This window comes from Choloepus didactylus, chromosome 13 (genome assembly GCF_015220235.1).
Source record: "Choloepus didactylus isolate mChoDid1 chromosome 13, mChoDid1.pri, whole genome shotgun sequence".
Classification (NCBI taxonomy): Eukaryota; Metazoa; Chordata; class Mammalia; order Pilosa; family Megalonychidae; genus Choloepus; species Choloepus didactylus.
In genome coordinates this window covers 23,270,813-23,342,901 of record NC_051319.1, presented here as the reverse complement: position 1 = coordinate 23,342,901, position 72,089 = coordinate 23,270,813, and the positions used below count along the sequence as shown (strand labels likewise).

Sequence of the window (72,089 nt, the reverse complement as noted above, 5' to 3'; positions counted from 1 at the left end):
TGTCATTCAGAAGTCATGCCATTTTTGCATTAGAAAGGGTTCTTCATACTAAAAGAAATGTTGGAAGATAAAATAATTTGCTTCCAACTTTAACTTTGTTTGAAGTATTGACCTACATTGAGCTATTCTAATTCATATATTTGTTTCATTATTTATTTCTAAGTGAGAATCACTTCACAGATATTTAAAAATCAAATATAAAATAATGATTCCTTAAAAACTGTCATCATATTGAATGTTTCATTTTTTTTTAAGTATAATAGCCAATAAGGTACTTGTATACTCTATTGATACTGGCCTCTATCAGATTGAAAAAGCAGATCTATGTTCACTTTAAGGTAGATGTTCCTTCAAGGTAGAAGGAAATCTAGAAATAATTCAAATTCTTAATGTTTATAAGTACATAGGCAACATACAGTAGTGGATAATACTATACATTTTTGACAAGCTTAAGCAGGTTTTGAATTCTAGCTTGCCCATTATTTATTCTATCTGATCTTAGTTTCCCCATCTTCAATGGATATAATACTAATACCAAATAGTTAGGGTTATTAATGAGGATAGGTATATGTAAAGGGATATGGACAGTGTCTGGCATTTAATAAATAAAGACTATTATTTAGTCTTTGATGATGTCATATTTCTGATGTCATAAAACTGAGCTCCAACAGAGTTAAATGGGATGCCCAATTTCATAAATATTCAAATCTAAGTTTTATGATAATAGAGTGTGTTTGGGACCACTTTCTCACATATGTATTTTAACCATATCCTTCTTAAAATATTCTTTCTTCCTTAAAATTCTTAAATCACTACTGAATATTATCAGGGCCTTAAAAATGAATTTAATACAATACTTTTTAACTGAGAATACATTTCTTTAAGGTGATTCTTCTAAAAAGAGATCAAACATTGTAGTCAAACCAATTTAAACATTTTGCATTTATATCCTAACTTTTTGACACTTCAATTAGATTTGGTATGAATTCATGAGGCAATGCTTGTTAAATAACATTAATTTTCTATCCTTGCTACCTCTTTCCTGTGTCATCTCTAATGAACTATAAATTTTTAGACTCAGATTTTATTTCAACTAAGCCTTCAATTTCAGGTGTCTGAGAAGCTGGAGAGGAATAAGCAAGTGAAAATTTTGACATTATTACTGTATTCCTCACTTAGACTATGAACTCCCTGGTGGGATACATCTGCCTTAATTACTAGTGTATTTCCTGGCATCTATAATGGTGCTATCCCATGGGTGATGTTCAAAATAATGTTGATAAATGCATGCAATAATAAAAAGGCTATAACCTCAATGGTGGAATTTGATAGGAACAACATTTTTAAAATTCAAAAAAAAAAAAAAGGTTTCCAACAAAGGAAGAGAAGATTTCTCAAAAAAAAGAAATAGCTATGTTTAGCAGGGGAATATTATTCAGTGGGGAATTTAGTTCGTATCTGTGAGAGAAGAAAAAGGAAGCTATACTTGATTCAATTGAAGAACATTAAATACAACATAAAAGTGGGGGAGTTGCCACTCTCAGAAAAAATGAATAATAGAGTAGGTTGGAAAAATATATATGAAAACTTGCCATCGGAATGAATTCAGTGTATAATAAAATGTGAAATTTGATCATGTCAAATACCTTCTCAAGATCATTCTTCTGGTATTGTGATAACAAACACAGCTGAAAAAAATCAATATAAATATAAATAATTTGTTTAAATAAATGTACAAAACAGACTGTAATAAATTGCAATTAGGTTTATAATGCTAAAATACAAAAAAAAAAAAAAATACCCTGTATTAAAATCCATATAATTATTTTCAAAAGAATAGAAGAAAACAGAAGTGACATAATTATAATGAATAACTTACAGGCTATTCTTACCAACATTAAGAATAATAATTTTCATTCATGATCCTTAACAGAGACAACACTTGGTAGTAACGTGGAGAATCTTAATCTAGGTCAACTTTTGCAAGGCTTGTTCTTCTACGAAGAAGGTCTGATAAAACCTTAACTGATTTTGCTACTAGTTTTACCTCTCTGAAGATAGCTAAAGCAAATATCATTCTAAACAGAATTATGACTCTGCTGGTTTTCTTACTCAATTATCATTGTCCTGTGATGAAGTGAAGAGTGGGTCTAATTCCCAGCCTCAGAAGTGAATGCTGACATGTCTGAGCCAATCATAGCTATTCCTTCCCCCTTGTCAGTGACTTTATTAAACATGGACACGTGGACATTTCTGGGTAATTAGATATGGGGTGAAGTCAGCATGTTGGCTTCTCTAAAAGCCTTTCTTTGACCTTAAAAAAGAAAATAGCTGTAAATATAACTTAGTCATGGCTACAATTAGTTCTCCTAATCCTTCACTAAATTAAAACAAATGCATCCAGAAAGATTTAAAACATGAAAGTGTGATATCTAGAGGTGCTACAACCATCTTTTGAATTAAAGGGCAGTTCAAATGAGGAGTCTAGTGATCTGACAATGAAAGAACATGAATATATATGTAAAAAAAAAACTAGGGTCTTTGATGGTGTCATATTTCTGAATAAGCAATCTGTAACCACCCTCCCTGTGATTTCTTGGTTATATAAAATAAAATAGGCAAACCCCTTTTAATATAATTGGGTCAATGATAGAATTTTCTCTTATTTGAAAATAATCAATTAATGAAAAAAATTTGGAGATATCAAATATCTCAAAATGGATCAAAGACCTAAATATAATAATATAATCTAGGCTATAAAGTGCCTAGAGGAAATGTAAGTAAGTACTATGATAACAGAGGGATAATTTAAAAATTCACAAGTATGTGGAAAATAAACATATACTTTTGAGCAATCAAGATAAAGAAATCACAAAGAAAATTAGGAAATATCTTGAGATGAATGAAAACAAAAATGCAATATACCAAAACTTATTGTATGCATTAATGGCAGTGTTTAGAGAGAAATTTTTATCTGTAAATGCTTAAATTTAAAAAAGAAGAAAGATCTCAAATCAGTAAGCTGACCACTCATCTTAAGAAACTAGAAAAAGAAGAGCAAACTCAAGCCACATTGAGTAATAGGAAAGAGATAATAAAGATTAGAGTGGAGATAAATGAAATAGAGAACAAAAAGCAATAAAGAGAATCAGTGGAACCCACCTTTGGTTATTTGAACAGATCAGTCAAATTGACAAGTATTTAGTTAGACTAACCAAGAAAAAAAGACAGAGGATGCAAATAACAAAACTCAGGAATGAAAAGATGACATTACTATTGACCCTAAAGAAATAAAAAAATAGATTTATGAGCATACAACAATTGTATGCCAACAAATTAGATATACTAGATGAAATGGACAAATTCCTAGAAACATACAAATTACCTAAACTGGCTTAAGAAAAACTAGATCTCAACAGGTCAATAGCATGTAAAGACACTGAAACAGAAATCAGGAACTTTCCAGCAAAGAAAAGCCAAAGATCAGATGGCTTCACTGTTGAATTTTACCAAATATTAAGGGAAGACTAAAACCAATCCTTCTCAAATTCTTCAAAAAATTTGAAGGGAAGGAACACTCCTAACTTATTCTATGAGGACAGCATCACCGTAGTAAAAAAGCCAGAAAAAGATCTCACAAGAAAATTACAGACAAATATCCCTTATAAATATAGATGAAAAATGTTCAACAAAAATATTAGCAAAACAAATACAACAGGACACTAAAATGATTATACACCATGATAAGTGGGATTTAGCCCAGTAATGAAAGGGGGTTTCAACATAAGAAAATGAATCAAAGTAATGTGTCCCATTAATACAATGAAGGATACTACCACATTATGGTATTAGTTAGGGTTCTTTAGGGAAACAGATTCAATGACAGGTATCTATGAATATAAGATAAAAGTGACTCATGCAACTGTGGGTATGCATGAGTCCAAATTCTGTAGGGCAGGCAGCAAACTGTTAACTCCAATGAAGATGCCTGATGAACTCCTCAGGAAACGAACTGGCAACTTCAACGAAATCCTCAGGAAATGAACTGGGATCTTTGACGAATGTGTTCGATGAACTCTGCAGGAAACAAACTGGCAACTTCGATGAACTCCTCAGGAAACGCTTCACTGGGCAGCCAAAGAAGTTTGTTTTTTATCTCAATCATTGCAGGAAAGGCATTTGAAAAAATCCAGAACCATTTCCTGATAAAAATAATCAGAAAATTAGGAAAGAAAGGAAACTTCCTCAACATGATAAAGAGCACCTTTGAAAAATGAACAGGTAGCATTATACTCAATGGTGAAAGACTGAAAGCTTACTACTCAAGATAAACAGCGAGGCAAGGTGGTCACTTTCACCACTGCTATTCAACATCTTACTGAAAGTGCTAGTCAGAGCAAATTGGCAAGAAAAATAAAGGTAAAACTATCACTGTTTGCAGATGACATGATCCTATGTATAGAAAATCCCTAAGAATTGACAAGCAAGTTAATAGAACTAATGAATTAATTTAGCAAAGTGGCAGGATACAAGATTAACATGCCAAAATGAGTAGTGTTTTATACACTGGCAAGGAACAATCTGAAAAGAAAATCAGGAAACCAGTTCTGTTTAAAATAGCAACTAGAAGAATAAAATATCTAGGAATAAATTTAATCAAGGATGTCGAGGACTTGTAATGAAAAACTACAAATCATTACAGAAAGAAATTAAAGAAAACCTAAATAAGTGTAAAGATATTCTGTGTTTATGGATTGGAACATTTAATATCATTAAGATGTCAATATTAACCAGAGTAATGCAATCCTAATCAAAATTCCAAGAGCCTTGTTTGCAGAAATATAAAAGCTAAATATGAAATTCATATGGAAGGGCAAGGAACCCCAAATAGCCAAAACCATCCTGAAAAAGAACAAAATTTGAAGTCTCACACTTTCTGATTATAAAACTTATTACAAAGCTACAGTAATCAAAAGATTGTGGTATTGATACAAGGACAGACTGATAAAATAATGGAATTGAATTGAGAGTTCAGAAATAAGCCCACACATCTGTGGCTAATTGATTTTGACAAGGGTAACAAGTTCACTCAAGGGGAAAACAATAGTCTTTTCTAGTCAACAAATGATACAAAAGAACAAAAGTGGACCCCTACCTCAAACGGTATGCAAAAATTAAAATTAATATCCAGAATATATAAAGAACTCCTACAATTCAACAACAGAAAGACAGACAAGCCAATTAAAAAATGAGCAAATCACTTCAATGAACATTTCTCCAAAGAAGCTATATAAATGGCCAAAAGCACATGAAAAGCTCAACATTATTATCCGTTAGGGAAAATCAAATCAAAATGACAGTAAGATACCACAAGACACCCACTATGATGGCTATTATTTTAAAAAATGAGAAATAACAAGTGCTGGCAAGGATGCAGAGAAATAGGAGCCTTGGTACATTTTTGATATAATGCAAAATGGTGCAGCCACTCTGGACAACAGATCAGCAGTTCCTCAGACAGTTGAACAGAGAATTACCATATGACCCAAGAAAGCTCACTTCCAGGAGTAACCCAAAAATTGAAAGCAGGGTGTTTTGGTTTGCTAAAGCTGACAAAATACAATATACCAGAAATGGGTTGGCTATTATAATGGTATTTATTAGCTTACAAGGTTACAGTTCTGGGGTCTTGAAAATGTCCAAATCAAGGCATCAACAAGATGATACCTGGACTCTGAAGACCAGCTACCAGCAAGCTTGAAGAAAGCAAGACACATGCTGGCATCTGCTGGTCCTTCTCACCTGGGTTTCACTGCTTCTAGCTTCTGGCTTCAGTGGCTTCCTCTCTCAGCTTCTCTGGCTTTTTTGTGTGTTTATCCTTTTACATAGGACCCCAGTAAGATGATTAAGACCCTCCCCGGGGCACTTCTCAACTGAAATAACCTAGTCAAAAGGTCTTATCCACAATAGGGCCACACTCACAGGAATGGATTAAAAGAACATGATCTTTTCTGGGGTACATATGGCTTCAAACCATCACACAGGGACCAGGACAAATATTTGTACACCAATGTTCATAGCAGCATTGTTCACAAGTGCCAAAAAGTGTAAGCAAACCAAATGTTCATCAGCAATTGAGCCACAAGATGTGATTAATAAATGGAATGGAACATTACTTGACCTTAAAAAGGAATGATGTTCTTAGGCATACCACTATGTGGGTGAACCTTGAGGACAACCTGTTGAATAAAATATGTCAGATACAAAAGGACATACATTGTATAATTCCACTTATATGAAATAACTAGTATATACATATTCATAGAGACAGAAAGTAGGGCACAGTTTCCCAGGAGAGTGGGAGGAGGGTAATGATGAATAAATTCATAAATGGTACAAGGTTTCTGTTTGGAGTGATAGAAAAGTTTTGGTTACATTTTGTGTTAAGGGTAGAATGATACTGTGAATGTAATTAATCCCACTGAAGTTTATGCTTGGGAGTGGTTGAGATGGGAAATTTATCTTGTGTATATGTTTCTTAAATCAAGAAACCAAAGAGAGAATGACAAATGCAATACAAGATCTTAGATGGGAATTAATAATGGAGGAGAATATGCCCCAAATTATTTATTATTTGGATAATTGAAAAAAATGAATATAGACTGTTTGTTTTTATCAATGTCAAATTTCTTGAACTTGATAACTGTATTTAATGAGGTTACATTAGTGAATATCCTTCTTCTTAGGAAATCTACAGAGAAGCAATATACATGAAATAATTGACATTATTTCAAAATAAAATTTAAATGGATTTATAAAAAAAAAAAAACACCTTCATCTGTTGCTATGGATTCTGAAATAAAAGTTTCTAAGACAATGTAAGGTATTGTTATTTTGAAGAATTAATACTCTGATAACACAGGTATCTGCAAAGATGGAATACAATTTTAAACTTAAATTTGAGACCCTCTGTTACATTGATTATATAGCAATGTCTGTATATAGTATTAGATGTTATTTTTCACTGAAGAATTGTATGAATAAAAGCCAAAATCCTGGTGTTGGCAAGGCCATACTTTCTCCAGAGTCTGTAATGTGTTGGTAATGATAATCTTCCATCACATGGCAATCTCTCTCTTTGGCTTCTCCTACTTCTGGTTTCTACTGACTGACTGCATCTGAATTTCCTCTGCATCTAATGAATACAATCATATAGATTAAGGTCCACCCTCATCAAGTGGGACCACAACTTAGCTAAGGATATCTTCAAAGGCCCTATTTACAAATGGATTCACACCCATAGGACCTCGGGTTGCAACTTGAACATGACTTTTCTGAGGGATCTGATTCAATTCCCAATAGCTGGTTTAGGAAAAATTGCCTCTTTGTGAAATATGGAATACAAATTTGTCCAAACAGTTTTCAAAACTAACAATATGACGGTGAAGTTATTGGTAAATACATGCCATCTGACATAAAATATACAACATTTTAATCTAAGGAATCTGTCTCAGACACAGATTTTAACTGAAGCAATAACTTTTAAAAACATGATATGGCATGATTTCAACAGAGCAAGGTTTCAGCCATGTGATTCCAAGGACATTTTTATTTTTAAAGAAATAAAGTAGCATTTAAATGAAATCTAAACATTATCTTATTAACCAAAAGGTCTCTGACACTTGAAGGAAAATTAATAATTCTGCTCTTAAAATTCTTTTTCATTGAAAAATAATGAATTTATATAAGTTAGAAGTTTTTTCCAGTATATTTTAGAATTTTCTTTCTTTGGTAGAAGCAGTCTTTAATTCTCAGAGAAATGGTTTTGATTAAGCATATAATTTTTTTTTTTCTTTTACACCTTGGAATACCTTTTACAAACTAAGTTCACAGATACGACTTCAACATAACCCCTATACCTACAGATACTTCGGTGTGCAAATGAGTTCACAGATGCATGCCCAAAATTCTTTCCTATAGCAAATGCAAATCTAATCTCAGTGCAAATGGCAGTTAAAGCCATTAGGCTTCTCATTATTTACAGCACATTTTCTCTGCCCTGTGGATTTTTTCTGGTGTACTGTATTTGGTTAGAGGTACTATTCTCATTCATCTTCATATATGTAACTCACTGAAGCGGTGAGCATAAGGTATTGACTGTTTTCACTGCTAGTGGTAAAATATACTTACTTATGATGAATAACTTTTACTACAATTATGTATTCATTATAGCAATGTCTTACTGACTACAGACACATGCTATCTTTCTTATTAAATGCAAATTTAGATCTTTGTGAATACTAATTTGTGCCACACCAGTTAGATTTAAAATAATAGGAAATAAAACAAGGAAGGAAGATGAATTTGTAAGGGCAAAACTAGAGAAGATCTGAAAGTTAGGATTAGGTTTAGTTTCAAGCAGACTCCACGTAATAGTCTCTTAAACAAGATCAAATATTCTCTTGAAGTCTCTTAAACAAGAGACTCTTAAAATAGACTCTCTTAAAATAGTCTCTTAAACAAAATCTAACATCTCAAGGGTATGACACTCGTCCTCAAATGACATCCAAGATATCTTGTCAGATGTAACACCCAAATTTCTGGGAGTATGGAGGAGGAGCAGGGCAGAATAAATGATTTATACAACCTGTTTTATGAGATTATTTCCCAGAAGCTTCCACCTGGATAAATACATATAATCTCAGTAACCAAAACTTCATCATGTAACCATACTGAGTAGAGAGGCTAGAAATATAGTCTTGTGTATGTAGCCAATTACTCAGTTAAAAATATTATACTACAGAGGAAAAAAGAGGTTTAAAAGTCAGAAGAGGAAGCTGAAATTTGTAGTCACAATTTGACTTCAGATATCCTGAACTCCAGCTTGTTTGAAACATATGAAAATTCTCAAACAAGTGAACTATATATTTTACTCTGAAGAGTTAGGTGTATTCTTGCCTAGTTAGCTATTTTTATGGAGGTGCAAAAATTTATATAAATGAAATGAAGAAATTAAAAAGCATTTAATTTCAGGAATACTCCCCTTTAACTCTCTGTGTTAAAAGTAGATAAAAACCTATGGGGAATGAGATCAGAGCCTTCCTTTTAAATAGGTTTCCTAACGTTGACTTGGGATATCTCACCCATGAGCATTGTTGATGAAATACGACTACTATCCAAAGTTGAAATTAAGAAAGGAAGAGTGACATTATTGCTATATATTGGAAAACATGTTTTATAGAATTAAAACCTGTCATTCCATGCATATAAACGTCTCATAAGTGTGAACAAGAGGCACAAAGCAAAAGATCCATAGTCAAAGTCAGAGAATAAACATTGAAGTGTTAACTTTCCTAGATAATAATAATGTTTCAGGACCTAGAAACAAATGTAGTTAATTTCCTACCCACTTAAACATACATTACTGTCACCACCTTCAAAAATAATAGTTAAACACTCTAATAAAAAAGCAAAGATTGTCAGATTGGATAAAAAATAAAAGACTCTTTAGATCAAAGATACAAACAGTTGAAAGTAAAGCTATGGAAAACATATACCATGAACTTATAATCATAGTAGAGCTAGAGTGACTATGCTAATTTCAGGCAAAATAAACTTTAAGGCAAAACCTTTAAAGACAAAGAAGGAAATTTCATAATCATAAAAGGATCAGTGCATTAGGAAGATATAACAATTATATATGCATATACACTTAAGAACCAAATTTGAACCAAAGAGGGGGTGTAAGTGAATAACACCCAGTCTAAGTTCTAGTTTCTAAGAGACTTTTACCTAGGGAACTTCTGTTTTCCCATTGTTTCATCTTCTTCATTGAATTTGCTGCTTGCACATTTACTAATATCTAGCATTAGTCTATTTTTGACACAAAAGATAGTAAAAGCAAGATATAGCAAGAGGAAAAAACAGACACCAGGAAAGTATTGTTAATTTTAGTATAATTGTGAAGAAAATCAAATTTAAATAAATATTCAGTTTAATTAAAATTAATGCCATAACCTTATCAGAAGTATGGTAGGATAGAGGTTTGTAGGCATGCAAAAAATGAAAAATGAAATTAAGTCTTTATCTGTAGTAGCAAGAAGCAAGTGGATATTTCCTAAAATTGTTATGTCAAAAGTATGGTAATAACAAGGAGAAAATAGCTAAAATAATTCAAGTGTTTGCCTTGGTGATGGGGAATCGGTGGCATTGGGAAGGAATTATTATGTGTAATGAATATCATATCATCACTTGATAGAAAACAAACCAACACAAACCACTATTTACATGCATTGCTTTGATAAAAATAAAGCAAAAATTAAAAATACATATTAAAAGCTCACATAGTGTGTCTAGTTTCCCAGGGTTGTTGTAAAAAATTACCATAAACTAGATGACTTTTAAGAGCAGAAATCAATTGAAACATACTTCTGGAGAAAAGAAGTCTGAAATCAGTATCTAGGCAGGACCATGCTCTCTTAGAAAAATCTGTAGGGGAGAATTCTTCCTTTCCCCTTCTAGCTTCTTGTGTTTGCCATTCTAGCTTCTGGCTTGCAGCTGCATCACTCCAATCTCTGTCTCTGTCCTCACATGGCCTTCTTCTCCCATGTCCGTGTTTCCTCTACCCCTTTTATAAGGACACCAGTCATAGGATTTAGGACCCACGTTACTCCTGTATGACCTCATCTTAATTTAACTAATTCCAATTGCAATGACTCTATTTCAAATAAAGCCATATTCTGAGGCACTAGGGGTTAGGGCTTCATATATTTTTGAAGTATACAATTCAACTGATAACACAGTGTCTTGAGAGGGGAAAGAGCTTTAGTGCTCACATGGTGTATAGACATTCTGAGATTAATTAGGCTCTAAGTACCTCCATTGTGTTATCTACAGAGTGGGGATAATGAGAATACTTCTCTCAAATGATGTCACTGAGGAGAAAAGACATCTGAGGATAACATACTATCTAATACAGTTTAAATTGGGGAAGAAAAGTTTGTAAATCTAAAATCTAATGGAAGAATTCATTGGGTACTATATAAATATTTTGCAATCTTTATTGCAAGGTAGTAACATTATTTTGATGATATACATCAACTTTATGAAGATGTAATTTCTTTGGTTATCTTTAATTTTGATGCCAGATTTTCATTCATATTGATTTTTAAACTTATAATGACCATCATAAATTTGTATTTTTTCCTCCTGTGTGATCATGATTTCCTATATCTGATCAAATGTTTGGCCTGTATTCTACTAATTCATTTTCCCTCTATTTTATTACAACTTCATAAACAGCAAAAGACTGCCCTCCCAATACAATCAGAAAAATTTTACCCAGAGTTCAAGAAAAACAAATCTCTGCCATTTATCACAAAGGAATACTACATTCAATCCACAATTTTATTTCTTTAAAACTACTTTATTTGATTTTTTATGACAACTCAAGTATTTTGTGCCTTTGTTTTTAAAAGATTGCTCTGAATGATTAATTGGATGTAACATTTTCTCAGTTCTAAGTTTTCAACTACCACATAAAATAGTCAATGATCTATCCTAATTGAATCATTTCAAATAACCGCTATTTTATATACCATAGTTTAAGTATATGTTCTTTTGATACGTATTAAAATTCAGTTGACTATTCTTCAAGACTATAAAAATTGTGTAACTGCATCAGACTTTCAAAGAATTGAGCATCATCTAAATTTATCAGTTTATTACATCTACTATCTATTTAAAAACAGGATAAAACATATAGCAAAAGCAAACAGTTTTAAATGATTTTCCCATAATTATGTGATTCTTTGAATTATCTGTGTGAAAGCAGCAAAACTGTATGTTATGGCTGAAGGCAACATTATAAATTAGTTTTGTAAATTGCATGTATTTCTGGATGAATTTTATTCTAGAGGAGAGTGAAATAAGACACTTTCTTACTAACTGGATTATTTAACAATGGATTTTATAGTTAAATTTGACCAAAAATTTCATTTCTATAGACTACGGAAATTCAGTTGTGTTCCAAACAGTAGAATATTCCTTGATAGAGAAACTAAATTTTATGTTCCTGACCCCTATTTGTCTTCTAATGTTGTGACAATATATGATACTCTAAGAATAAGATACATAGAATTGATAAAGTAAAGCAAAATAACTGCTGACAGAATATATTTTTCCATGTCTATAATCCACATTTATAAATTTTTATGCACAATATCATAACTATGGGAGATGGATAATGATGTTTAACTGAAATTTTCTATTTGTAACATGCTTATAATTTGAGAAAATATGCACTATGATTAAGGAAAGATTGTCAACTTAGAGTAATATTCAAACTTTTTCCTTACCTATGAAGGCAAGTATCTAAGAATAAAACAGATTTGTTTTGTGCACGTAAGTCTGTTTTCTCCACCAAAATAGTGAACTTGAACTTAACTACTTCCTATCAGAAAAATATTTATTAAAAGCAAAGATGGATAACTGAGCATGAGTTAAATATCTAGATTGAATAAGGGAGGAAAAATAACAAAACAAAACAAAAAAAAGCAGCTGTGACCTTGTAAAAATGAGAGATTCCATAGTTAAGTAACCCTATTTCCCAAGTACAGCCTTTATTACTTTTTACATAGATAGACTCACACCCATTTTCCCCTCAACACTGCTTATTCATATCATCCACAGTAACAGTCAAGATAAATTGAAAATTCCAGAACATATGACATCTCAATACAATGGGAGCTATATTTATGCTAGCTATTTTGACATGTCATATTATAAATTTCTTCACTCAAAAATGGAGTTCCTTACTGGTAAGAGACAGATAAATGACAGTAATCTGTGAAGAATTTTTTTTTTTTTTTTAGTCTAGAATGTCTATTAGTCACTCGTTTATCAAATTATAGCATATAATGAAAGCTAAATGCATTGTGTTCTGGAAACAAAATTTGTGGATGTGACTTGAATTCTAATAAAGATTTAATTTTAATTTAAACATCTCTGTACTTAGATATTTGAAAGTCAAAAAATATGTATTGATTTAAAAGTGTCAGCATTTCTAAGCACAATATTTGTTAGAGTGGTCAAAAGTGACCTTTTTTTAAAAGCTATAAAACACAATATTTTATTCTTAGAAATTTGTCTTAATTGAATTTGATATGGAACAAATCCTCAGAAATGGTTAGTTAAAATGCTTCTGCTATTAATAACTGTTACAAAATTGCATTATTCATGATTCTGTGACTTAATCTTTAAAGAGGAGAAAAAAAATGATCTGCCACTCTAAGCCACTATGTCGAGAACAGTATTTATTTAATGGTTTGGATTATACAGTAGGAGAAGTTCAGAGTCTTGACTTAATATCAGTATTAAATAATTAGGTAAATGAATAGAAAATATTGTGGTTCTTTTTCTTTTTTTCAAAACCATTACAGAGTAGATGTTATAAATTAGATGTCTGTACAGGTCTTCTTTACACCAGTCTGTCCCTACATAAATTCATTCTACAGATAGCCCACTGAGATATTTAAATTTATTGTTTTGCCTCTATACTTAACTGTGAGTTTACTGATGAGAGGGATGAGATTTTCTCTGCTGTAACTGGTATAGCACCTACAATAAAATACATACTCAGTAAATTTTGTTGAATGCATAACAGGGTTTTGTGCACCATATTAGAAGAAAACACAAGAATAAGTAATAACTATAAGTGAGAAAAGAAATTTGGGTGATAATGCCCACATGAAGCTGAAAACTTTTGTGACAACATAATATGGACTTTATCCATGCTCAATGCATGTCTCAGTGGAATATAATTTTGAAGAAAATAAAAAATTTCATCTAGAGGGCCATTGTGGAAAATGGAAGAGTAGGGAATCCCAAGAATTAGTCTCACCCACTGAAGGAATCATTAGTCTGAAAAAACTGTCATAATCAATATTTTGGAAACCTGGAATCTAATTAAAAAATTTATAGCAACCAGGGAAGTGGTCAATGAAGAAAGAAACTGCTAAATTTTGGTAAGAAAGCATTGTGGCACTTTTGCTTACTTACCTACTCCCATTTTTCAGTTCAGTAGTGACCATGGTGATGGCAGCCCAAATTTCTGACATAACTTTCTGGTGCTAAGGGCAATACAAATCTTTTCTCAGAATATTGAAGTTGTGCATATTGACCTGTCTGGTAGTTTCCTGAGGGAACAGCACAGAGGCTTGCCTTTGTTTCAGCCCTTCTTTCTGGAATGCCTTCCTGGGCAGAATCCATCAAAAGTGTAAATTCATATAATTACCACATTCTTTTTCTCAGGAATTTACAACTTTAATAAAATTACAGACAATAAAAGACCAGACACCCTCATTTGGGTATAAATGCACTGTGATTACATCTTTCCACTTGGATGGGAAATTTATCTATTTTTTTTTCATGGAGTTGTAGTCCAATCTAGGAAGAGCCCTTTTAACTACCAGAAATGGACAAGCTCCTGAATCTAAAATCTTTCAGCTGAAACTGAGTCCAGGATGGACTGCTGGAGACATTTCAGTTATAGGTGAAGAAGGAGCAATCCCTTAGATCTCAGTTGTCATTAAACACTTCTGCTTCAAGACGGCTTCTTCAGTCAAAGTTGGAGCAGAGCTGAGACATTTATACTTGGTTAGAAGTATTTTGAAGCCAGTCACAGCACTCACCAAGAATGATGCTGGGGGAGAAAGGAGCAATATTACTTCTTTATTAATAAGTCTGCCCTTCCCATCTAGGGACATTCTATTTCCTGCAAGTCCATTAGAAATAGCACCACTCTGTGCCACAATGAATGTTGAAGACACTGGAATTGTGACTGGTCAATTCACTTCTCAATTAGAGAAAAAAGCAAGACATCCAATTCACCTGTAGCATTCTTTAGAACACAACCATTTTCTGCAGGTACGGTATATACCAGAGCAAAAGAATCTTCAGGGAGTAACATATTATCTTCATTTAATACAGAACTCTTTGCAGCAGCATTCCGAACAGAAGTGCTTTTAAGACTTGACATGTTATCTTCTCTTGTGATGTTATACACTGTTTCTGCTACATAAAGCCTAGAAAGGAAAAGGCTGAGGAGGAAGATAATAATGGAAATGAAGGCTTAGAAGGAATAGCACTAACACTAAGGAATCCAGAATGAAAAACACATGCCCAAGGACAATCATGTGCTGAGAAAATGCATGAGAGGATTTTAGGCTTGGTCCACTGGCTGATTTGAGGCCCTATAAAGCAAGAGGTGAAGGCTAATGCAGAGTTATAGGTGGCTTGACTAAGCATTGAATGAGTGCCCCCAGCTCAGAGCCGATCTGCAAATACCATGAGTTTGGCTTATTTGTTTGTTTTATGGTTCCAGGTATTTCAAGATATCTCTGCCAGGTCACTTGCTGATGGGCAAATAATGGAACAGAGAGTCCAGTGACCATACAAGACAAAGATCACAGTTTGCAAAAATCATCAGGAAAAGTCACTAAACAATTAGATGACCATGACTTCAGGAAACAACAACAGCATAATCCAGGGAGAGGAGAGAATCTAATTTACAGAGTGACCACATTATAATATTCAGTATGTAACATTTTTAACAACAGCACCTAGAACACCTAGGGACACCTAGAAACATTATAATAAAACAGCAGAAAGACAAAGAGAATCTTGAAAGTAGGAAAAGCAGAGTGACTCCTCACATATAAGGGATCCTCAGTAAGGCTGACTGCTGATTTATCATCAAAATCACTGAGGGTGGAGGGAAGTGGGGTGGCATATTTAAATTGTGGAAAGCAATTCTATATCCAGAAAATTCTATATCCAGAAAAAATTTTCTTCAAAAATAAGGGTGATATTAAGACATTCCAAGATAAATATAGGCAGAGGGAGATATTGTTCATTGTTAGTAGATCTGCACAGCAAGAAATAACATAAGGAGTCCTTAAGTTGTAATGAAAGGGCATTATATGGTAACTAGAAAGCATGTAAAAATAAAGAACCCTGGTAAAGATAAACATATAGGGTAACTATAAAAGCCAGTATTATTATATTTTTGTTTGTGATTCCTTTTTTGTTTCCCATTATGTTTAAAGGATAAATGCATGAAAAGAAATTATAAATCTCTGTCAATGGGCATACATTTAAAAAAAAAGCAGGAAATATGTGTTAGTAAAGATATCAAGAATTTGGACCCTTATACATGACTGATTGGAAAATGGTTCAGCTACTGTGGAAAAGTTCATTTGGCAGTTCTCAAAAAGGTAAACATAGAATTACCATATGACTCAGCAATTCCACTCCTAGGTTTATACCCAAAAGAATTGAAAATGGAACTCAAACACTTGTACATGATTGTTCATAGCAGTACTCTTCACAATAGCAAAAGGTGGAAACAACCCAAGTGGGTCAATAGATGAATGGATGAATGGATTAACAAGTTGTGTCATATATGGATAGTGAAAAATTATTCAGCCATAGAAAGGAAGGAAGTACTGATACTTGCTTCAATATGGATAAATCTCAAAACATAACACTAAGTGAAAGAAGCAAGACACAAAAGGTCAAATACTTGGCAATTCTTTTCATATGAAATTTCCAGAATAGGTAAAACCATAGAGATGGAATGCAGATAGGTGGCTGTCAGGTCCAGGGGAATGAAGTATGGGGTGTGACTGGCTATTGAGTAAGGGGTTTCTTTGAGGGTGATGAAAATGTTTTGGAACCAGATAAAGTTGTTGGTTGCACAAAATTGTGAAGGTACTAAAGATCACTGGAAAGTACACTTTAAAATAGTTAATTTTGTGTTATGCCAACTTCACCTCAATAAAAAAAAAATCACCTGTACTGTTTTATTTCTTTACTCTTTATAAATAGTCCACATTATAATAGATATAAGCATTTTGCTGTTTTTCTGGCTGTCTGAAATCCATCATCACCATTGTCTATGAGGTTAGTGGGAAATAGTACTCTGCCTACTACCATGGATATTGAAGTATGGAGAATCTTGCTTTCCCAAATGCCTGCTAATATGGGCTGGTGCACATGGCTTATGTTCAGCTAATTAGATGACTCTGATAAGAACTTTGAATATGGAATTAGTGATTTAAAGATTAAAAGGACTGTAATAATTCAATGATGGCAGGGTCTGTTCATGCTAATAGGCTATAATAGCAGGGACATCATCAAGATGGGAATGTTCATGGTAAACCATGGTAGTTTTTTACCCCCTTCTTTACTTTAAAAATTGTCCTTGTTCCTCAATTTCTTCCAAATGTGATCCTTCCTCCATTAAAATCTGTTTCCTAAATTCTTTAGTAAAATTGCAAGTTTTGTGTTTGGCGGGGGAGGGTCAGGAATGTACATACACTTCCACTGACTTAGGTTTCTACATCTTACAACCAAGACCTTCGACAAATATGTTCATAATTATTTATTTACAGTTTCCTGATAATTTTGCCTTATGTACATTCAGACTTTCTAGAATGTTCATTTCATAAACATTGAGGTAGTTGAGCTCCCTGGACATTGGGAAGAAAATTTATTAATGTTTTAATATTGTTGACTGAGTCTTGTTATTTGTCGTGAAATACAGAAATGGCTTATTTGTATATTATTATTTTGTTTTACTTTTAATATTGACTTGGACTTTCTTTAGAAGATTTTTCACAGTTTGAAGTATAATAATAAAAAGTACTACTTTTTCCAAGTGAACATGCTTCTGCTTAATTTTGATGAATTTTACATCATTTCCAGTATTCTTAACATAGCAGAGGAATAAAAATCTTTCCACCTATCACAAGATTTTTCAGTGGACTACCATAGATTTTAAGTTCATTAAAAAATTTATGTGATAAACTATCCATAAAAATTGACCCCCGTTGACAACATTGAACTGGCATCCATGTGGCACCATATTGCAGAGTGCCACATGAGACACATTAGATTTCTTATTGCCAGCAAGCTGGTTCATAACTTCTATTGTGGATGGAGTGTCGCTTGGTAAAGCATAAATACACCAAACCTATTTCAAAGGAAGTATCAATTTGAAATTCCAAGGGAGAAGCACTCAAATGTCAAAATTATTTCCTGTGTCATTAATTTCTAATTGTGTATTTTTAAAAAAATTAACTGATTTTGTAACAGTATCTAAGTTCAAACATAAAACCAACAGACTTAAGGAAATTGATATAATAGAAATTTTTGAAGAATAAAAATGTTACTCCCAGATGTGGTATATTTTCTTCCTTCACAAGCAATAATGGGTTTTACTAGTGGTTCAATGTTAAAGAATTGGAGAAAATTTTAGATACTTATTGAGTCATATGTGAATATTAATGAAAGAAAACTATCACTTTCAATTGTAATGTAGTAATTGGTATGGTATAACGATGTCTGCAAAACACAGAAGGTATTTATATTCTATATAGTGTTATTCTGACAGCCTAACCCTATGTATTATAAATATCCAGGTTCATATAAGCCAATAATAAGAAGCAAGCAGATCTTGAAGGTGGAAATCTTCAGATACTACTTTGAATCTAAGCATATATAACTATTACTGAATTATGCTAGAGTTGGTATTTTACAAGTCTGGGCAGAAGTATATCGAAATAAAATGAGGATGTGAAGAACTGTCATTAACCATATATAAAAACCAAAATAAGGATTTTAACTTGGAAGCCAATTTACTCAAGTTACTTCCAAAATTCAGAAGTATGAGTTTTATCTAAAATCTGAGTTCTCTAATTCCATGGACCTTAGCATCAATATTTGAGTAAAGATTTCTTAATTAACATAGCTTAACCAAGAAATTTAAGTAAAAGAAGTGAGGTTTTGTGTTGCTGTTGTTGCTGCTGCTGAGTTTTTCATTCCTCCATTATCTATCCAAGTGGTTACTTGTTCATATGATTAAATAATGATCCACATATCTAGTGACACTCTGTATAAAAGTGATAATTTGTTATGCTAATAGCATACGATTTCTTGGAAAAAAGGCACTACATTTGTTTTCTGTTGAAAGACTATGAATCATATTGGAGAATGAAATATTGAGTGCATGTGGGTTAATTCATCAGTTGTTCTGAAAATAGTTTTCATTGGCTGGAATTCCAAGTTTAATTTTTTAAGTTACAATTTATCATAAACATGAAATGAACCTAACATTCTAGAAATAAAGGAACATTAATGGAGCCAGAAGGAAAAGCAGATTTTTCATAAAGTGTTTTTCTTAAATTCTGGACACACTAGTTTAACTTAAGTATGATGCAGTGGAAAGATGTTAGATAACAAATACATTTTGAATTGAAGAAATAGACTTGTGGGAAAGCACTGAGAAAATCTGAATCCAAAACTCTAGTCCCCAAGCAGTAGCTACTGAAATTTTTTACCCAATTAAAAATACCTAAGAATTGAGTAGTATATTTAAATCTACGACATATTTTCACCTGCATCAGAATCCTTTGGGATTCTTTAAAAAATGCAAACTCTTAGATTGAATGATTCTACCAAATCATTATCACTGGAAATGGGGTCTGGTAACATACTGTCATCAAGTATCTCAGTTGAATCATTCGAACATTAAAATTTTGCAAACTTTTACTTAAAGATTTACTTCTTGTACTATAGATGCTGAATAGTAAATTCATTTACGGTGATGTCAAATTTTATGTCACCATGGTCCAAAATATATACCTCCTTTGAAATTACTGCCACCTATTTGTGGAATGTTATATACTTGCAGGCATGGATTTAAGAATTTGAAAACCTTCATGGAAAAATCAAGAATTCAAGAATATTGGAACCATAAGGAGTAAAGTCTGCTTACTATCCATCTCCCAAAGACATGTGATAAATTCAGGATCAGCGTGGGCTGACATCAATATTCAAACATGTCAGAAGGAGTGGTATGTTCTGGCTGAGACATAGAACTCTATCCAGAAAGAATTGGGGTGACATAGAACAAGAGCAAGTGAAACAAGGTCTAGGGAATTATTCTAGTGCTATATTCACAGAAGGTGAGAGTGGAATTAAATATGGCATATTATCAGAACATTAAGAAATTGAAAATTTGGGATTATAATACTCAACCCAACTATAAAAATTAATGGGAAAAAAAAGCTGTTCAAATACTCTTTGATAGAACTTTCACCTACTGATTAATTCTCAGCATCCAAATCTGGCTATACTATATTCTCTTGGAGAGAATCTTACAAATATCCATTTAAAGAGGTCCTTCTCCCCAGTTGCTCTAATAATTCTTGTAACTCCTTGTTATAAAATTCAGAGCATCTGTCTGTTTCTTATTGTAAACTTCTTTGTTTTCTATTTCTCACATTGGAATATGAGTATCACAAAACCAGGATTATGGCTGTCTTTTTTCATCACACAATCCCCATTGCTTAAAAGAGTGCCAGGCATATAGTAGGCAACCAATAAATAGTTTTTTAATGAATGAAACTACTTATGACTCATGAAAAGAACTCTCCTGCAGTTGAGGACATAATTTTACAGACTTGTAAAAGTCAATTTTATGTTCATGTGTAGGTCATTTTAACTTGGGCAAAAAGATGCTGTCTCACTAGAAACTTTACCCCTAAAAGGAATCTTTTCTTTGACTACTTTGATAAGGAAGTTTTGATGGTTAGGTTGATGTGTCAACTTGGCCAGGTGATGGTGCCCTGGTAGTCTAGTCAAGCAAGCACTGGCCTGTTACTGTATGGACATTTCATGGCAGGGTAATAAACCAAAGGCTGGTTTATTAAATCATCAGTCAATTGATTGCATCTGTGATTGATTACATCTATGATCAACCAAGGGAGTATCTTCCACAATGAGAGAATACGATAAGTTGGATTTAATCCAATCACCTAAAGATTTTAAGGGAGAAGAGAGAACTTCCACTTCCTCTTCAGCAGTCAGCCTCTCCTGGGGAGTTCATCAAAGATCTTCATCAGGGTTGACAGCTTCTGCATCCTCCCTATGTAATTTGGACTCATGCATTTCCACAATTGCATGAGACACTTTTATAAAATCTCATATTTACAGATATCTCCTGTTGGTTCTGTTTCCCTAGAGAAACCAGACTAACACAGAAGTAGATCTATGTGTTGTAAAAGAAATTATAAAAATTCAGAGGCAAAATAAAAATCTTCCTAGAAGCAGGGAGCACATTGAACTAAAAAATATGATTAAGCCTTGGAAATATTCATGGTTTGGTAATTCTAAATAATCTGCTTTCAACCTCTTGATTTATCTACTTAAAACAGAATCTATTGATTACTCAACAAAGAGAAGAGGAACTTTGTTCACCCATACTGTTTTCAATACCCTTGTGCCAGTTTGAATGTATCATGTCCCCCAGAAAAAGCCATATTCTTTGATGCAATCTTGTGGGGCAGACATATTAGTGGGGATTAAGTTGGAACATTTGGATTAGGTTGTTTGCATGGAGATGTGCCCCACTCAACTGTAGGTGATAACTCTGATGAGATATTTCCATGGAAGCATGGCCCCACCCATTCAGGGTGGGCCTTGATCAGTGGAGACATATAAATGAGCTGACAGGCAGAGGGAACTCAGTGCAGCTGTGAATGACATTTTGAAGAGGAGCTACAGCCAAGAGGGACTCTTTGAAGAAAGCACAGGAGTTGCAGATTAGAGACAGTTTGAAAACAGCCATTGAAAGCAGACTCTTTTTCTGGAGAAGCTGAGAGAGGACAAATACCCCAAGTGCAACTAAGAGTGACATTTTTTGAGGATCTGCAACCTAGAGAGGAACATCCTAGGAGAAAGCCATTTTGAAACCAGAACTTTGGAACAGACGCCAGCCACGTGCCTTCCCAGCTAACAGAGGTTTTCTGGACACCATTGGCCAACCTCCAGTGAAGGTACCCAATTGCTGATGTGTTACCTTGGACATTTTATGGCCTTAAGACTGTAACCATGTAACCAAATAAACCACCTTTTATAAAAGCCAATCCATCTCTGGTGTTTTGCATTCTGGCAGCATTAGCAAACTAGAGCAACCCTCATACACATTTTTTGGGATATTTTTAATTATCTCACTGATCACTTTTTAATACTGTTAAAGTTATTTTCTTTCTTTTGTTGTTTTTAATTAAATTTTGAGATGTATTCACATATCATATAATCATTCAAAGTGTACAATCAGTTGTTCACAGTGCTGTTATATAGTTGTGCATTCAACACCACAATTAAATTTTGAACATTTTCATTACTGCAAAAAAAAAAACAGAATAAAAATTAAAGTAAAAAAGAAGACCCAAAGTATCCCATGCCCATCCTTCCCTATTATTCATTTACTTTTTGTCCCCATTTTCCTACTCATCTGTCCATACACTGGATAAAGGGAGTTTGAGTCACAAGGTTTTCATGATCACATGGTCACTCAGTATAAGCTATACAGTTATACAATCATCTTCAAGAATCAAGTCTACTGGGTTGCAGTTCAATAGTTTCAGGTATTTCCTTCTAGCTATTCTAATACACTAAAAACTGAAAAGGGTTGTCTATATAATGCATAGAGATAACCTCCAGGATATTTTCTTGATTCTATTTGAAATTTCTCAGCCACTGAAACTTTATTTTGTTTCATTTCTCTTCCCCATTTTGGCCAAGAAGGCTTTCTCAATCCCTCAATGCTGGGTCCAGGTTCATCCCTGGGAGTTATGTCCCACATTGCCAGGGAGATTGACATCCCTGGGAGTCATGTCCCACATAGGGGAGAGGGTAGTGAGTTTGCCTCCAGAGTTGGCTTACAGAGAGAGGCAACATCTGAGCAACAAAAGATGTTATTTGGGGGTGACTCCTAGGCACAATTATAAGTAGGCTTAGCATCTCCTTTGCAGTAACAAGCCTCATAAGGGCAAGTCCCAAGATTAAAGGCTTGGCCTTCTAAATTTGTAGTCCACAGTGCTTGTGAGAATGTCAGTAAATCCTCAGGTGGGGAAGTTTAATATTTCCATGTTCCTCCATAGTCACTCAAGGAAGATTTACAAATACATTTTTTATTCTCTGCCAAAATTACTCTGGGATGTACTGGGGATTCACAATAACCTGCAAAAACCAACTAGATCTCACTCCCTATTCAAAGTTTCATGTAATTATGGTGTTTGAATAAACTGACCATACAAGTTAAATTATATGGTGTGCTACAGAAAATATAGATTTTGCACCAAATAAACATCTCTTCTTTTGGTCTCACACAGAAGTTGAAGTTTTGAAACAGTTTAATCACATAGTTATGTATTCACAACCACAATCTATATGAGGATATTTCCATTTCTTCTGTGAAGAAAGAGGAAGAGGAGAAAAAGGAAAAAGAAGAAAAAAGAAAATGATGACTAAAAAATAAAATAAAAATAAAATACAGTACAATAAAATAGTCAAACAACACCAATGCAAAGATTCCCAAACCACACCCTTATAGACCCCTCTTATAAACATTTAGCTTTGGTGTCTTGCCTTTGTTACAATTAATGGAAGCATTTTACAATGACAGTGTTAACTACAAATTCTAGTTTGTATTGATTGTATTTTCCCCCCATACAACCCCATTTAAAATATCTTGAAATGTTCACATTCATTTGTTCTTCTTCATGTAAAAACATTCTTATATTTGAACTTTATTCACAATTATTGACCACTCTCGGTTTCACTAAATTTTACAGCCCCAGTTTTTGTCTTCTCTCTTTCCTTCTGGTGTCATATATACCCCTAACCTTCCTATTTCAACCATACTCACAGTCATCTTTGTTCAGTGTACTTACAATATTGTGCTACCACTACACAGTATTGTGCTATCCACTTCTGCATCTACACAATCATTCCTCTTAACATTCTATACTCCTTCAGCATCAAATACCTGATCCCTACCCATTTTCTGTCTCCTCATATCTTCATTTCTGCACTCTTATCTAAACATCTCTTTCCTGTCTTTTCCTATCGGTCTATAGCACTCCTTTTGATATTTGTTTTAGAGGAGGTCTCCTGTTCAAAACTCTGTCAATGTCTGTTTATCTATAAAGCTCTTCCTCATTTTTGAAGGAGAGTTTTGCTTGGTATAAGATTCTTGGATGGTAGTTTATCTCTTTCAGTATTTTGATCATATCACACCACTGCCTTCTCATCTTCATGGTTTCTGCTGAGAGATCTGCACTTAGTCTTATTGAGCTTCCCTTGCATGTGATGGATTGCTGTTCTCTTGCTGCTTTCAGAACTCTCTCCTTGTCTTTGACATCCCCAAATCTGAATAGTAAGTGTCCTGGGGTAGGTCTATTTGGATCAATTCTGTTTGAGGTGCGCTGTGCTTCTTGGACCTGTAATTTTGTCTTTCATAAGAGTTGGGAAATTTTAATTGATTATTTCCTTTGTTATTCTTTCTGCCCCTTTTCCCCTCTCCTCTCCTTTGAGACACCTTTAACAAATATATTCATGTGATTCATGCTGTCATTTAATTACCCGAGACCCTGATCATAGTTTTCCATTCTTTTCCCCATCTGTTCTTTTGTGTGTAGGATTTCAGATGTTCTGTCCTCTAGTTCACTGATCCTTTCTTCTGTGTCTCCAAGTCTGCTGTTGTATGTTTCCATTGTATTTTTCACCTATTCTATTGTGCCTCTCATTCCCATAAGTTCTGCCATTTGTTTTTCAAGTTTACCTTCCTTATGGTCACCCAGTGTCATCCTTATATCCTTCATCTCTTTAGTCACATTTTCTTTCAACTCATTGATTGGATTTATAAGATTTGTTTGAACATTTTAAATTAGTTGTTTCAACTTCTGAATCTCAATTGAGTTGTTAGTTTGTTCCTTTGACTGGGCCGTTCCTCACATTTCCTGATGTGGCTTGTGGTTTTTTGCTCTCTAGGCACCTGATATTCTTGATTAGTTTTTTTGCAGGTTGTTTTGTTTTTTTTGTTTTGTTTTTTTTTTTCCCCTTTGGCCTAGGGTTTTCTTATTGGTTTTCTTTGATGACTATCTTTTCCTTGTTTCTCTTGCTGGCCAGTTTTCAGGTTTTCTCTTCCTCCAGTCTTCCCCCCAAATCATGCACCTACCATGGCCTGCCACAGGGATGGGAAGTAGGCATTGGCTACCCCAGGAGTTCACTGTGTGTGGCAATAGAAATCTGCTTGTTTCCAATGGTGCTCTGTTTTCCACTGCCCAGCAAGACCTGTTTTGTTGTTGTTGTTGTTGTTGTTTTTAGCCTTTCTTTAACAGTTGGGTCTTCCATATTTCCCAGCCAAGATAGGGCCAGGTTCCTGTACATACCCTAAGAAAAGGTCTGGAGCACCATTTTAAAAGTGTTTCAATTCTGTTTCACCTTCTAGACTGTCCACCAGATGGCACTGTTTGGTAATTTACTCATCCTTAGAAGCTGCTTTGCATCTGGACATAGGCTGTGTCTATATAACTGTGTGATTCCTATGCCCTCACTTTGCTGGCCAAAACCTGGCTCAATGTGGGTCTCCACCTGTGTCAAAGTACTCCCTCAGCTGAGCCATTACTCCAGCCATCCCCAAGGCAAGGAAACGGCCACCAGTTGCTGCTTCCCTCAAGGGTGGTGGAAGGGTCTTCAGGCCCACAGCTTAAAACACAGTCTCTCTCCATTTTTTTCTCAACATCTTTTTCCCTCACTGACCTGAACCTTGAAATATCCTACCCTGACCCCCGGGTTTTCAAATGGTGGAGGTATGTCTCACTTCTGTGAGAGATATTATACTCTGTGTCCATGATGGGAGGGGTCCCCTCTGCAGATTATGTGACTTTCCCACACTAAGACTTGAGGGTGAGGGGAGTGGACTGAAGATTCCCACCTTATATTTCTTTAGCTTCCTCAATTCAGCACTTGCCGTGTCCTTCTACAGTCTATATCCTCCTCCAGAATTTCAAAGAATTCAAAATTGTACTTTTTTTCATTCAATCTCTGGAGAGGTTTTCAGTAGCTGTTTAAATCACCAAGTGGATGATGTCACCTCCTAAATTTATTTTCTTGATACCTCAACTGTAAAGTATAGATTGATTTTCCCTCTGTATAGAGATAAATTAAATAGAATGATACATTTCTATTAGCCTCTAAATGAAACAACTTTGTAAGTTTACTGGATTATCTATCCTGGGGTAGAATTTTAGATTCAAAATTTTGAAATTTTTATATCACTGCATTTTTAAAATTCTGTTTTAATTTCTGAACTCTAATACTTTTTAAATGCAATTTTATTGAGATATATTCACACCCCTTATAATCCATCTGTTCTACTTTGCTAATACTGCTGGAATGCAAAACATCAGAGATGAACTGGCTTTTATAAAAGGGGTTTATTTGGTTACACAGTTACAGTCTTAAGGCCATAAAGTGTCCAAGGTAAGGCATCAATAATCGGGTACCTTCACTGGAGGATAGCCAATGGTATCCAGAAAACTTCTGTTAGCTGGGAAGGCATGTGGCTGGTGTCTGCTCCAAAGTTCTGGTTTCAAAATGGCTTTCTCCTATTCCTCTCTAGGCTGTGGTTCCTTAAAAATGTCACTCTTAGTTGCACTTGGGGTATTTGTCCTCTCTTAGCTTCTCCAGAAAAAGAGTCTGCTTTCAACAGCCATCTACAAACTGTCTCTCATCTGCAGCTCCTGTGCTTTCTTCAAAGTGTCCCTCTTGACTCTAGCTCCTCTTCAAAATGTCACTCACAGCTGCACTGAGTTCCCTCTGCCTTTCAGCTCATTTATATGGCTCCACTGATCAAGGCCCACCCTGAATGGGTGGGGCCTCACCTCCATGGAAATATCTCATCAGAGTTATCACCTACAGTTGAGTGGGGCACATTTCCATGCAAACAGCCTAATCCAAATGTTCCAACTTAATCCCCACTAATATGTCTGCCCCTCAAGATTGCATCAAAGAATATGGCTTTTTCTGGGGGACATAATACATTCAAACCAGCACACCATCCAAAGTATACAATCAATGGCTCAGAGAATCATCATATAATTGTGCATTCATCATGACAATCAATTTTAGAACATTTTCATTTCTTGAAAAAAAGTTAAATATAAAAAGAACCCTCAAAATATGTCATACACTTTCTCCTCCAATTTTAATTATTGTTTGGCTTTCATTTATTATTCCTCTGCCCAAACACTGGAGTGTCAGTCACAAGGTTTTCACAATCACACGGTAACATGATAAAAGCTATATAATTATACAGCCATCATCAAGGATCAAGGCTTCTGGATTACAGTTCAACAGATTCAGGTATTTCTTTCTAGCTATTCTAATACACTAGAAACTAAAAAGAAATATCTAAATACTGCAAAAAATAACCTCCAGAATGACCTCTCAACTCTACATGAAATCTCTTAGCCTCTGAAACTTTATTTTGTTTCATTTATTTTCTCCATTTTGGTCAAGAAGGCATTCTCAATCCCAAAATTCCAGGGCCAGGCTAATCCCCGAGAGTCATGTCCCACATTAACAGGGAGACTTACACCCCTGGGAATCATGCTTCACATAGGGAGTGTCCCGGTTTGGATATATTAGCAATGTTCTTTAATGCAATCTTGTGGGATCAGATTTATCTGTCTCATGATTAGGGTGGAAACTTTTGTTTGATTGTTTCCATGGAGATGTGACTCACCCAACTGTGGGTGATACTTTTGATTAAATTATTTCCATGGATGTGTGGTCTTGCCCATTCAAGGTGGGCCCTTAAAGGGAGCTCACATGAGAGCAGAGAGGACAAAAGTGCCTCAAGAAAAGCTGTGATGGACATTTTGGAAATGGTTGTTGAAAGCTGATGTTTGGAGATGCTTGGAAATGCAGAGAAAAGGATGTTTGGAGATGCTAAGCTAAGAAATGAGGCCTAGAGTTTATCCCTGAGAAGCTAAGGGAAAACCAGAGACATTTTGGAGAATGCCAATTTGAAATGCAACCCAGGAGCAACCCAGAACAGATTTTGGTACCAAAGAACTAGGGTGCTGCTGATTTTGAAAATACCAAATGTGTTGGAATGGCTTTTTATATGGATAAGGGGAAAATTCTGGAAGAATTGCAAACAGCTTTGTAGAAAATGCCTAGGTTGCTTTGAAGAGACTGTTGGTAGAAATATGGACTCTAAAGTTACTTCTGATGAGGCCGTAGACAGAAATGATGAATTCACCATCGCCAACTAGAAGAAAGGTGAACCTTGTTTTGAAGTGGTGGAGAATTTGGCAAAATTGAGTCCTGGTATGAAATGGAAGGCAGAATTTGAAAGCAAACTAAATGTGGGAAATGCAGCCTGGCTTCTCCTTGAAGTTTATAGTAAAATGCGGGAGGAAAGAGATAAGCTGAGAACTGAACTCTTGGGTATGAAGAAACCAGAAATTTATGGCCTGGAAAGTTCTTGGTTTCCAGAAAGTGAGACCCCAAAGAATAGTGCAACACATGAGGATATAACAAAACCTGGAACCATCCAGTCATTTCACTATAAGTCAGTATTGGAGATGGAGTTATCTAGAAAGGATTCGTGGAAAGTACTATTGTCTGATAGTTTTGACCCTTATAAGCTGCATGCACGACCTATATAGATGGAACCACTGCCAGTCTGGACTAAAAGGGACAGATAAGGGACAGATTAAAGGAAAAAATTCTTCAGAGAAGGCAGAACCATGGAATCCAAGATTTAAAGCCATGCAATCTTGATCTAGGAGAGCAGAGCAACCCATGTACATGGAAAGGGTGATTTTGCCCGAGAAGCAGAGAATGGGTCTTCTGCCTCTATGCTCAGGAAGAGTACTGCCACCACAGGCTTCAGAGAGGGTGGAGCACATTCCCAGGGGATTTGGGAGAGTCTGGCCACTATCCCACTGTTCTGAAGAGGTTGAGTATGTGCCCCAGAGATGGAAGTTTGTCTGCATGTCACCCTGATATTTGAGGAGGGTGGGGCCAAGAAGAAGGTGGTCTCCCCAATGTGTGAATCTGCTGAAACACTAACACCAGCATTTGGAAAGGGCTGCCATGAAGGCCCTTGGAAAGGGTTGGACTCCTGCTCTTTCAAGCCCCAAGGATAAGACATAATTTGATCAGTGACTCTCAGACTTTGAAATCTAATGGAATTTTCCCTGTAGGTTTTGACCCAGTGATGTTTATTTTCCTTTCAATTTCTCCCTATGGCAATAGGAACATTTATCCTTTGCCTATCCCTTCTTTGTATATTGGAGGCAGATACTTGTTCTGAGTTTCACAGGTCCACAGCCAGAGGAGAATGTTAGGACTTTGTACTTATCTATATTGTGATGGAATGAATGTATTTTGCATTTGGAAAGAACAGTTTTTTGGGGGGCCCAGGGGGTAGAATGTGCCTGTTTGGGTATATTATCCAGGGGGTGAAATGTGCCAGTTTGGATATACTATATCCTCCAAAAACTGATGTTCTTTAATGCAGTCTTGGGACAGATTTATTAGCCTCTTGATTAGGTTGGAAACTTTTGATTGAGTGTTTCCATGGAGATGTGATTCATCCAAATGTGGTTGATTCTTTTGATTAGATTATTTCCATGGAGGTGGGGCCCACCCATTCATACTGGGTCATAATTAGTTCACTGGAGTATTTAAGAGAGATGCTAAGAGCTGACACAGAACAGATGCTCGCTGACACTTAGAGATGGTTGGAGATGTGGATAGAAGGACATTTGGAGATACTAAGACATGAAGCTCAGAGTTTGCCCCAGAGAATCTAAGAAAGACTCAGATACATTTTGGATAAAGCCATTTTGAAACACAACCCAGGAGCAATGGACCAACTGACACCAACTACATTACTTTTCAGCTGTTTAAGACACCATTGGCCATTCTTCAGTGAAGGTATCCTCTTGCTGATTCTTAGTTTGGACACTTTTATGGCCTTAGAATTGTAAATTTGTAATGTAATAAATTCCCTTTATAAAAGCCAATACATTTCTGGTATTTTGCATAATGGCAGCTCTAGCAAACCAGAACAAGGAGAAAGTGTAGTGAGTTTACTTGCAGAGATGACTTAAAGAGAGAGGCCACATCTGAGCAAAACAAGAGGCTCTCTGTGGGTGACACTTAGGCATAATTATAAGTAAGTTTGGCTTGACCTTTGCAGGAATAAGTTTCCTAAGGGCAAGCACCAAGATCAATGGCTTGGCATATAAAATTTGGAGTCACAAATGCTTGTGAAAATATCAGAAATTTCCCATGTGGGGAAGTTTAATATTTCCATATTTTTCCCCAGTTCCTCATAGGGATGTTGAAAATATTTATTTCCTGCCCAAAATTCTCTGGGATATATCATGGTATTACATTAAGCTATATAGAATAACAAGATCTCATTTCCTATTCTAGTTTCCATGGAATTTTGTTGTTTATATAAACTGAACTTACAGGTTAAAATATATAGTGTGCTACAGAAAATATAAATTTTGCACCAAATAAACATCTCTTAAATAATAGTTAACACTCAGGAACAGATGTAACTGCTATAAGAGCTTACAGTCTAGGAACCTTTACAATGAGCCTTATTGAGCATTCTGTACCCCTTCATTGTTGATTGCCCATTTTCTGCCCACATTCTATCTCAATATTCCTCCTGAATTCAATTCTCAGCATTTGCTCATTATAGTTAGTGTATATTAGTGAGGCTTTACAATATCTGTCCTTTTGTTTCTGGCTTACATAACTCAATCCAATGTCCTCAAGCTTCATTCAACTAGTTGCATGACTCACAACTTCATTACTTCTTGCACCTATCACTATTCCATTGCATGTTTACACCACAGTTCACCCTTCTGTTCACCTGTTGATGAACCCTTAGGTCAGCAACATCCATTGCAAATCATGAATAATGCTGCCATAAAGACCAGTTTGCAAATGCCTATTCATGTCCCTGCTTTCAGTTCTTCCAAGTATATGTCAAATAATAGGGTTGCAGGATCATATGTCAACCCTATTCTTAGCATCCTGTGGATCCACCACCCTGCCCTCCACAGGGGCTGCACCATTCTACTTCCTTACCAACAGTGAATAGTTATTTCACTCTCTCCACGTTCTCTCCAGCACTTGTATCTTTCTGTTTATTTTTAAAACAGTTTTATTCACACAACATACAATCCATCCTAATTGGACAATCAATAGCTCCTAGTATAATCAAAAAGTTATGCATTCACCACCACAATCTATATGAGGACATTTCCATTTCTTCTCCAAAGAAAGAAGAGGAAAAAATAAAAATAATATAAAACAAAAAATAAAAATAAAAAGGAGAAACAAGTATCCCATAACCCTCCCTTATATCCTCCTCTGTTGACATTTAGCTTTTTTGTTTATTGCCTTTGTTACAATTAATGGAAGAATATTACAATGTTGCTTTTAACTGTAGACCCTAGTTTGCATTTGCTATATTTTTTCCATATATATTCCAATTTTTAACAGCTTGCAACAGTGACATTCACTTGTTCTCCCTTATGAAAAGCTTTCTTATATTTGTACATTTAATCACAATCATTTTATTCTCTAGGTCTAAGTTATACAGTCACAGTTTTTATCCTCCATCATTCCTTCTGGTGTCATACATGCACCTAGACTTCCTCTTTCAATCTTACTCATACCCACCTTTGTTCATTATACTTACAATATTGGGCTACGGTCAGATAATACTGTATGATCCATTTCTGGATCTTTGCAATAAACCCTGTTGAACATTCTGTATTCCTTCAGCATCAAATACCCAATAACCACCCTCTTTCTATCTCCTGATAAACTGTGATCTTAACTTTAACCATCAGAGTATGCTCATTATAGTTAGTCGATATTAGTGAGACTATACAGTATTTGTCCTTTTGTTTCTGGCTGATTTCACTCAACATAATGTCCTCAAGGTTCATCCACATTGTTGCATGCATCATGACTTTATTCTGTCTTACAGCTTGTGTAATTTTGCATCATATGTATATACCACAATTTGTTTATCCACTCATCCAGTGATGGAAATTTGGGCTGCTCCATCTCTCAGCAATAATGAATAAAGCTTCTATAAATATTGGTGACAAATGTCCATTCATGTCCCTGCCTTCAGTACCTCTGAGTATATACTTATTATTGGCATTGCTGGATCATAAGGCATTTCTCTACTTAGCTTTCTGAGGAACTGCCAAACTGCCACCGGAGGTATATTGCACCATTCAACATTCCCACCAGCAGTGAATAGGTATGCCACTCTCTCCACATTTTCTCCAGAACTTGTTATCTCTTCCTCTATATCCACTCTAGCACTTGCAGTTTTCTGTTTTTTTGTTTGCTTGTTTGTTTGCTTTTTAGTAATGGTCATATTAGTATGTGTGGGATGACATCTCATTGTGCTTTTGATTCGCACTTCCCCAGTAGCTAGTGAAGTTGAGCATCTTTTCATGTGCTTTTGAGTCATTTGTATTTTCTCTTCCAAAAAGTGTCTGTCCATGTCTTTTTCCCATTTTTAATTGGGTTTCTTTGTCTTTTTGTTGTTGAGTGGTAGGATCTCTTTATATATTCTGGATATTAAAACCTTATCTAATATGTGCTTTCCAAATATTGTCTCCCATCACATATGCTGCCTTTTATTTTCCTGACTAAGTCTTTTGATGCACAAAAGTATTCAATTTGGAGGCAATTCCACTTAATTCTTTCTTCTTTCATTGCTTGTGCTTTGGATGTAAGGTCAAGTAAACCACACCCTGTCATCAGATCTTTAACTTTTTTTCCTACATTTTCTTCTAGAAGTTTTAAGGTCTTAGCTCTAATGTTTAGGCCTTTGATCCATTTTGAGTTAATTTTTGTATAAGGTGTGAGATAGGGGTCCTCCTTCATTCATTTGGATGGGTATCCAGTTCTCCAAGTCTTCATTTGTTGAAGAGGCTGCTATGTCCCAGTTGAGTCAACTTGAGAGCCATATCAAAGATCAATTGTTCATAGACGAGAGGGTCTATTTCTAATACTCAATTCAACTCCATCGGTCAGCATATCTATATGCCAGTACCATGCTGTTTTGGCAACTGCAGCTTTGTAATATGCTTTGAAGTCAGGTAGTGTGAGACCTCCCATTTCACTTTTCTTTCTCAAGATAGCTTTAGCTATTCAGGGCACCCTTCCCTGCCAAATAAATTTGATCATTTGTTTTTCTATTTCTGCAATGTAAATTGTTGGGATTTTAATTGGCAATGCATTGAATCACTAAACGAATTTTGGTAGAATTGACATCTTAACTATATTCAGTCTTCCAATCTATGAACATGGTATATCCTTCCATTGATTTTTAGTCTTTCTTTTGTGTTTTTTTTTTTTTATTTGTTTTTTAGTGAGCCCTGACTCATCTCTGCAGGGGAGAGACCTCCAGGTTTCTTGTGCTTTCTTTGGGTTTATCTGTGCTCAGAGCTTGTATTTAGCAGTCTGAACTTGTTAATTAAATCTGCAATTGGAGCCTGGTTGAGCTACCTTTCCTTGCTACTAGTAGACACTGCTTCTTTGTCCCACAGGGAAGGGACTCCAAAACAGCCTTTTGTGCTAGTGGGGGAAGGGTGCCACCCTCCACAGCTTAGGAGACTTTACTTACAGTTCTGTACTGTGATCTTGGCCCTTCCACCCATTCCAGACTTGGGTATGATGTGTCTGGTCACAAAGTTCCCAAAACAGTTGTTCCAGAGAGTTCCTGGCTGTTTACTACCTGGTTGAGAGGACAAATGAAATTCCACACTTCCCAATGTCACCATGTTGCCCACCACCTCTATATCACTGCATTTTAGCTAAACTAAATATGAATTTGAGTTGGAAGTCAGTTCAGCTGGTGCTGGAGCTTTAAAAATAGTATTTTGAAAATATTTCTGCCTCTGTTTTATCCATTCTCTTTTTATCCAGCTGCTTTTAAAAAACTGACTTTTTTTTGGAAATCATGTATAACTCAGGAATTTTGTCTCTTTGCATGTTCTATATGCTTCAAAAATTCTCAACTCTTTTATCTTTATTATATACTGAATAATTTTTTTAGGCAATGTTATATTAACAGCTAAGAAATATTTCTTACTTAAAGGCATATTTTTCACAGCAATGTTTTATATTAAAATTGACATAACTTTTAATCACAGAGATTTTTAATTTTTCTTTTCCTTTATTATTTTTCTTTTCTCTTGAGTCAGTTGGTCTATTAGCTTTGAAATCAGTTAATGCAGTTTCTATTTCTATTTCTTGGTCTTTTTTATTCTATTTATCTAAAAAGAGGAAATGATAAATTTGTATTTTTACCTGGATTAGGAAGATTAAAAATGGAAAAGATATGGGGAGAGAAAAATAATTGCTTTAGATTTTCTAGGTTTGAGGTGCCTGAGAGATATCTGAGCAGAAATTTGCATTGGATAGTCAACATGGAGTTTGTGTTTTAGGACAGGATTAGATGAGGTCACCTAGGAAGAAAGAAAACAATAGGGAAAAAGAAATCAATAGGAAATATACTTTAAAAACATGCATGTACTTTGTTTCTTTGATGTTTTTATAATTAATTCACATAAGTTTTCACTATGGCCTCATAGAATGAGGAAAACTTTACAGAAGAAGTAGAATTCTAATATCTTAAATGATGGGTAATGTTGAAACAGTGGATAAATAAGAAAAGTCTCTTATGTAGGGAGAATAGTGTGAATAAAGATTTGGGCATTGTGTGGTCTTGTTAGGAAAAAGAAGAAGTTTTGTTAGAAAATTATGTTGGAAAGAAAATAAAATGCTTCTGGAAAGCAAAACTGTTTCTAGTTAGAAGACAGTAAAGAATTACAAGCTAAACAATTTAGATTTTATCTTACAGGCTAAGCAATTTAGATTTTACCTCATAAGATATAGACAACACAGATGTACACATATATTACCAAGGTTTATATGGTACAAAATTTAGATGATTTATTTTGAATTGTGCATGTAGAAAGCAATAGGATAATGAACACCAATTTTCTTGGGAATTCTTCTATCAAAAAGAAAGTCTCTATTTAAATGGCCAAAAATGCAGGCTGTGATCTGTGATATTACTAAGAAGTAAATTTCTTTGCATAAATTGAATTTTGATAGTATACAGGAAGAACCCTCTTTTAAATGTTTAAAAATATTTACATCCCTACTCTCATCTATTTGATTTCATTTTAATGCAATTTTATTGAGATATAATCACATAACATACAATCATTCAAATTGTGCAATCAGTTGTTCACAGTATTGTCATATGGTTGTGCTTTCATCACCACAAACTTTGAATATTTTCATTACTCCAAAAAATAAAATAAAAATTAAATAAAAAAATCCAAAACATCTCATTTCCCTCCTTCCTCCATTGTTCATTTACTTTTTTTAATAGTTTTACTGAGATATATTCACACACCCTGCAGTCATTCATAGTGCACAATCATTTATTCACAGCACCATCACACAGTTGTGTGTTTATCACCAGAACCAATTTTTGAAACTTTTCCTGACTCCAAAAAAATAAAAGCAAAAAAGAACACCTAACTTATTCCATCCCCTCCATCCCACCCTATTTTTCATCTAATTTTTGTCCCCATTTTCTCATTCATCTGTCCATACGCTGGATAAAGGGAGTGCGAGTCACAAGGTTTTCACAGTCACATAGCCATGCTATACAATCTACATAGTAATACAATATTTTATTTCATTTTAATTAATAGATTTATATTTTGTTCCTCCAATCAGCTTTCTTAATTTTCTATAATGATTTGAAATTATTCCTCCATAAGAAAGGCTTATTTTAATTTCTTCTCAATGATCATTTAAAGGGTATCAAAGGTTAAAAGGACATGTGGGGATTTATAGTGTTTTGCCATTGCCACACTGCTTTTTACAGTATATGGAGAATATTAGACTTTGATTTAACAATTCAACTAAACAAAATAGCTAACCATATTTTACTCAATATATTGGGTAAACTATTCATTATTATAATGTTCATTTTCCTTATACTGTAATGCCCCTGGCTTCGGCAATATTTCTTGAGAACTGCTGCAGGAAAATTCTCTGTTTGGCAGAACTCAGGAATTTATGATGTGCCTCTTAGCAGTACTAAGGCAAATAGCAAAACCTATTATCCTTACTATACATCTGCAAGGCTAACACTTGAAACTTACATCTGACCTGAGAGTCTGCTTTACAATGCAATTCTGCTTTTACACTGCTTCTCACTTGATAAAGCCCTACCCAACACAGATCCAAAAAGATCGAGGATTTCTGTGTATAACATTTTAAAAGAAGTCATAAATAGTAGACTGAATTATGTTAACCTTGCTAAGTCATGCTGAGTTATGAGATAGTAACATCAGCTTCTACAACAATGCTGACCTTGAATAAAAATCAGTTCTTATTTAGCAGTAAAGAGAGTCAAAAATTATGAATACAGTTGTACAATATAAGACAGTGAACAAGAGTATTTCTCTGTCTCATCAAGATAAAAACTTGAGAAGTCTCACAGAAGCCGAAAAAATGCTAGTAAATACAGTGACTTAGTCAATTCTTACCAATAATGCCTTCAATGCTTTACCACTGCCTTGACCTTTGCCACCATCTCTTTGATCCTGAAAGTTTATTAAATAAGTAGAATCTCAGAACTAGAAAGATCATCAGAGATAATTAAATCATGCCCACATTTTAGAAATGAGGAAATGGTCCATGAGAATTTAAAAACCATGCCAAAGTTCAGAGATCAAATTTATGGTACTGCTAGGCTGAGAGATGTTTAAAATGGCTTTTTTATTGCAGGACTTTTCAGAGCCTTACATAAATGAATGAGTATCGTGACTCTTCTAGAGGAGATTATAGTATATGAAGTTTGTCAGACTTATGTGAAACTGGGAACTGTTAATTTAGAGAAAATCTTTAATAACTCTCTTAGGACACAAATATTCCATAAACACAATTTTGGAAAATGATGGAAAGCATTAGTGGGTAGGGTTGAATATTAGTAATCTATCAATAATCAATCCCTTATGATTATGGTCAGATTTAATTTATACCTGGCCTAGAAACTGACAGGATTAAGACAAATTCATTTTACTTTTTAAAATATTTAAAACAATATTCTATATATATATTAACATAAATATTTACTTTTGCATAAATGCATAAATATGATCATTTAATCTTTATCTTATTGCATATCAGTGCTCCTCCTCTAACCAGGAAACTAATTTTAACTTAATTCTAGATCCTTTCAGATGTGTTCTGAAGCTCATTTAAACATGTGTGTTTGTGATTGTGTATATAATGATACATATGCATTTACATGAATTGTATTTATGTTGTGCAAATAATATGATATACAATTTTCTGAACCTCTTTTCACTGAAAATATTACATGGTAATTCCACCAAATCCTCTGGTTTAGCTGGATATTTTTCCCAAATGAGACCAATTTTTTTTTCCAAATAGTAGAGTAATTGTTTATTTAATTAGCCTCTTTTTGATAGTCAATCATATTAAGTCCATTTTTCTGGTTTTATATGGAAATGGAGAACTAAATATATTTGTACATACAACAATAACCAGAAGTTCTTATCCTTCTAGGAAAGATTCTTGCCTGGAATAGGATTACTAGGTCCAATGATACATGCATTTTTTAAAAATTATAATACTATTGATATACTGCTTTTTTAAAAGGCCTCAATAAATTATATATCCAACATCAATGAGCATACCCTTTCATTCCTATTGCAATTATCAATGTTAACAACTTTTCTATTTCTACCACGTGTTTAGGTGCACAGTTTTAACAAAAGTTTAAAACAGCCCTCAAATAGTTTCCAGACTGGATTCAGAAGATTGGCAACTTTTTGAATTTTAAATGCTTACCCATTTTGGGGATTGATGTTTTCTTTTTCCTTAAACCATTTAATATTGATTTATTTTATATGTTGAATCTGATGCTTCCAATATCTTAACATATTAAGTCCTAAATTTCTAAGCCCTCTGGTTGCTAGATTTTCTTTTTTGTGCATGTTTTCTTTCACGATTTCTGATCTTTGTGAGTTCATATTCTGTTCATCTATGGGAATGTTAGGGGTCTCTCTTACTGCAGAGAGAATTTGTATTTGATTCTGCAATAATTCAGAGTGTACTCCTTCAGAGGGCACTCCTTCCAGAATTCCAGGCTTAAATGCAGTAGTGTTACTTCCTCCAATGTGTTAGTATTCTTAATTTTTTTCCCCTTTATTTCTGTTTGTAGCTGCAATTTCACTCAAAGCTTCCCATCTTTTCTCACTGATTTTCTACTTACTGCTCAAATTTCAAAATAGGGCTTATTATGTTTTTATTTTATTTCAAGATTCTTAAATATTTATTATGCTTCCTATAAAAAATTCTCTGTGAAGTTACCAATTGAAATAGAATATATTTTACATTTTATCATTAAATGAATCAACAAGTTTGGCTTTGATTTTTCCATCCAAATACATGGATTTTCTTTTTACACCTGTAAAGATCACAATTCATGTATTTCAGCAATATTTTTTTTTCTTCTTGCTAGGTACTGTGTTTTCCTTATTTAAACTACTGATAAACATTTTATAATCTTTTCTATTAACCATTATAACTGATTGTATTTTTCATTTTTTACTGGGAATTTTTTAGTAGAGTTTTTAAATTCTACCTAATTGCATATTTTAACCTATGCACCTTAATTTTTAATTTCATCCAAATAGAGTACTTTTTTCTTTATATATCAGATTTTTCTTTATTTTCCTGGAACATGTTTATATAATCATCAAAAGGAGATATTTTACATCATTACTTTTTAATATTCATAAAGTTATTTATTTTCTAGTCTTACATGTACTAAATTTTAAAGACAATATTAAAAGCAATAGTAGTGATTTTCTTCTCTAGGTCCTGATTTAGCTAAACTGTTTTTAGTATTTCATCATTTAGAATAACAATTGTTATTTATTTTGGACTCTAGTCTTCCAATTTTGTTAGTTTTCTCCTATTCCTAATTAACTCAGATTTATTTTTTAAATTATGTTTAAATATTTATTGATAAAATCTTAAGTATTTTCTCCTACTTTGCTGTGACTCTGAATTTTCTTAACAATTTTCCTGGTATTAAATCACCTTTCATTTTTTGAAGTAAATCCTCTTTGTTGTGGTTTAACATTCTTTTGTATCATTTCTCAGTTTTAATTAATAAAATTCATTTATAACTTTACAATCTGTACTATGTAAAGAATTAGTGCATAGGAGTGTTTCTTTAAAATGATCCTTATGAATTTTATTAAAATTACATTTCCTTTATGAAAAGAATAGGAGATATTACTATCTTTACCTTTGTCACAACTAATTTAAATAACAGTAAAATTTTATTTCTATCTTTTTAACACTAGTACTATTCAGTTGTGATCACTATTTGACTATTGGCATTTAAAAATAGCTGCCTATCATTAAACTCTCCAATCTCTTTTTTCTGTTAATTTGTCTATCCATGTATTGTGCTTTTCCTTAGTTGTTTTTTGTAATTTATGTTGTTATGTTTGTATGTTTCCAGGTTTCCATAATTGTTTAGTCTCATTTTTAATTCTTAATCTTCATATTTTGCTCTCTTTTCCCACAATCACATTAGTGAAGTTTTGTTTATATTGATATCAACCAAAATTTGAATTTTAAATTAATTTTTTAAATGTTTCCAAATTCAGAATTTTCTATTTAATTAATTGAAATGTTATTTTCACTATTTCCCTCTTTCTAATATTTTCTTTTATTTTCTTTTTCTAATTTCTGAATATTTTAATAGCATCAAAATATTCTAATGAGTAAGAAGTAACAGAATACTTGCCTAAGGTAAAAAAGAGTTTTTCTTCTATACACACAAAAAATGTCTGAGGGTTGTAGGTTGCCAGTATGCTTCAGTTCATCAGTGACATCAACTCTAGTTTTTTTGTTTTTTTTTGAAAAATTGTCTTGCCATTTTCTTTCTTGTTCATAACATTTCCAGGTGTCAATCCATAATAAAGACAAAAAGAAAAGGAGAATATATGGTGCCAATTATATCTGTTCCTTTTACCAATAAAATAATAGCTTTCAAAGAAATTCCTAGGAGAATTCTGCTTACATCTCATAGGCCAGAAATGCATCATATGGTCATCCCTAGCTTTGATGGAGACTGAGGATAAGGTTAACTTTTTTAAAGACTCAAGGGTAAAAGCAAATAAGAGAGAATATGGTTAAGAAAAAGGTGTGGTTAACCAGCAATTGTTATCTTCTACAGTACATCAGTGTGGATGTATTATCACATACCTGCTTTTCCAGCTGTATACTTTATATGAACTCCACCACCTCTATGCAAAGAAGAAAACTACGAACTCTCGTTCAGCTCCTGTACAACTTTCAGGACCAGGACATCTCAGTGAAGCACAGTGCTGTCATTGTGGCTCAGAGATGGCTCCTCATGTTCTGGTGATCCATACCCAAAGGATATTAAATCTTTACTTAATGCACTAAAAAATGTAATATTTGAACCTGAAGAGGAAACTGAAAAAAAAAAAAAAATCCCACGGAGGAATGGGAAGGGTGAGAATTATGATAGTCAGTGATGTCTAGTATCTATCAACTCATGCTGGAGAAGAAAAATGAGAATCCTCTGTCTGGGTAACTTCACTTGATAGGTACCTCTGCCCCTCCCCAGATCTTCATCTCCAACCTGTTTTTGCCATCTAGGAGTCTCTCTATTACTATGCCTTGTCCTGCCTGGCTGCTTTTTGGAATGACTTTTCTTGTTCTTTTCCTTCCTGGGCCATGTTTGAGATGAACTTTAAGAAGAACAACTTTCCTGGTGAGCACTCAGATTGTAGAAGGTGATGAAGGAGGTTGCAGTTCAGGATTGCTGTTATTTTTGCAAAATGGTTCCTTATAAAACATGTTATGATTTAAGAATAATTGCTTTTCAGTCAGTTCTATGTATTTGCTAAACATGGTCCTAAAAGTTTCTTCTTTCTTTTAATTTACTGGCCTCTTTGTTCTATCTGTGCTCCTTACCCTTCCCATAATGGCTGTTGTCCCGAGGCAATTTGAAATAATAGCCCTAGGTGGAGAGACTCCATCCTGAATCCTTCCATTGCCACCTGCTGCCTGATCTTATCAATTTTATCTCCTAAGGCAGCTATTTCCTTGCTTCTTGGACTAGAAGCAATTTGGGGTATACATGTTGTCTTTTCAAACCCAGCAGGTCCACAAATTCTGGGAGTCTAAATCACTTAGATTGCAGGCCACATGTGGAGAGCATATCTCTTAGCAAAGCATTATTTTCTTTCTTTTCTGCTTTAGACTGCTTTCAGAACTTTGAGTTCACTCCTCTTGTTGAAGACTTAGCTATAAGTAGACAAATGACCATTATACACCAACATTCATAACGCTCTTACCAATGGTGCTAACAACACAGCCTCTGTTGATACACATCTTGTATAAATTCCAAAGTATGTAGGCTATGTTTTACCTACTGTTTTCTCTGCCAGGTGTTCATGACATATGATTATGTGATAGCTGGATTTGTAATACAGGCATCAATTTGCATTCAAGGCCAGAATAAATTGGGAAGGGGTGGTTGCAGAACACCTGTCCTTTCCATCAGGGCAGCAAAATCCTTTTCAGCATCCATCCAACAGACATTGGCGCATGTGTCCTTGGCTAGAATCCTAGTAGCAAGGAAGATGAGAAGAGTTAGCATAATGCTTTCTAGGCTTTATAGTCATTGAGGGCCAGCAAGAAAGGGAATGGGAATGGATATTGGGGAGATCAAATAAGAAGGCGCATCACAAATGCATACTAAATTCCTTTAATTTATCCTTTATTCCTTTATAATGAAGATATAAGGCCATAAATTTGCTCTTTGGCATTCACTCTTCATAAGTTTTAGTATGAAGTATATTCATTTTTAAACTTATATGTATTAAAACAAATGTACCCCTTTTATTCTTCAGTTTTTCCCTGCTCAGTTATTTTTGTCAATTGAATCTATTAAATTTGTCCTTGATTTACAATGTATTTTGATGTTTATATTTAGTGGCTATACCATTTGATGGATATGGATATATAACCTTTATTTTTCATTGTCATTTGTAACTTTTATCATTATACCATCTTCTTCTTTATCCCACTTGATTTTATTTTTAAATTCCAACCACCATGATGTGAATATGGTCATTACTGCTTTCATTTTATTTGCATTTGCCTGTTGTCTCTTTTCACACTCCTTTATTTAAAAATTCCTTGTTTATTTTATTTGTTTTTGTTTTGAGAAGCTCTTTTTTTTTTTTAAATAAAATGAAACTGGATTAATATTTTTAACTCCTTTAAATTCTTTCTTTATAAATGGAAGAATGAAAAATGATTATTGTTTTTTAACTGTAATAAATGACATTTTATTCCTTGAATCTTAATATGCTTATTTTTCATATTATTTTTTCTTCTTTTTCCTGGATTGATAAATTTGATCCTTGTTAATTTTGTTAGCAGAGCACTCTTTTCTTGGACTCTCAGTCATTCATTCAGAAAGATTTGAGTGTCTTCTGTATTTCAGGCATTGTTCCAGAAAGATGGGATAAACAGAAGAAACAAGTATCTTCTCTTGGAGGTTTCATTCTAATCACTCACACACATATTTCACTATCATCATATCAAAGCCAAGAAGTAGCTGTATCTTCTACTGAGATGTTCTGTTTCCCATTGGCTCCAATCACAATGCCACTAAGATGAGTCATTTTGAGCAAGTTCGTATCCCTCTTTTCTTCTTCTCTCTACTCCTATTTTGAATAAAACCTTTGGCCATTTACTTCCCTGTTGTCTGCATCCATCTCCAATATAAATACTTTAATTCTATTGTTAAAATTTTGTTTGCAGTAAACGTATTCTTTTGCAAGAGTTTTTAGCTGACAATTTTATTGTAGAATATAAACAGCCAATTTTTATTTTTGCATAGTCATTATTACAACTGTTTCCATGTCTCTTCATCTATCTTGATTGTAAGGTCTTTGTTATTGTCTGTTTGATATTTAATCAAAATCCTTTTCTATCTATTTTCTGTGGATGATGTGCCTTGTTCATATAGCTTCTGAATTCTTACATTTTGCAAAAACTTTACTTTTGGAGACAAATGCTATTTTGGGTGAGCCTATAATTAAAAAGTTGCATTCCTTTTCCTTTTATAAATATTATTCCTAAGTCTCCTGGCCCTAAGGATTGCTTGAATATTTTGATACCACCACTGTTATTATTTCCATTTTACATGTTTGGAAATTGAGACCTTGCCCAAATCACAGAATATGACAGTGCCAAATGCCCTGCAAATCACATCTTAATTTTTGGGTTATGCTGCAACTTTGTTGGTCAGGGAAGAACCAAGGGAACATATAAGTTGGGGAAAAGACAAGTCATCTTCTTTCTGACTCAGAGCCTTTTATCTGTCCTTTCCATCTAGAATTTTCTGGCTAGATCTTCTCTTGGCAAATTCCTCATTATCTTCTAGATCTTAACTTAAATGTTCCCAGAGATGGCTTCTTTACCTCCAGATTTAGCTATAAAATAATGGTACCATTAATATAGCCATTCATTCATTAGTTAAGTTATATACCTACCTATAAACTATTTACTATATATTTCTATTATACACTATCATGTAAGAATGTATGCTCCATGAGAATAGAAATGTTGTTCTAGTTCTTTCTTCTATCCCCAACACAGCGAACAAGGCCAAGAATGTGCTTTTCACTGAATCAGTATTTGTTGAATAATTGAATAAATGGAGGTTGGAATAAATCAAAGACTAGTTTCCTAGCAATGGATTAATTTTCAATTTATAATCCTGAATATTACTACCCCATTCCAGGCTATTGGCAACTAGATGCTCTTTCCTTTGTATAAGCTCCATCTGTCTCTAAATCAGAAAGCTGATTGCTGATACATTTTATTTGTTGAGATGTCAGTCCATTCCCCTTACCTGAGATCATAGCTAACAACATCAAACACCTGTAATATAGCTGAGATTCCTCTACTCTGCCGTTTATACCAATAGGTATAAAGGTCCCCTTCCCCTCATTCATAAAATTAGATATACTCACAAATCTTTGCAATCCATATTTCCTAGGATCCCAAATGCTTCAAATATATGTTTCTCTCTCCCCCCTCCCCCTTCCTCCTCTGTCTCTCTCTCTCAGGCACCTTGGCCAAAAGGCTATGTGTTTGAAAAGAGCAATCATCATTCAAATTGCACATTAAAGCAATGTCATCTGTGGTTTGACAAAAAATATAATTATCGCCAAAGAATGTCAGACTACAAAGTACAAAATACTGAGTTCACCTTTTCCAGCATGTATAATTACTTAAAACTAAGAAACGTGATAGAATACACTAATTCCTTCAGGCCATTAGATGTATTGCTGGTGCAGTGACAGAACCAAAAGGCTCATTATGCTGTTTAAGAATTATATTTTTAGATTGAATTATAAACATCAAACTACCAAGTATGTTACAAAAAAATGTAGGTGCTTACAGAAATAGTAAAGAGTACTGTTTCCTCAAATCATACCTAACGAGGTTTTTGGGTATGCCTAGTAAAGGTACTAATTTCAGAATACACACATATTTTCTTAATGTAAACAACTTCTATCATGGTGGGAATTAAATCTAAATCTGGATATAATTCTTTCTTGATTAGTGTCATATTCAACTTTCAGATTCCAAAAAAATAAAGATGTTGTTTTGTTGCTCAAAGATATTATCTTGAAAGCCACCAGTTAAGTAGTGCATTGACCTAGATAACCTCTCACTGCGATAGCAATAACTCTATTTACATTGTATCCGTGTAATAGCAAATTATCTTTTACTTCATCTTAACAACAACAGTACCATATGTTTACCATCTGAAGAGCCTGACCAAAAAATTATACTCTAATTTCAAAATTAATTATAAAGATGGAGGTATTTTAAAAAGCCAACATTTGAGTTAGAATACTCAAACCTATTCTGAACATAGTATGGTCAAATAATGATAAATATGAGTAATCATGATTCTGAAGAGATCCCAAAGCCTCCAAATCTATATTTCTGCTTTAAGTATAACAACACTTGAAATTCTATTAGACTAGCTTCCTTCAAATTCTTCTTTTTTGTGTCCTTTGAATAAAAAAATAATAAATGAGTGTTACAAAAATAGCTTTCTTTTCCATAATACGAGTTATAATGCCCATAAATAATCTTCAGTGTTTAAGAATTTTTAAGGAATGAGAAAGAAGGATTTCTCAGAACACAATTAGGATATCATAGAATCTCTGACTATAAATTTAATCACAGAACTACTTAGATTGTGAGGAGATTGGAATCCACATATTGATTCACTTTGGGAAATACACTTTGAAGAGTTGAGGTATTTTCACTGGAACCCTATATTTGGGGGAAGGGAAAACCTTGAGGAATAATGAAATCTGAAACCATCTATCCAACATTCAGCATTCTGGTTCACTGAGAGCCAAACCTATACCTTATTGTCTACATTTACCTGACATTGTACTTTTCCTCTCTTTTCATGAGGTTGGCTTTCTCTTTCTTCATTAACAACTATCACAGAGAGTGACTGCTGCAGGGCTGAGGCATAGTAAAGATACCAAAATGCTGTGAGGTGTTGGAATTCTAGCCCAGTCAGGATTCAGAGACCTTTCTGACTACCTGTGCTGTTTGTGTATTATGTCCCCCCAGAAAAAGCCATATTCTTTAATGCATTCTTGTAGGGGCAGACATATTAGTCTTGATTAAATTGGAACCTTTGAATTAGGTTGTGTCCATGGAGATGTGACCCACCCAACTGTTGGTGATAACTCTGATTAGATAATTTCCATGGAGGCGTGGCCCTGCCCATTCAGTGTGGGCCTTGATTAGGTCATTGGAGCTCTATAAAAGTTCAGACAGAAGGAGCTCACTGCTAGCTGGATCTAAGACAGACATTTTGAAGACGACCATTGGAAGCTGATGCAGACATTTTGGAGAACACCATTTTGAAACACAACCTGGGAGCAAGCAGATGCCAGCCACGTGCCTTCCCAGCTAATAGAAGTTTTCTGGATGCCATTGACCATCCTCCAGTGAAGGTATCCAATTGTCGATGTGTTACCTTGGACACTTTATGGCCTTAAGACTGTAACTGTGTAACCAAATAAACCCCCTTTCATAAAAGCCAATCCATTTCTGGTGTTTTGCAAAAGGGCAGCATTAGCAAACCAGAACACTACCTTAGATTTTTATTTGCTATCCCAAAGGAACATTCCTCAGAAATATAAATAAAAACTAAAACAACAACCACTTTCCACTTTCTAGGAATAAGGACAAAACCTAAATAGACTAGAACCAAAAAAGAATAAACGTATCTTAGGATTGAAAGTTAATAATTACACTGCTTGCCAATACAAACACAACAGGCTTTTAAAATGACAAAAAAAATCCTTACCCCATACAATTTATTAATGAAATGTCCAGAATTCAATCAAAATTACTAGGCATGCAATATACCAGGAAAATGTAACACAAAATAACAAAAATACACAGTAAACTAAAACAGACTCACATGTGATCTAAACTTATATTTAGCAGGAAAAGATTTTTAAACAGCTACTATAGACATGTCCAAGCACTTACTCAAAGATGCCTATAAGGAATGAACAGAGAGCATATCTTAGTTGAGAAATGCACAGTATAAAAAAGAACTAAAATGGAAATCATAGAACTAAAAAACAATGTTTTTATATAAACATTCTCAGCAAGGATTTTACATCAGTAGATGCTGCTAAAGAAAGGGTCAGATGATAACTCAAAATGAAATGAATACAAAGTATCTAATGTTAAAACAGAAAAATATGAGAAAGAAAAATATAGATGAATCGGAAGTCAGTAACTTTAGTGTGTCAATATTAAGCAATCTAATGTATAATTGGAGCTGCAGAGTGACAAAAGGATGGGGTGGAGATGTCACTCTTGTTATGTATTTTACATTTCTATTTAAAATTAATGATTAATAATTTATTTAATTTATTAATAAATTAATAATTAATAATTAAACATGCATTTTTAAATAACCCAGGAGCATAAGAAGAAATTGCAAAGAGAATTTAAAAGTATTCTGCACTAAAAGAACATAATATAAACAAAGTATCAAAATAAGTAAGCAGCAATAAAGTGTTGCTTAGAGGTAAATACATAAAAGGAAAAAAAAAGTTTTAAAATTAGTTTACCTAGGTTTCTACCTTCAAATATTAGAAAAGAAGAGTAAGCTGCACTCAAAGTAAGTATAAGAAAGACATAATCAATATAACAGCAGAAATCATTCAAAATAGAAAAAAATTATAGATATGGAAATAGAAACAGATAATCAATGCAAACAAAAGTTGGTCCTTTGAAGAGCTAGTGAAAGTGCTGATATGTAATTTTTCCACTATTTGATTTACACATTCAATGTAATGCTAATAAATATTTTTACAGGCATTTTGCTAAAAATTAATGAAATACATATGTAGAGAAAAACAACTACTTATAATAAGCAAAAATTATTGAAAAATAGTGATATCAAGATTTTCCATAAAGATATATTAATCCAAATGGTGTGATAATGGCATAAGGCTATTCAAGCATATCAATGGTAGCAAATAGAGAATACAGAAATAGGCTCATATTTTTAAGGTAAATTGTTACAACTGAATGGGAAAAAATAAGCCTTGACCTCTACCTCCACCATTCAAACATTCACTTTGAAGAGCACCAGGAAAACAAATGTAAAAGTTAAAATTATAAAGCTCTTAAAAGAAAACAATAGAAAATTATCTTCTCAACATCGGATTAGATCATTCAACACAAAATACAGTAAAAATAAATAAGTTTCTACATGTTCATGAACTGGAGTACTACATAGCAAGATCATACATGAATTTCAAAAACATTATTTTTAAGGAAAGAAGTCATACCTAAAGGGTACATACTGGGATTGCTTTTATGTGACTTTCAAGAACTGGCAAACTAATCCATCATGATGAAAGTCAGAAAGTGTTTGCCTTTTTCTGGATGGTGAATTGACTGGAACAGGGCACAAGGAATATGCTGAGTTCATGGCAATGTTCAGCACCTTGATTAGGTTATTGGTTAGTTAGACATATTGTTTTTTTTTTTTCCAAAATGCATCACATTTTATATTTAAGATCTGTGAATTTCACTGGATACAAATTTTACCTCAATAAAAAAGAGGCAAATATAAGATATATCAATGTTGTTCATACTATGTACCATGGAGCCATATTATTACTTAAAGCTGCTTTAATCCTTCATATGTTCATTCATGCGTTTTGCACATATTTATTCATTAACTATTGCATGTGCTTATTTATAAAAGGCAAAGCACCTACACTGTAGTGGCTCCACACGAAGCAGAGTAAGTGGGGCCATGGGGTCCTGTGACCTCATTGTGGGGTGTGTATTTGGAGGATCTGGGAGCTGAAACATGGGTGGATATTTGCACACTGGTGTTTGTGGAGGTAGTGCCCATAATTTGCAATGGGTGGAGGTGTCCTAAGGGTACACTGAATGAGGAACAAAATGGTGAACTGTGGTGTCTGCATACCATGGAATACTGAGCAACTACAAGAAGGAGTGAAGCTGTGAGACACGCAACGAAGTGAATGGATTCTGTAGACAGCATGTTGAGTGAAGTACTCCAGAAACCAAGGCAAACACTATAATGTCTCACCAATATGGACTAACTACAATGTGTAAACTCAGAATTAAATCTTAGAGCACAGCCTAACACGGAAATGATTATTGTAATGGTCCATAGACTGTAAGCTCTTAAAGCAGTCAAATCTATTCCTGAATTGTAATGGCTATCTCCAAACTTGGAGATGTTGATCCCTTAATATATAACCTGATTGGTCTCTGGAACATTGAGTAGAATCTGTGTTACACCTCACACCCAGAGCTAGAGCTTGGCAGATATGAATATCAGTATTTACGCATACAGCAACTGTTAAAAAAAAAAAAAGCTGAAATAGAGCCCAGACTTCAATTAGAGAAATTAATAAAGCAGATCTAGTTAAGACTAGAGCAAATTGGGCCAAAGGGTAAAGATTGAAACTGACTATGTTCAAACTTCAACTTCCAGGTGAGACCAAGGGAAGAGATGTTTATTTGGTGTAGGATCTATATTTTCTAAACAATATAACTTCTATAGTCAGTTTGTTCAAACACTACAATTACATGGAACTTTGACTAGGAAGTGAGCTATGGTAGGTCTGTAGAGAGTAGAATGAAATAGCACACATCCTAAAGTAACTTGGGAGGAGAATAAAAACATATTCAGGGCCCCTCTGAAGAGTTGGGGGAGAATGCAGAGGTGTTTGACTTCCTTACCTGGATTGTTGCTGATGTTCTCACAAACATTGGGGACTGACGGCTTAATGTGCTGAGCCCTCTTTCTTGGGAAGGGCCCCTATGAAGCTTGTTGCTGCAAGGAGAGGCTAAACCTGCTTATAATTGTGCCCAAGAGTCCCCCCCTGAGTGCCTCTTTGTTGCTCAAATGTGGCCCTCTCTCTAACTAAGCCACCTTGGTGGGTGATCTCACTGTCCTCCCTCCTACATGGGACCTGACTCCCAGGGGTGTAAATCTCCCTGGCAATGCAGGATATGACTCCCAGGGATAAATCTGGACCTGGCTTCATGGGATTGAGAACTTCTTCTTGACCAAAAGGTGGATGCAAAATGAAACGCAATAAAGCTTCAGTGGCTGAGAGATTTCAAATGGAGTTGAGAGGTCACTCTGGTGGACATTCTTGCACACTATATAGACAACACTTTTTGGGTTTCAATATATTGGAATAGCTAGAAGTAAATACCTGAAAGTACCAAACTCCAGCCCAGTAGCCTTGACTCTTGAAGATGATTGTATAACAATGTAGCTTACAAGAGGTGACAGTGTGATTGGGAAAATCCTGTGGATCGCACTCCCTTTATCCAGTATATGGATGGATGAGTAGAAAAATGGTGACAAAACCTAAATGAGAAATAGGTTGGGATGGGGGGGGATGATCTTGGTGTCCTTTTTTTGTTTTTGTTTTTTATTCTGATTCTGATTCTTTCTGGTGTAAGGAAAATGTTCAAAAGTAGATTGGGATGATGAATGCACAACTATAGATGGTACTGTGAACAGATGACTGTACATCATGGATGATTGTATGGTATGTGAATCTTCCTCAATAAAACTGAATTTAAAAAAAAAAGGGGGGGACACATAAAGTCCTCCTTTCATGGAAGCATTCTATTGCAGAAAAGAGGCATAAACAAGTTAACAAATAAATGTAACCAAGAGATGAAAAGGAGTTAGGGTCTTCCCTTCGCAGGTTTCAAAACATGCCATGAAGCTGAGGTAACTAAACTATCATGGTGCCGATGGAGTAAAGGACATATAGATACATGGAATTAAATCAGGTGTCTGGCAGCAGAAACAGACCTGTGAATATACTGGAATTTAGTATATGATAACACTGGCATTTCAAATCAGTACTGAAATGACCCGCACTTCAAACGAGATGCCTACATTTTACCAGACTTACAAACAAGTACTGATATATTTAAACTCAAAGTGTAAAATTTAAAACCGCAGTATACTAGAAGGAATTAGAAAAACATGTTTTTTATGGTCTAGGTGTTATAATCCTAAGCATAATACAAAACACTGAAGCCAAAAAAAAAAAAAAAACAAAAAAGAATGAAAGTTTGACTGATTCAGCCATGTCTAAATCTAACATTTCTGTAAATTGACAATTTCTTAATATAAAATTTGGTAGGCTCTAACAGCATGAAAAAGTATTTGCAACTATAGAACAGATAACACTTGTTAAGCACATATTCTATATCATCTACCATTCCAAAAGTTTAAAACCACTGTAGTATTTTTAAGACTCAAGAAAAACCCATCATATATGTACTCTTATTATCCTCATTTTCCATATAAGCAGTCAGAGGATTGGAGACTTTAAGTAATTTGTCCAGAGTCATCTTTGAAAGAGAGAAGTTGCAGAGTCTAAGTTATTAAACATTGAAATATAAATAGATCCTATAAATTCCCCCCAAAAAAGGAAAAAAATAAACCAATTTTTAAAATGGAAAAAGGTTTTAGACAGCAAATCATAGAAGATGAAACAAATGACTAAGATCATTATAAAGCATTCAAACTCACTAATGATCAAGGAAAAGCAGGCAATTTAGTATTAGTTGTCAAAACTAGAAATGCTCATATGCTTTGGCCCAGCATTTCTACTTATTATCTATCCCACAAAAATGCAGGTCTTTGTGTACATGTCTTTACATGGGTTTCAGAATGTTCTTTTCAGTATTATTTGTAGTATATCAAAGACAGATATCTCAAATGCTTATCATTAGTGGACTAGTTAAATATATTACAGCCTATCCATATTCTGCAATACCATACAGCCATTTTTCAAAAATGAGGTCTCCATGTACTGACAGAAAAGTATTCATCATATATTAAGTGAAAAATGAAAGTTGCAGAGAATATATTTAGGTAAAGAAATAGATATGTCCCATTTTTGTAAAATTATACATTCTACACACAGGTCTATGTGCATAGAAAAAATATCTAGAATGATATATTTCAAATTGTTAACTGTTTCTACTTATGAGGAGTGATATTGGAGAAGTGGAGGGTGGGGAAACATTTATTTTATATGTTCTCCACAGTTCAAACTTCATAATTTAAAATATGCATTTTGTTAAAGCCAATAAGAAAGCAATGTAATGGAAAATATTTTTAAACAGACTTTTAAATAAAAAGTAAAGTACATATTTCAAGTCAAAAAAAAAAAAAAAAAAAAAAAAGGCAAAGCATCTAGCCCTCAGCTGCAGCTCTACTTAAAGCACAGAGCTGCTTTCATTTTCTCTGTTTTCATACATGACTCTTCTAGGAAATCTTTTTTGGCTTTGTTCATTTGCAGAATAAAAAGAAGCACAAAAGATGCTTTGTTTCTGTAAAGCCAAAACTATTTAAACAAAAATTCTTGAAACTAGAATGCCTACTGTCATTTTTTAAGCTATTTCATATGTCAGTCTTGGTTCAATATATGAACTACATTTTTTCAACCAACATTTCATTGTTTTCCCTTCCAAGTCCTATAGACTGTGCTTTAGCCTTATTGAACTATTGAAATTTACAATCTCTCCATTTCTGTTAGGAAGGTAAAGGATGTGAAGAAGAGGCAAGTATAGTGATGTAGGGGAGAAATTGCAAATGTGAAGGCTCAAAAAATTTACCTTCTATCTTAGTTTGCTATGGCTTCAATAAAACACCATAAACTGGGTGGAGCAAAACAAGAGGAATTTATTACTTCACAGTTCTGGAGGGTAGAAGTTTAAAATTAAGATATTGGTAGGGCCATGCTTCCTTGCAAGTTTGTAGGTAAGAATCTGTTCCATACCTCTTCTAACTTTTGAATCCATGACATTCTCAGTCATCACCGGCAGTCTCTTCTCTGTTTCTCTCTGTTTTAGTCCAAATTTCCTTTTCTTATAAGGGCACCAGTAATATTGGCTTAAGATGCCACCCTACTTCATTATGACCTCATTTTAACTTGCCTAATTCTATCTGAAACAGCTGTATTTCCAAATAAAGTCACATTCTGGTGTATTGGGAATTAGAACTTCAATATATCGTTTTGGAAGACATAATTCAATCCATTACACCTACTTTGTGCTTAAAGTCCAACCTTAGACCCTATGTATGAACTCCATACCTGAGTTAGGAATTCCCTCCACGAATTTTCATAATATCTTGCATTTCTACCATAGCAAGAATCAGACTATGGTACATTTGCTTGCTTACTGTTGTACATAGTCAGTTTTATATATTGTTGCAACTCCAGTAGTTAGAGTGAGGCAACACTCATTTATTTAATGAAATAATTCATATGTATCATTAAATGTGACAGAAATTTAAAACATGGCCTTAGTGATTTATCATTTTCTGTATGGGAGAACTAGAATTGTGGATATTGTTATTTGAGACTGTGAATTCATTATTGCTCAAATGCTCAATAACATTTCATTAGCTTTGCTAGATTTTACATATTTTAAATGGTTTATAATCTTTCTGAAGAAAGAATATGTGCTAACATATATTCTAATAAGAATTAGTGTTGATAGTAAACTGTTTGAAGGCCAATTAATAAATCATAAGTAATGGTAACATACAAGTTTAAGCATCCAAGAACAAGAATAGACATCATAAAAGCTCACCAGAAAAAACACAAACACATACATATGTGCTTCCAGTTTTAGGAAATTTATCCAGTTGCGTGCTAAATGAATTTTATAATTTTAAAGATAAAGTAAATATCATATATTTTCCTAAGACCATAACATCAACCTGAAATCTTTAAAGAATAACAATGTAAAAATGACAAAAATTTGTTTATAATAAATATTCATATGTTTGTGAAAGCAAGTGTCTCTGACATTCTTATAAATGTACACTAAAATTCAATGAATGCATAGTGACAAAAAATTGAATTTATGATGTTAATGATTTCATTTTTACGTAAAGTCAAATAATAATATTGCATAAAACAAAATGTATTTTCCTTATGTTAGGACTTTTATTATTTCTATTTTTGCTATAACAATATATTTTATAAAAAAGTTACATTGAGATATTGTCCTGGTATTAAATGACTAAAATAGTTTTACTTACTATGAGTCTATACCATTTCATTTCTTTTTCATTTTTCACATATTCCTGAATTTTCCTTTTATCAAAGTAATTATCCTGTATTTGTTATTCAGTTTCACTTGTGCTGCCACTGGTCATGTAGGGCTATTTTTACTTTGAATCACCATGGTCCTTAAAAAGCATTGCTTCAACACTTGTTTCTGCATGAAATTTTATTCATGTAAATGGATGGAAAATCTAGTGGCTACTAGAGTTGTGCTGACCTGTTTTTTTGCATCCAGTCATGGAGAAAAGTTCTAAATGGAACAGCTGAAAGAGAATTTTGGTCCAATCTAAAATAACTGAATGGAGGGGAGTTGGTCTCAGGCTGTGCTAAGAGGGAGAACAGAAAAAGAAGTCTACCCAGAAAAAGAAGTAGGCATGTCCTATCAAGAAGTGGAAAAAAAGAGCTTTGAGATACAATGTATGTCTTTGTAAAATTTGCTTAAAAGTTCTCAACCTATTTGATATTACATAAATAAAACATGTAACATAAACTTATAATATTTTATATATTTGTGGGAATTATAATAATGAGTACATACAAAATTCCAAAAAAGTAATTATATTGGGGTGGGGGGTAGGAAGATTTAATTAAATTAATTATGAATCATATAAAGCATAAGTGTAGAATTATGTTGTATTACAAATTATATGCTAAATAACTATAGAAAAATGTAACTTTATTTGAAAACTATGGAATAAAAATCCATTATTTAAACCTTTTTAAATGTCTGCTTAAAATTATGATGTAATGAACTGGTTAATTTGTGCATGACTGTTAACATACTGTTTTTTCTAACCCATTTAGTTTTCCTCTCTCAAATTCATGAGCATTAAACAATGAAGCAGATGCAATAAGGGGAAAACATGGATGAGTAGATCATTGAAGTTGACGTTAAGTACCACATCATTTAATAATTTTGCTGGGTTTTCAAAAGAAGAAATATTTTAACACCAGATCCATGACACTAAAAGAAAGAAGTCTAAATGGAGGATTTTCCACAATTAAGTGATACCTTGATAATTCTAAAATATAGGTCATACATGTGTGTGTATGTGTTTTTAGGCTCAAATTAAAGACCATTAGAGGAATTAAGTTAAGACACAATATGTGTGCCTATAATAAAAGGTGTAAGGAAAAGAAGAGGGCAAAAAAATTGAGAAAATAGATACAAGGACACTTGCAACATTATTTTACTCATCTAACGTACATAATGATAAACAAATCATAATCACTTATGTTATTTATATGGAACTTTAAATAAGTGCTAATGTAGCAGAAGTAGCAATATAAATTAACTGGCACATCCAAAAATCACTGATCTAGTAAATGGGAAAGCTGATGATCTAAGTCACATCTCAACTCCAAGTCTATTGCACTTTCAAATTCACTGTACTACTGAGATATCCTAAAGAAAAAAGGGTTACTTCTATGGTGAAGTAGCAAATTTACTCACAAAGGTACTCCAAAAATATAGTTTCTGCAATTTGTCTAAATTGACCTTGTCTTACTCTGAAACCACTATCCCTTGGGTAGGAGTAAGCTTAGGCTGCCACATAATGCAAATAATAAAATGTATGCAGTGCTCAAAGTATTAGGTAAAAAGGATCAAGTTCACAAATTTCCCTTCCTTTCCAGGATATGTGGTAAATAATAAACAGTGCAAAAGAGGAGAATAATAGTTTATTGTGGCATTGGAAATAGCTCTCAGATCTTCAAGTTATCCTCTTGCTTCATTCATATGTTTTCATGGCAACATCCGTTTTCTGTTTGGTCACTGCCAAACAAGTTGGCGTTTGGGGTGAAGATAGTGGCTTTGGTAACCTGAGATATATCTCTTTTAGTTTGCAAGTGTCCAGTAGACCTGCTTGACTCATTTGGCTTTTCCCTAGCTTCTTTTGGCATACAGAGCATTCTCCACGCATGCAGCCATGGTCTGACTCTCTTTCCCATTATTTCCTGAACTAGGCAAGTGAGAACCTCCTTGCTTTGGAGGACCCAACAGAGCAACAATGTCCTAAGAAATCCCTCAACTAGTCTCTCAGTTACTTCTGAGACCAATCCATACTAGAACAGTATCGGGACACTCTACATAAAGATAAGCACTTCCTGGTCTCTCTATAATTATGGATAGAATTAAGTTTATTTCACCATGCTTGGAGCACATATAAAGAGTGGGGTGAAAACAAATATTTAAGGTTCCCCAAATTATCTTATTTTCTATATCCACACCTCTTTCTAGGTTCAACCTCTGAGCAGGGGAATGGAGAAATGAGATTTTGTTTCCTCTGCCACCTTTCTTAATCTGTCATCCACTCAAGGTCAGAAAATATAAGTTTTCCCTCATTTCCATTACCTTCTTCTCCTTTAAGCAGTACTCTATGATACTTCTGAAAGTCATAAATGAGTTCATAGAGGAATCTTATAGAAAAGCCATTATTTCTTTCCTACAAAGACATGAACATCTATCAAAATCTGATATTGGAATCTCAAAGCTCAACACTAACTTTGTCGTTACATTTGTACTCATGCTATAAAAGTCATTATTACTATGTATTTTTTTCAAAGTTTCCTTCCCCACTACTCAAGAGTATATGGAACCATTGGCTGAAATGTAAAGGAGAAACATACATGGTTATTGTTTTCTTATAGACCTTGATGATTAGCCTCTATATAGAGTAAACTCTATATATGATCATGAATTTCAAATATATTAACTAGTATACTAGAATATGTTATAGTGAAGCCTGATTAGACTATAAAACTTACAATATCTGTATTAAAATCTTATGGAATAGAATATACTTTCTTGCATTTCCCTGCTTATCAGTTCTTGTGACAATAATATTTATCTTTCTCCATAGTTGATGCTTAGTTAAAATGTGGTGACTTCCACAAAAATGGAACGTTCTTCTTGCTAGTGACATGGCTGCATTTATGTGAAGAGTTTTTCACATCATTTATCTCTTCTATTAATGAATGAACTGCTATATGAAGTAAACAATAGGAGCAGGGGGGAAGACTAAATAATAGAAGAAAGTGGAAGCATTAAAGTTCAGTCAATTTTTTTTTTTATTAGAGAAGTTGTGGGTTTGCAGAACAATCATGCATAAAATACAGGATTCCCATATATCATCCCACCACTAACACTTGCATTGATGGAAAATTTGTTTCAATTGATTCATACTGCTTTTTTTGTAATTCTACTATTTTTTAACAGTAGTTACATTTGTTACAATTGATGAAGGATTATCAAAGTAGTAGTATTAATGACTGTTCATAGTTTATGGAGGGTATTTTCCCCCATATTCCCAAACTATTATATTTTTTTCATGCATGTCTTTATTTTATTATTCATTTACCCATACACTGGATAAAGAGGGTGTCCGTCCCAAGGTTTTTATAATCACAAGGTCACAAGATAAAAGCTATATAGTTATACAATCAATATCAAAGATCAAGGCAACTTGATGACAGTTCAACATTTTTCAGATAATTTCTTCTTGCTACTCAAATACACTAGAAACTAGAAAGAAATATCTACATAACAAGTCAGTAGTCATAATCATTTGTTACATCCTAACTTCTCCATTACAACTCTTCCTTCTCATTTGATCTTTCTCTAAATCTTCAGGGATACCTGGGCAATGCCCACTTTAACTTCTTTGTGCTGAAAAGGGGCATTGATTATGGGGGTAGAGGAATGAAACTTGTTGATGTTCTTGGAGAGACTGGTACTTTTAGGTTTCAGAGCTTATCTGGCATAGGATCAATCTGGAGCATTTAAGTTTCTGAAAAAATAAACTTAACAAGTGAAACTTTTCTAGAGCTTGGATAGAGCCCAGGGTATTCAGGAATATTGTTGGTTGGGGCTTGGCAAGCTGTGGCAAATTGCAGTATCTGGCTGAAGCTTGCATAATAGTAACCTCCAGAATGTCCTCTCAACTTTATTTGAAATCTTGTAACCACTGACTTTATTTTGTTCCATTTCTTCTCCCCTTTTGGTGAAGAAGGCATTGCCAATCCCTTGATGTTAGGGCCAGGCTCATCCCTGGGAGTTATGCCCATCTTTCCAGGGAGACTTGTCCCATATAAAGGGGATGGGGCGGGGGAGGTTAGTGAGTTTATTTGCAGAGTTTGGCTTAGAAAGAGATGCCACATCTGAGCAACAACAGAGGTTCTCTAGGGCTGACTAGGGCATAATTATAAGTAAGCTTAGCTTTGCCATTACAGAAATAAGTCTCATTAGAGCAAGCCTCAAAACTGAGGGCTTGGCTTATTAAATTGGGAGTCCCTACTGCTTGAGAGAACATCAGGAGTTCCCTAGGGTGAGGGGTGTTTAATAGTTCCATATTTTTCTCCAGTCCCTCCAAGGACTTTGCAGATATATTTTTATTTTCTGCCCAAAATACTCTGGAATGTATCAGGGTATTACATTAACCTGTACAGAATAACAAGATCTCATTCCCTACTCTATGTTCCATGCAATTAGGTTGTTTAAATAAACTGAACAGACAGGTTGTGCCAGTTTGGATTTATTATATCTGCCAGAAAAAGCCATGTTTTTAATGCAATTTTGTGAGAGCAGATTAATTAATCTTTTTGATTTGGGTGTGACCTTTTGATTGAATATTTTCATGGAGAATTGGCCCTGCCCATTCAGGGTGAGTCTTAATTAGTTTGCTAGAATCCTTTAAAAAGAGCCAACACAGACACAGATGCTAAGGTAAGAGAAACCCAGAGACCAAGATGCTTGTTGAGGCTTTAAGATGCTAGCCTAGAGTTTGCTCCAGAGAAGCTAAGAGAGGACAAAATGCCCAAGAGCAGGTGAGAGAGACTTTTGGAGAGATACTTGGGAGCTGACTGAGATGCTTAGAGATGTTTGGAGATATTTGGAGATGGTAGCCTAGAGTTTTCTCCGGAGAAACTAAGGATGAACAAGAGTTGAGAAGTTGAAAATCAGAACCCCAGAACAAAGGATCAGCAGACACCAGCCACATGCCTTCCCAGGTAATAGAGGTTTTCTGGATGCCTTTGGCCATTCTTCAGTGAAGGTATCCTTTTGTTCATGCCTTAATTTGGACATTTGCATGGCCTTCGGACTGCAAATTTGTAAGCTAATAAGCCCCCTTTGTAAAAGCCAATCCATTTCTGGTATTTTGCGTAATGGCAGCATTAGCAAACTGGAACACAGGTAAATTAGGTAGTATGCTACAGAGAATTTAAATTTTGGACAAAAATAAATATCTCTTCCTTTTATCTCACACAGATGTTGAAGTTTTAACGTACAGATAATATCATAGACCGTACAATATTTGTCCTTTTGTTTCTGGCTTATTGCACTCAACATAATGTCCTCAAGATTCATTTACCTCCTTGCATGCCTCATAACTTCACTCCTTTCTGCAACAACTCAGTATTCCATTGTACGTAAACACCAGAGTTGGCCCTTCCAGTCATCAGTCACCTCCACCCATCAGATGGGCCACCTCCATTCATTTCAGCCAATTTGTTCTTATTGTAAACTTAACTCAAAGCCAAATCGTTCCTTGTATAACTTGGATGTCTGGTCACATATAAATTTGTATGTCTAATAGAGTATGTAGCTTTTCTTCATATTTAATTTATTCTTGAGCTGCTAATTTAGAAAAAGCACATTCAATGATGAGGCATTCTTAAAACTTCTTTGCAATTTTAAAGTGATGCATTTGTTAATAATGCTGTGCTAATGAATAGCGGATATCAACTGGAGACAAATTGAGAGCATTTTCATAATGAAAATAGTTGCTTATTACCCTTAGAGTACATAAAGCTAGAAGCTATTATTTAAATAAAATTGTTCATGCAAATTATTATCAGTTAATACTATTTCAGAAGTACAGATTTGGGATATTATATTTTTGACCCACTTTTAAAAAGCATACATCCCTACGGTTTTCTAGTAATGTAATATTTTATATCACTAAGATCTTAATTAACATAAATAAAAAATGAATCATATATTTACAACTATGCAAATATCTGTCATGGGGTGTGTTATAATTGCATACCTAAGCTATGTCAGGTAGAGCATAAGGAATTTGGAAGATAAAAAGGAGAGATTAGTTCATATATTATGTCCTTTGTCTATTTCATGTACATTTTGAAATCTATACAAATCCTATGTAGGAATCACAGAAAGTTGTTTGTTTTCATGGAAGATTTAGTGCATGATATATTGGTTTAGAGTGGCAGACTCTGTAATATCCTCCAGCTGAATAATAGCATGGCACTAGTTCCTGATATTTATTTTAAAAATGAAACTGGGACAAAAAACACAAGCATGTATCTTTCAGATCAAAGTGATTTCCATACAAAGGTCACTGACGGATTGCAAGATCAACATATTTTTCTTAAAATTCTGTTGAGGATTTTGAGATATGATTTCCATAACGTCAAAGAAAACAAATACATGAAGGTGTTATTGGACTGTAAAGGATTTAAGTTGATCTGTATATGTGGAAAACAGTATCATCTCTACTAACATTTGCTCTTTGAAGCTTAATTCCAATTGCAAACTTTTCACCTTAGGAAACTGTAATTTAAACAGGATCTATTTTGCACATCAGCTCTCAGAGGTCTACCTTGAAATCTCTTCTTATCTGCAATTCTCAAAAGAGAATTTGTAAGACTTTCTGTGAGAAAATGGTAGTTGGTACTGGTATGTACTTTGAGGGAGGTTTTTTTTCAATATGTATTTATCAGTACAGATTCCATGTTACCAAAAAAAAAAAAAAAAAGGTTACTTGTAGTATACTACTGCCTCCTAATGTAATACAAACATGCTTCTCTTTTATAGAATCAATAAATTCTACATACATGCTTAATTTGATTCTGAATGTTGACCACAGGAACACTAACGACATATAAAAACCAAGTTTCTTTTCCTCCTTAGAAGAAAGAGCATATTTGAAGCTCTAGGAGTGGTATTTTGCTTTGAATATGAATCCTGTCAAAATTTTCTTTTGAATAAGACTTTTCAAAGGGTGAGCAATCCATTTCACTATTATTTGCCCATAAATTTTAGTATGAAAATATTGGAATGCATATCAGTAATTCTTCCAACTTCATGTGGATTAGAATCCACGTGCTGACTAAATGTTTAACTCTCTGCTTTACAGTTCATTATTAAAGGCAATTGATGACATTGCAAGTGCAAAAATAACTGAAAGCCGAGCAACAGTATTGTGCCACTTAAAAGAAACAAAATTACACAGTTTGGAGATTTGTTTTATACATCATCTAATGTGTAGGAAGATATTCCAGAATGAGAGACTGTAATCAGCACCAAGACACAGGAGGCTGGTCATCTTGAATGACTAGATGATTTTCCAGGCCTCCAAAATCTCGCCTAGTTCTAATGCATATTCCACTAGATTTTTTAGCCAGTTTTTCCTCTAAATTTGAATGCTATGTATGAGAAATCACAATCCATCTAATTCCTTCAATGTATCCAATAGGCTTATTTATAACTTCTGCCTTGAAAGAAAGAAATGAACTTCTTTTTTTAATGACAGAAGAGAAACAATGAAAGGAAAAGAAATATGCTTAAACACAGCATTGTATTAAAATCGATTTTAATTTGAGAATAAAAACAAATCACATTTCAAGAATACTTAATCTTAATCTGTTATAAAGTCATAAAGTATGGCTTCATAATAATTTGAATTCCTCTCATACGTTAATTACTGGGTAGATTTAGAGTAGTGGTTAAAGTAGTTTGAGTCTGGATTTATCTACATGTTTCTAAAATATAAACTTACTTTTATTAAAACAAAATTCTAAAGTGACTAGCAATGGATAAAGGGTTGTTTAAGTATTCTATGTCCTACTACATTATTTATCACACATCTGAATGCATAACCAGAAATAGAAGACTTGCAGGTCCACATTAAGGCTACTGTTCTTTGTCATTTCCAATGACCTTTTTCCCTCAATCTAAAAATTATGCATAGTCCACCAGATTTTTTAGCCAGTTTTTCCTCTAAATTTGCATGCTATGTATGAGAAATCACAATCCATCTAATTCCTTCAATGTATCCAATAGGCTTATTTATAACTCCCAAATATGCATTTTCAGCCCTTCCTCTATCTTTCCCCTTTCCATTTTCCACATTTCAACTGCCAACTTGTCTATTCTTGTAGGCATCTCAAAATCAGCATGTTCACAAGCAAGCACATTGCTTTTCTCACTTCCTGCCCAACATCATCTCCTCTTATGTTCTGCTCATAACTGTATGTGTTTTTTTTTTTTTCCTTCCACAGGTAACAATGTGTGCCCAGAAATGAGTTGACAGTTTGAAGGAATATTGGACACCATTTTTTTTGCTAGTCCTCAATACAAAATTTGTTTCTTTTTTTCTGACATTTAGTTTGACTTTCCTGTACAATGTGATTTTCATTGTTCAAATTTGCCTCTAAGCTAGAAACTTAGGTTTCCAGACTGGTATCTCATTTGTAAATCTCTCCTTCTCTCCCTACCAGTTTAAGTTCAAGTTATTTGAGGTTCTACAAAATACAAGATTACATAAAGTGATATATACAATTTTGTCAATTTAATGACTTTATATTTAACAATACATATATTATGTGTATGGTGGTATTTAAAAAGTAATAGTAGATGGTAGGTAATTGTCGTACACATAGTAAGTACTAAAGAACAGGCCAAATTTAGGAATGTGGAGAAATAGATTTCACTTCTGGATGGACATGAATAAATGCAATGCCATGCAGCAATAGTGTGTGTAAAGAATGGGAAGGAATTTCTGATAATTTAAGAATATACTATTAAATTATTAGGTAGGATACGTTCTGTCCCCAACTCCACCCCTTGGTTGCAGAACCAATGTGCACTGTGTATAAGACAAAATGGAACATATATTAGCAACTGGTTGAAGGGCTATACCATAGCCAGTAGGATAGAATCATAAGAAGGTAGAGTGTTGTTTTCCAGTTAGACTTCAAGTGAGCCCTCAGCAAAAAAATTCCACTGTTCTATTAAGCCACCACAGTGAATTCTGTAGAAATGAGTGCATTCCTACATTTCTTTCATCATAAAATGCAACCAGCATTACCAGGGGACAGGGTGGGTGGGGATAGGGAATCGGAAGTTAAGACTTAAAATATACAGGATTCCTATTTAGAATGATAGAAATATTTCAGTAATGGATGGTCATGATGGTAGCATAGCATTGTGAACTGAAATATGTGTCTGAATGTGTTAAATGGGGAAATGTTAGGTTGCATATATGGTAACAGAATAAAAATAAAAATAAAAATAAAAATAAATCCATGGAACTGCATTATGCAAACAGTGAACTCTAAGTTAAACCATTGACTGTTAATAGTACAATTATAAAAATGTTCTTTCATCAATTGTAACAAAAGTTTCACACCAATGCAAGGTGTGAAAATTAGGGTGGTATAGGGGAATCCTGTATTTTATGCATGATTATTCTATAAACCCACAGCTTTTCTAATAAAGAAAAAATGTACAATGGTCAGCATTAATTTTTAATCATATTTTTTATTGTAACATATAATGTATATACATATAAGTGATAACTTTCCAAATACACTTTAACAAGTAGTTAGGAAGCAAAGCTCAAAGAGTATTATGGGTTACAGTTCCACAGTTTCCGTTATTTCCTTATTGTGAAATATTCCTACAAGAATTATATCTTTCAAAGTATATTTAACAAGAAGTTATACAGGAAATTCCCAGAGTTAAGAGTTACAGTACCATAGGTTCAGTTATTTCCTTATTGTGAAATATAACATATGTACCAAAAGGTGATAGCTTTCAAATTACAATTTAACAAGCAGCTATAGAACAGATTTCAAAGGATGCTATGGGTTTCACTTCCACCATTTCAGTTCTTTCCTCCTAGCTATTCTAATACCCTAGCAAATAAGAAAAAGAAAATTATATCTGCCTTTGTTAAATTCCATGTTGTCTGTTTCTACCCCTTCCTCTAGTCTAATCATTTTCCCAATCTTCAGGGATGTCTAGGCAGTGACCACTCTAACTTGTTCATGTTGATATATCGAGTTGTTGACTTTATGAGATAAGGAGACACATCTGTTTGATGTTTTTGAAGAGGCTATTGTCTCTGGGTTTGGGAACTTAGCTAGCATAGGAGTTGTCTGAAGAATTAGTTTCTGAAGAATAAACTTGGTGAAACTTTTATTTGGCATATCTAGGTGAAACTTACATAGGTGTAACCTCCAGGACAGTCTTTTGACTCAATTTGAATTCTCTTAGCCACTGAAGCCTTATTTTGTTGCCTTTCTTTTCCCCCTTTTGGCCAAAAAAGTATTCTCAATCCCTTGATGCCAGGGTCAGTCTCATTCCCGGAATTTGTCCCACATTGCCAGGAAGACTCATTCATCTGGGGGATCCTATCCCACCCTGGGGAAGAGTGATGGATTATTTGCAGAGTTAGGCTTAGAGAGAGAAAGTCCACATTTGAGCAACAAAAGAGGTTCCCTGGAGGTGACTCCTAGGCATAATTATAGGTGGGCTTAGCCTCCCTTTAACCATAAGTTCCACCTGAGCAAGCTTCAAGATGGAGGGTTTGACTTATAAAATAGGGAGTTCCTAAGTTCACATAGTATATGATATGTCTGTGATAATACATCCATATCTCACATTTCCTCACTTAGTTGTACAACCCTCATCACCTCCATTTTTAACAATTTTCATAACCCAAAACACCTCAAAGCTCTTGTCAGCCTTAATTATTTGTCCCTAGGATTTGAGTGGTACAAGTATGGTATTCCTATTATTCCTATTAATTATAGTCCCTAGGATGCAACAGGTAGATTTTTCTCATATACCCTTCTGTTTTTCAACTCCTTGTGCTCGTGTCATACCTTAGAAATACACTGATTTTTGTGGGATGCCATGGAAATGGAAAAAGGACTCTTTAAGTCTCTGAATGGAAATACTCACAGAAGCTTTTTTTAATGGGGAAAATAAATTTGGGGATGGGCCAAACCAAGGTCTTCTGCATTTCCAATGACCTTCTGCATGATGAAAAGGTTCTAATGTAGTCAAACTGTCACCAAGACTGGCTGGACATTGGCCTCTACTGTTGCAGGTTAATATTCAGCAATGACTAGTTAATCAGATCAGTCTCAATTATGGGAAGCATACACTATTGAGTTAATGTACTTCCTCTGTTCCTCTACCAGGGAGAGTATATAAGCAGCTCATTGAACTAACACAAGGGCTGCTGGAGAATGAGACTAAGATCCACAGGAAGACTCCACCTTGCCACCTGATTATTGTGAGTCTACTCATCCTGGATTGCCCTTTTGGGGATATTTACATGACACAGATATCTTACATTTTTGCTCACTCTGGAAGTTCAATGCAGAGTTCTCCCACAGTATACCATGAAGCAAATTTTCCAATTTTGTTTTTTCAAAGTCCTGAAAAGCTAACAACTCCCTTAGGCATTGCCCATGAAGCTGTGTAGATTCATTCTTCAGACTACCTCTCCTTTCACATAGATATCTAGATATAAGAACCACAATTCTGTCCTTTATGGAGACTTTCATGGCCATTCTTAAACTGTGCTGTAGTGCAGTGGTTATCCACTCTCAGTTGGTGCCAGTGTATCATGTAGACCCAACTATAAACCAGGCTGTGTTTTTCCCTCATATATTTACTGGTGAAAGGGGATTCCCCAGGACTATGTCAGAGATGGTTGAAGAGTGGCAACAAAGCAATAGAAGTAGACACAGTAGGTGCCTAAGCCAACTGTTTTTGACATTTAGTTTTGCTTTCCAGACCTGCTCAAATTCAGTCTCAGATATGCAATTTCCAAATAAGAATGTAATTTTGCTGCACATGTCCAATTTTGATTTACTGGCTCAGTTTATGATGAGTAGTTTTGGTCACAATGTGCTCCATAGCCAGGCATTCAGCAATTACCAGAGTTCTCTGTAACAAGCCAAAGGCTGCTTTTCAAATGGAAAATAGCTGTCAGCAAAGAAGGTCATGGCCTTACTACAAAACATTAGAGTTCTGTGCAGTAATTGCCTTATTGGGGCTTGTCAGACATTTTATAGGATCCTTCCAATACAGTGTTCTCTGCAAGATCATAAAGCTTGGTGGTTTTGTATTGTGTTTGTTAACTTAGTTAAGCTGAAACTATGCTTGCCAGAGGTCCCTTCCCTGTAAGGTTTTGAGTTAGGTCTGGCACCCTCCAAAATTTCTGAGATTTGGAACATAAAAGTTAAGCAATATCCAGTATGTTCTGAAAGATGGAGTTGTGTGCCAGGCACCACTGTAGTTGGTACACATTGTCATCGAACTGCTGGTTCACGTTGTTTGTGTGGGATAGTAGCCAGGACCCTAGCTTTTCCAGCTCCTGTCAGATATATTTCTTTATTTTCTTTAGTTTGAAACCTTGTTTTTGTTTGTTTGTTAACTGTCTTTTTTTGATTAAAAGCCAATTTCTTAGAGTAATTTTAAGTGTGCAGAAAAATTGCACAGAAAGTACAGAGAGCTTCCAAATACCCTCTCTTACTCCTTACTAACGTAGTTTCTCCTATTAACAACTTGCATTAGTGTGATACATTTCTTCCAAATCAATGAACCAATACCGATATATACATTATTGTTAAGAAAGTCCATATTTTATATTAGCTTCACTCTTTGTGTTGTGTAGTTATATGGGTTTTAATAAATGTATAGTGTCATATATACACCATTACCGGCTCATACAGAATAGTAACACTGCCCTAAAACTACCTGTGTTCCATCTAGTCTCCTGTTCCCCACCTCCCTGAAACCATGGCAATCACTGAAATTTTTATTGTTGCTATAGTTTTGCTTTTTCCATAGTGCAATTTATTTGGACTCAAAGAATATAGCTTTTTGAGACTGCCTTCTTTCAATTAGCCATATGCATTTATAGTTGCCCATGTTTTTTTGTAGCTCATTTCTTTTTTCTTTTTTTTTTTTTTTTGTTAGAGAAGCTTTAGGTTTACAGAAAAATCATACAGAAAATATGGAGTTCCTATATAACCTTCCTATTGTTAACTCTTTGCACTAGTGTGGTACATTTGTTACAACTGATGAAAGAATGTTATTATATTTATACAATTAACTATAGTCCATGGTTTATATTATGTTTCACTATTTGTGCTGTACAGCCCAATGTTTTTGTTTATTTACAAATTTTATTCTAGTAACATACATATAACTTAAAATTTTCCCTTTAGCCACATTCAAATATATATATATATAATTCAGTTCTGTTAATTACGTTCACAATGTTGTTCTACCATCACCACCATCCATTACCAAAACTTTTCTAATACCCTAAACAGAAATTCTGTATAATTTAAGCATTAACTCCTCTTTCCTTACTGCACCACGGCCCTTTGTAATATATATTTTTGTTTCTGACTCTTTGAATTTGCTTATTCTAATTACTTTATACCAGTGAGGACATACAATATTTATCCTTTTGTATTTGGCATATTTCACTCAACATGACATCTTGAAGAGTCATCCATGTTGTCATAAGTATCAAAACTTCATTCCTTCTTATAGCTGAATAATATTCCCTTGAAGGTATAATGACAAATATTATTTATCCACTCATCAGTTGATGGACACTTGGGTTGCTTCCATATTTTGTCAATTGTGAATAATGTTGCCACGAATATTGGTGTGCAAATATTTGTTCAAATCTCTGCTTTCAATTATTTTGAGTATATACCTAGACATGGAATTTCCAGGTCATATGATAATTCTATATTTAACTTTCTGAGGAACATTGACATGTCTTGCACAATGGTTGCACCAACAATGAATGAGTGTTTCCTATTTCTCCACATCCTCTCCAACATTCATTTCCTGTTTGTTTTTTTTTTTAACAGTACCTATTCTAGTGTGTGTGGAATGGTACTTTATTTTCATTTTGTTTGCATTTTCCCAATGGCTAATGATATTAGGCATCTTTTCAGATGCTTTTTGGCCATTTATATATTTCTCTTTGAAGAAATTTATATACAAGTCTTTTGCCAGTTTTTAATTGGGTTTTTTTTTGTTGCTGAGTTGTAGGATTTCCTTATATGTTTTGATTATTAAACTCTCATGAGATATGCGACTTCCAATTTTTCTCCTATTTTGGAGGTTGTCTTTTTACTTTCATTATGAAGTCCACAGCTTGGTACTTTTCACAAGGACAGATGTATAGACCGATGGAATCAAACTGAGATTCAGAAATCAATCCTCACAACAATGACCAATAGATTTTTGACAAGGGAGCCCAATATATTCAATTAGGAAAGAATATTCTCTTCAACAGAAGGTAAATAATACTCCATTGTATGGATGTACCACAGTTTATCCATTAACCTATTGACAGTTATGAATAAAACTGCTACAAGAATTTGTGTTCAGTATTTTGTACAAACAAAAGTTTTCAATTCATTTGGGTAAATGCCTAGGAGCACAATTACTGGATCATATGGTAAGTCAATGGTTAGCTTTGGAAGAAATTGCCAGATTCTCTTCCAAAGTTTTTGTATCATTTTATGTTCCTGTCAGAAATGAATCAGTGTTCCCTGCTCCACATCACTGTCAACATTTGATGTTTTCAGTATTTTTTAAATTTCAGCCATTCTTATAGGTATGCAATGGTATACCACATTGTTGTTTTAATTTGCAATGCCATAATGACATATGATGTTGAAAATCTTTTTGTATGCTTATTTGCCATCTGTATATCATTTCTGGTGGAGTGTCGGTTCAGATTTTTGCCATTTAAAAAATAGGTTGCTTGAGTTCTCATTGCTGAGTTTTAAGAGTTGTTTGTATGTTTCGGATACAAATCCTGTATCAGATATGTATTTTGAAAATATTTTCTCCCATTCAGTGGCTTGTCTTTTCATTCTCTTTAGCAATGTCTTTGAGAGAGCAGAAGCTTTTAATTTTAATGAAGCTCAAGTTATCAATTTTTTTCTTTCATGGAGCATGCATTTGGTGTTATATCTAAAAAGTCACTGCAAAAATCAGTTACCTTGATTTTCTCGTATGTTGCCTGTTATCTTCTAGATATTGCAGAGATTTGCAATTTATATTTAGGCATATGAGAAATTTTCAGTTTATTTTTGTGAGTGGTGTAAGATTTGTGTCTATATTCTTTTTTTTTCTTCATGTGGATGCCCAGTTGTCCCAGAACCATTGTTGAAAAGACTCTTTCTCTACTGAATTGCCTTTACTCCCTTTTCAAAGATCAGCCAACTATATTCGTATGGGTCTATTTCTAGAGTCTTTCTTACGTTCTAGTGATCTATTTGTTTATTCTTTCCCCATACCACACTGCCTTGATCACTGCACCCTGATGTCATGTAGTGCCAGTCCTTTGACTTTGTTCTTCATACAAGTAATTGTTTTAGTTTCTTGGATGCTAAAACAAATACCAACAGAAATTTATTGGCTGATGGTTTTCAGGCTAGAAGAAGTCCCAAACTGAGGAATCAGCAAGTTGATGTTTTCTCCTCAAGACTGGGGCATTCTAAGGCTTGCTGCCAGAGATCCTTGGTCCTTGGATTGTCTGTCACTTTGCAATGCACGTTAGCATCTTCCTTTTCCAGTTTCTGTATGCTTTCCATGGGTTCTACTTCTCTCTGCCTTTCTCTATAAGGCCACTAGTAATATGATTAGGATAGTGATAGTAATGGGATCATGGTTCAGTTGGGTTACACATTAGCTGAATTAACCTCATCAAAAGGTCTTATTTACAATGGCTTCACATGCACAGAAAGGGACTAAGAAGAAGAACATGTCTTTTGGGAGGTACATAACTGCTAGCCAACACAGTCTGCCCAATGGACCCCAAGAAGATATGTTCTTCCCATATGCAAAATGTTTATTCCATCACATCATTCCCAAATCCTTAAGCCATTTTAGAATGAGGCTAAGTCCAACTTCCTATCAAAATCAGTTATGGGTTTGGTCAGTCTGGGGCAAAAATCTTGTTTGATGGATTTTTGAAACATAGAAAGCAAATTATTAGTTTCCAATATGCAATGGAAGGACAGACATAGGATAAATATTCCCATTCCACGAGGGAGAAATTTGAAGGAAAACAGGCATCATGGGAACCCAACAAGTCGAAAACCCAACAAGGAAAACTCCAATAAATTTCAGGGTCTGAGAGTCACCTGTGGATTGATGTTTTGTCTTCCAAACACGATGAAGTGTCAGCCCAATCCCTGCCAAGTGCTTGCACATGGGCTGTGTTCTGCCTGAAAACTGAGGTGAAGGCCCCATCCTCTCTGAGCATTGGAATGGCATCCAGGCTATCCATGAGCACCAGGGCACTGACTACCATCTCTGAGCATTGGGGTGGCAGCACACTCCCTGAAGAATGGAGTACAAGGCTCACCCCTTCCAAGTGCTGGGGTAAATGGCTTGCCCCTCCAAGTGAAAAGGTGGACCTACCCTTTCCACACATGTAGATGGGCCCTCTCTCTTGGCCTGAGGAGATCTTTTTGGTGGAGACCTTTGTTTCATGGTTCTCTTCTTGAAGTCATTCTTCTTTCAATTCCCTTCTTAGTCCATTTTAGTCCAGGCTAGCAGTGATACAGCTCATATGAATTTTGCAAAAATCTTTTCAGTTTGTATATTTCAAGCAGATCCAAACTGTCAGACAATAGAACCTGCCACAAATCCTTCCTGGATAACTGCATTTCCAGTCCTGACCTCCACTTGAAATGGCTGTCTGGATCCATGTTCAGCCACACCTTCTTTAACAAAGGGTTGTTCAGTTAAACCCTCACATGGGTCCCTATTCTTTGCAGAGACACTTTCCAAAAGCTCAGGAAAATCCTTTGTAGAATCATTTCTGGCCCTAGTCTCAGAGCTATCTGGATGGACTGAACATTTTCAAAACCATCAATTGCTGGTTCTTTTGTTTTTAAGAATTTAATTTCAGCTTATCCCTTTCCACTTGCATTTTACTATAGACTGCAAAGAGAAACCAGGCTGCACCTTTCACACTTGGCTTGGAAATTGCCTCAGCTAAATATCCAAATTCATTTCTTATAAGTTTCACTTTTCTCTGACATCAGAACAAAATTTTGTGAAGTTCTCTACCACTTTATAACAAAGATTGCCTTTTTTCCAATTTCCAGTAATATGTTCATCATTTCTTTCCAAACCTCAACATAAGTACTTTTAATGTCCATTTTTCTACCTATCAAGCATCTCACAGTTCTTCCAGCCTCTATCCATTGCCCAATTCCAAAGATGTTTCTACATTTTTAGTTATTTTTCACAGCAGCACCCACTTTCTGGTATCAAAATCTTTTTAGATTCTGGGCTGTTAAAACAAATACTGTATATGGTGGATTGGCTTAACAACAAGGATTTAATAACTCATGATTTTGAGGCTATTAGAAATTCCAAATTGAGGTATCAGAAAGGCAATGAATTCTCCCCAAAGATGGTGGCACTCTGAGTCTGGCTGCCAGTGGCTTTTCTGTTATATGGCAATGTAAATAGTAACACTTCTTCTTTCTCATCCAGGTTCCATTGACTTCCAGCTTCCGGATGCTCCCTGTGGATTCTACTTCTCTCTAGCCTTTTCTATAAGGTCTCTAGGAATAGGATTGAGATGATCTGTTCTGATTCTGTTGGGTCACACCTTAACTGAAGTATCTTCATCAAAAGGTCCTATTTGCAATGGTTTCATGCCACAGAAATGCATTAAGATTAACAATAAGTTTTTATGGGGTACAGAACTCCAATCTACCACAACTGTTGTGGGTCCTTTGTCTTTCCATATAAACATGAGAATCCATTTATTGATATCCAAAAAATAATTTTCTGTAATTTTGATTGGGATTGAACTTATCTATAGATTAATTTGGGAAAAAATGACATCTGAATAACATTGTCTTCCTATTTATGAACATGTAATATCTCTCTATTTATTTAGATCTTTGGGTTCTTTCATCAGAGTTCTGTAGTATTTCTTGTATAGATCTTGTATATATTTTGTTTGATTTATACTTATATTTTTAATTCTTTGGCAGATAGTACTTTTTATTTTATTTTTATTTCAAGTTGCAGTTGCTCACTGCCAGTGAGTAGGAAAGCACTGACTTTTGTACATTAATCTTGTGTTCTGCAACTTTCTATAATTGCTTTATTAGTCCCAGCAGTGTTTTTGTTGATTCTTTGGGATT

The 72,089-nt window shown here is 34.3% G+C and overlaps 1 protein-coding gene across 1 annotated transcript; it reads right to left on the bottom strand.

The window, feature by feature from the left end:
• Nucleotides 1–14,570: 14,570 nt before the first annotated feature.
• Nucleotides 14,571–70,231, bottom strand: LOC119507651 (band 4.1-like protein 5). The gene is given in 3 exon segments (XM_037800879.1): nucleotides 14,571–14,842; nucleotides 14,845–15,083; nucleotides 70,062–70,231. Coding segments are annotated over 3 exon segments (681 nt in total).
• Between the last annotated feature and the right edge of the window lie 1,858 nt (nucleotides 70,232–72,089).